Genomic DNA, 70,249 nt, shown 5'->3' on the forward strand with positions numbered 1-70,249 from the left:
TTCATTTCTAAGGTTATCAATGGTCTCATGGCAAGTGCTTAGCTCATTAGACAATTTTTCACATTTTTCAACTTGTAGAGCATAAGCATTTTTAACCTTAACATGCTTTTTATTTTCCTTGATTAGGAAGTCCTCTTGGGAGTCCAAGAGATCATCCTTCTCATGGATGGCACTAATCAATTCATTTAATTTTTCTTTTTGTTGCATGTTTAGGTCGGCAAAAAGGGTACGCAAATTATTTTCCTCATCACTATCATTATCATCACTAGAGGATTCATATTTAGTGGAAGATTTAGATTTAACCTTCTTCCTTTTGCCGTCCTTTGCCATCAGGCACTTGTGGCTGACGTTGGGGAAGAGGAGTCCCTTGGTGACGACGATGTTGGCGGCGTCCTCGTCGTCGGAGGAGGAGTCGGTGGAGCTCTCGTCGGAGTCCCATTCGCGGCACACGTGGGCATTGCCGCCCTTCTTCTTGTGGTACCTCTTCTTTTCTCTCCTCTTGCCCTTCTTGTCGTCATCCCTGTTGAAAGGGAATTAGGCTTACACCTAGTTCCTAAATAATTTTGGTGGTTGAATTGCCCAACACAAATCTTTGGACTAACTAGTTTGCCAAAGTGTATAGATTATACAGGTGTAAAAGGTTCACACTCAGCCAATAAAAAGACCAAGTTTTGGATTCAATAAAGGAGCAAAGGGGCAACCGAAGGCACCCCTGGTCTGGCGCACCGGACTGTCCGGTGTGCCACCGGACAGTGAACAGTACCTGTCCGGTGCACCAGGGGACTCAGACTCCAACTCTTCACTCTCGGGAATTCTCGGAAGCCGGCGCGCTATAATTCACCGGACTGTCCGGTGTGCACCGGACATGTCCGGTGCTCCAAGGAAGCGCGGTCTCCGGAACTCGCCAGCCTCGGGTTTGCGCGGCAGCCGCTCCGCTAAAATTCACCGGACTGTCCGGTGTGCACCGGACTGTCCAGTGTATCAGCGGAGCAACGGCTCTTTTCGGCGCCAACGGCTCCCTGCGGTGCATTTAATGCGCGCGCAGCGCGCGCAGACGTCAGACATGCCCATACCGGTGCACCGGACATCAAACAGTACATGTCCGGTGTGCACCGGACACCCAGGAGGGCCCACAAGTCAGAAGCTCCAACGGTCAGAATCCAACGGCAGTGATGACGTGGCAGGGGCACCGGACTGTCCGGTGCGCCATCGAGCAGACGCCTCCAGCCAACGGTCAAGTTTGGTGGTTGGGGCTATAAATACCCCAACCACCCCACCATTCATTGCATCCAAGTTTTCCACTTCTCAACTACTACAAGAGCTCTAGCATTCAATTCTAGACACACTAAAGAGATCAAATCCTCTCAAATTCCACACAAAGCCCTAGTGACTAGTGAGAGTGATTTGCCGTGTTCATTTGAAGCTCTTGCGCTTGGATTGCTTCTTTTCTTTCTCACTTGTTCTTGAGATCACAACTCCATTGTAATCAAGGCAAGAGGCACCAATTGTGTGGTGGCCCTTGCGGGGAAGTTTTGTTCCCGGCTTTGATTTGAGAAGAGAAGCTCACTCGGTCCGAGGGACCGTTTGAGAAAGGGAAGGGTTGAAAGAGACCCGGCCTTTGTGGCCTCCTCAACGGGGAGTAGGTTTGAGAGAACCGAACCTCGGTAAAACAAATCCGCGTGTCTCACTTTATTATTTACTTGCGATTTGTTTTGCGCCCTCTCTTGCGGACTCGTTTCTTATTACTAACGCTAATCCCGGCTTGTAGTTGTGTTTATATTTAAATTTCAGTTTCGCCCTATTCACCCCCCCCTCTAGGCGACTATCAATTGGTATCAGAGCCCGGTGCTTCATTAGAGCCTAACCGCTCGAAGTGATGTCGGGAGATCACGCCAAGAAGGAGATGGAGACCGGCGAAAAGCCCACTACAAGCCATGGGAGCACTTCATCGGAAGAGTCCCGCACCAAGAGGAAGGAGAAGAAGAAGGACTCCTCCAAACGGAAGGAGAAAAAGGCTTCCTCTTCTCACCACCAAGAGAAGAAGGAAAAATCTTCTTCGCACAAGCCGCATCGGAAAGGCGACAAGCACAAGAGGATGAGGAAGGTGGTCTACTACGAGACCGACACTTCATCAACTTCTACCTCCGACTCCGATGCGCCCTCCGTCACTTCTAAGCGCCAAGAGCGCAAGAAGTATAGTAAGATTCCCCTACGCTACCCTCGCATTTCCAAACATACACCTTTACTTTCCGTCCCATTAGGCAAACCACCAACTTTTGATGGTGAAGATTACGCTAGGTGGAGCGATTTAATGCGATTTCATCTAACCTCGCTCCACAAAAGCATATGGGATGTTGTTGAGTTTGGTGCGCAGGTACCATCCGTAGGGGATGAGGATTATGATGAGGATGAGGTGGCCCAAATCGAGCACTTCAACTCTCAAGCTACAACAATACTCCTCGCCTCTCTAAGTAGAGAGGAGTATAACAAAGTACAAGGGTTGAAGAGCGCCAAGGAGATTTGGGATTTACTCAAGACCGCGCATGAAGGTGATGAGCTCACCAAGATCACCAAGCGGGAAACGATTGAGGGGAAGCTCGGTCGGTTCCGGCTTCGCAAAGGGGAGGAGCCACAACACATGTACAATCGGCTCAAGACCTTGGTGAACCAAGCGCGCAACCTCGGGAGCGTAAAGTGGGATGACCACGAGGTGGTTAAGGTTATTCTAAGATCACTTATTTTCCTTAACCCTACTCAAGTTCAATTAATCCGTGGTAATCCTAGATATACCAAAATGACCCCCGAGGAAGTTATCGGAAATTTTGTGAGCTTTGAATGCATGATCGAAGGCTCGAGGAAGATCAACGAGCTTGATGATGCCACCACATCCGAAGCTCAACCCGTTGCATTCAAAGCAACGGAGGAAAAGAAGGAGGAGTCTACACCAAGTCGACAACCAATCGACGCCTCCAAGCTTGACAATGAGGAGATGGCGCTCGTCATCAAGAGCTTCCGCCAAATCCTCAAGCAAAGGAGGGGGAAGGATTACAAGTCCTGCTCCAAGAAGGTTTGCTACAAGTGTGGTAAGCCCGGTCATTTTATTGCTAAATGTCCTATATCTAGTGACAGTGACCGAGGCGACGACAAGAAGGGGAGAAGAAAGGAGAAGAAGAGGTACTACAAGAAGAAGGGCGGCGATGCCCATGTTTGTCGGGAATGGGATTCCGACGAGAGCTCAAGCGACTCCTCCGACGACGAGGACGCCGCCAACATCGCCGTCACCAAGGGACTCCTCTTCCCCAACGTCGGCCACAAGTGCCTCATGGCAAAGGACGGCAAAAAGAAGGTTAAATCTAAATCCTCCACTAAATATGAATCCTCTAGTGATGACAATGCTAGTGATGAGGAAGATAATTTGCGTTCCCTTTTTGCCAACCTTAACATAGCTCAAAAGGAAAAATTGAATGAATTGGTTAGTGCTATTCATGAAAAGGATGACCTTTTGGATTCCCAAGAGGATTGTCTAATTAAAGAAAACAAAAAACATGTTAAGGTTAAAAAGGCTTATGCTCTAGAAATTGAGAAATGTGAAAAATTATCTAGTGAGCTAAGCACTTGCCGTGAGATAATTGACAACCTTAGAAATGAAAATGCTAGTTTAAATGCTAAGGTTGATTCTCATGTTTGTAATGTTTCAATTCCCAATCCTAGAAATAATAATGATAATTTGCTTGCTAGGATTGAAGAATTAAACATTTCTCTTGCTAGCCTTAGATTAGAGAATGAAAATTTGATTGCTAAGGCTAAAGATTTTGATGTTTGCAATGCTACCATTTCCGACCTTAGAACTAAGAATGAAATGTTACATGCTAAGGTTGTAGAACTTAAATCTTGCAAACCCTCTACATCTAATGTTGAGCATGTTTCTATTTGCACTAGATGTAGAGATATTGATGTTGATGCTATTCATGATCACATGATTTTAATTAAGCAACAAAATGATCATATAGCTAAACTAGATGCTAAAATTGCCGAGCACAACCTAGAGAATGAGAAATTTAAATTTGCTCGTAGCATGCTTTATAATGGGAGACGCCCTGGCATTAAGGATGGCATTGGCTACCAAAGGGGAGACAATGTCAAACTTAGTGCCCCTCCTAAAAGATTGTCAAATTTTGTTAAGGGCAAGGCTCCCATGCCTCAGGATAACGAGGGTTACATTTTATACCCTGTCGGTTATCCCGAGGACAAAATTAGGAAAATTCATTCTAGGAAGTCTCACTCTGGCCCTAATCATGCTTTTATATATAAGGGTGAGACATCTAGTTCTAGGCAATCAACTCGTGCTAAATTGCCTAAGAAGAAAATTCCTAATGCATCAAATGAACATAGCATTTCATTTAAAACTTTTGATGCATCTTATGTTTTGACTAGCAAATCCGGCAAGGTAGTTGCCAAATTTGTTGGGGGCAAACACAAGGGATCAAAGACTTGTGTTTGGGTACCCAAAGTTCTTGTTTCTAATGCCAAAGGACCCAAAACAGTTTGGGTACCTAAAGTCAAGAACTAAATTTGTTTTGTAGGTTTATGCATCCGGGGGCTCAAGTTGGATACTCGACAGCGGGTGCACAAACCACATGACCGGGGAGAAAAGGATGTTCTCCTCATATGAGAAAAACAAAGATCCCCAACGAGCTATCACATTCGGGGATGGAAATCAAGGTTTGGTCAAAGGATTGGGTAAAATTGCTATATCTCCTGACCATTCTATTTCTAATGTTTTTCTTGTAGATTCTTTAGATTACAACTTGCTTTCTGTTTCACAATTATGTCAAATGAGCTACAACTGTCTATTCACTGATGTAGGTGTCACTGTCTTTAGAAGAAGTGATGATTCAATAGCGTTTAAGGGAGTGTTAGAGGGTCAGCTATACTTAGTAGATTTTGATAGAGCTGAACTCGACACTTGCTTAATTGCTAAGACTAACATGGGTTGGCTCTGGCACCGCCGACTAGACCATGTTGGGATGAAGAATCTTCATAAGCTTCTAAAGGGAGAGCACATTTTAGGATTAACGAATGTTCATTTTGAGAAAGACAGGATTTGTAGCGCATGCCAGGCGGGGAAGCAAGTTGGAGTCCATCATCCACACAAGAACATCATGACGACCGACAGGCCGCTTGAGCTACTCCATATGGATCTATTCGGCCCGATTGCTTACATAAGCATCGGCGGGAGTAAGTATTGTCTTGTAATAGTGGATGATTATTCTCGCTTCACTTGGGTATTCTTTTTACAGGAAAAATCTCAAACCCAAGAGACCTTAAAGGGATTCTTGAGACGAGCTCAAAATGAGTTCGGCTTAAGGATCAAGAAAATAAGAAGCGACAACGGGACGGAGTTCAAGAACTCTCAAATTGAAGGCTTCCTTGAGGAGGAGGGCATCAAGCATGAGTTCTCTTCTCCCTACACTCCACAACAAAATGGTGTAGTGGAGAGGAAGAATCGAACTCTATTGGACATGGCAAGGACCATGCTTGATGAATACAAGACATCGGACCGGTTTTGGGCCGAAGCGGTCAACACCGCCTGCTACGCCATCAACCGGTTATATCTTCACCGAATCCTCAAGAAGACATCATATGAACTCCTAACCGGTAAAAAGCCCAACATTTCATACTTTAGAGTTTTTGGTAGCAAATGCTTTATTCTTGTTAAAAGAGGTAGAAAATCTAAATTTGCTCCTAAAACTGTAGAAGGCTTTTTACTTGGTTATGACTCAAACGCAAAGGCATATAGGGTCTTTAACAAGTCCACTGGACTAGTTGAAGTCTCATGTGACGTTGTGTTTGATGAAACTAACGGCTCTCAAGTAGAGCAAGTTGATCTTGATGAGATAGGTAATGAAGAGGCTCCATGCATCACGCTAAGGAACATGTCCATTGGGGATGTGTGTCCTAAGGAATCCGAAGAGCCTCCAAATGCACAAGATCAACCATCCTCCTCCATGCAAGCATCTCCACCAACTCAAAATGAGGATGAGGCTCAAGTTGATGAAGGGCAAAATCAAGAAGATGAGCCACCTCAAGATAATGGCAATGATCAAGGGGGAGATGAAATTAATCAAGAAAAGGAGGATGAGGAAGAACCAAGACCGCCACACCCAAGAGTCCACCAAGCAATCCAACGAGATCACCCCGTCGACACTATCCTCGGCGACATTCATAAGGGAGTAACTACTAGATCTCGTGTTGCTCATTTTTGTGAACATTACTCTTTTGTTTCCTCTATTGAGCCACACAGGGTAGAGGAAGCACTCCAAGACTCGGATTGGGTGATGGCGATGCAAGAGGAGCTCAACAATTTCACAAGGAACGAGGTATGGCATTTAGTTCCACGTCCTAACCAAAATGTTGTAGGAACCAAATGGGTCTTCCGCAACAAGCAAGACGAGCATGGTGTGGTGACAAGGAACAAAGCTCGACTTGTGGCCAAAGGATACTCCCAAGTCGAAGGTTTGGATTTCGGTGAAACCTATGCACCCGTAGCTAGGCTTGAGTCAATTCGCATATTATTAGCCTATGCTACTTACCATGGCTTTAAGCTTTATCAAATGGACGTGAAAAGTGCCTTCCTCAATGGACCGATCAAGGAAGAGGTCTATGTTGAGCAACCTCCCGGCTTTGAAGACAGTGAGTATCCTAACCATGTTTATAGGCTCTCTAAGGCGCTTTATGGGCTCAAGCAAGCCCCAAGAGCATGGTATGAATGCCTAAGAGATTTCCTTATTGCTAATGGCTTCAAAGTTGGCAAGGCCGATCCTACACTCTTTACTAAAACTCTTGAAAATGACTTGTTTGTATGCCAAATTTATGTTGATGATATTATATTTGGGTCTACTAACGAGTCTACATGTGAAGAGTTTAGTAGGATCATGACACAGAAATTCGAGATGTCGATGATGGGGGAGTTGAAGTATTTTCTAGGATTCCAAGTCAAGCAACTCCAAGAAGGCACCTTCATTAGCCAAACGAAGTACACTCAAGACATTCTAACCAAGTTTGGAATGAAGGATGCCAAGCCCATCAAGACTCCCATGGGAACAAATGGGCATCTCGACCTCGACACGGGAGGTAAGTCCGTGGATCAAAAGGTATACCGGTCGATGATTGGTTCATTGCTTTATTTATGTGCATCTCGACCGGACATTATGCTTTCCGTTTGCATGTGTGCAAGATTCCAATCCGACCCTAAGGAATCACACCTTACGGCCGTAAAACGAATCTTGAGATATTTGGCTTATACACCTAAGTTTGGGCTTTGGTACCCTCGGGGATCCACATTTGATTTGATTGGTTATTCGGATGCCGATTGGGCGGGGTGTAAAATCAATAGGAAGAGCACATCGGGGACTTGTCAGTTCTTGGGAAGATCCTTGGTGTCTTGGGCTTCAAAGAAGCAAAATTCGGTCGCTCTTTCCACCGCCGAAGCCGAGTACATTGCCGCAGGTCATTGTTGCGCGCAATTGCTTTGGATGTGGCAAACCCTGCGGGACTACGGTTACAAATTAACCAAAGTCCCTTTGCTATGTGATAATGAGAGTGCAATCAAAATGGCCGACAATCCCGTCGAGCATAGCCGCACTAAGCACATAGCCATTCGGTATCATTTTCTTAGGGATCACCAACAAAAGGGGGATATCGAGATTTCTTACATTAACACTAAAGATCAATTAGCCGATATCTTTACCAAACCTCTTGATGAACAAACTTTTACCAAACTTAGGCATGAGCTCAATATTCTTGATTCTAGAAATTTCTTTTGCTAGCTTGCACACACAGCTCATTCATATACCTTTGATCATATCTCTTCATATGCTATGACTAATGTGTTTTTCAAGTCTATTTCAAACCAAGTCATAGGTGTATTGAAAGGGAATTGGAGTCTCCGGCGAAGACAAGGCTTCCACTATACTCTACTACTCATCCTTCGCCATCACTCCAAGCATCTCTCTATTCTTTGGGGAGAAATGAGATTTCAAAGCAAAAGGACTTCGTCTTTGGTATAGTCTTAACTCATTTACTTATGACCAAAGGGGAAGATAGTACCCGAGGGCTCTAATGATTCCGTTTTTGGCGATTCATGCCAAAAAGGGGGAGAAATGAGCCCAAAGCAAAAAGACCGCACCACCACCACCAAATTCAAAAACTTAGTGCTTTCCAAAAAGTATTTATCATTTGGTATCCTATTGTGTTCAAAAGGGGGGAGAAAATAGTATTTCAAAAATGGTATATCAAAACCCTCTTGAACACTAAGAGGTGGATCTCTTTTACGGGGAGTTTTGTTAAGTCAAAAGAAAAGCATTTGAAACAGGGGGAGAAAATTTCAAATCTTGAAAATGCTTTACAAACTCTTATTCATTTACCTTTGACTATTTGCAAAAGATCTTTAAAATGGATTTACAAAAAGAATTTGCAAAAACAAAACTCGTGGTGCAAACGTGGTCCAAAATACTAAATAAGAAAGAAACATTCCATGCATATCTTGTAAGTAGTTATATTGGCTCAATTCCAAGCAACCTTTACACTTACATTATGCAAACTAGTTCAATTATGCACTTCTATATTAGCTTTGGTTTGTGTTGGCATCAATCACCAAAAAGGGGGAGATTGAAAGGGAATTAGGCTTACACCTAGTTCCTAAATAATTTTGGTGGTTGAATTGCCCAACACAAATCTTTGGACTAACTAGTTTGCCAAAGTGTATAGATTATACAGGTGTAAAAGGTTCACACTCAGCCAATAAAAAGACCAAGTTTTGGATTCAATAAAGGAGCAAAGGGGCAACCGAAGGCACCCCTGGTCTGGCGCACCGGACTGTCCGGTGTGCCACCGGACAGTGAACAGTACCTGTCCGGTGCACCAGGGGACTCAGACTCCAACTCTTCACTCTCGGGAATTCTCGGAAGCCGGCGCGCTATAATTCACCGGACTGTCCGGTGTGCACCGGACATGTCCGGTGCTCCAAGGAAGCGCGGTCTCCGGAACTCGCCAGCCTCGGGTTTGCGCGGCAGCCGCTCCGCTAAAATTCACCGGACTGTCCGGTGTGCACCGGACTGTCCGGTGTATCAGCGGAGCAACGGCTCTTTTCGGCGCCAACGGCTCCCTGCGGTGCATTTAATGCGCGCGCAGCGCGCGCAGACGTCAGACATGCCCATACCGGTGCACCGGACATCAAACAGTACATGTCCGGTGTGCACCGGACACCCAGGAGGGCCCACAAGTCAGAAGCTCCAACGGTCAGAATCCAACGGCAGTGATGACGTGGCAGGGGCACCGGACTGTCCGGTGTGCACCGGACTGTCCGGTGCGCCATCGAGCAGACGCCTCCAGCCAACGGTCAAGTTTGGTGGTTAGGGCTATAAATACCCCAACCACCCCACCATTCATTGCATCCAAGTTTTCCACTTCTCAACTACTACAAGAGCTCTAGCATTCAATTCTAGACACACTAAAGAGATCAAATCCTCTCAAATTCCACACAAAGCCCTAGTGACTAGTGAGAGTGATTTGTCGTGTTCATTTGAAGCTCTTGCGCTTGGATTGCTTCTTTTCTTTCTCACTTGTTCTTGAGATCACAACTCCATTGTAATCAAGGCAAGAGGCACCAATTGTGTGGTGGCCCTTGCGGGGAAGTTTTGTTCCCGGCTTTGATTTGAGAAGAGAAGCTCACTCGGTCCGAGGGACCGTTTGAGAGAGGGAAGGGTTGAAAGAGACCCGGCCTTTGTGGCCTCCTCAACGGGGAGTAGGTTTGAGAGAACCGAACCTTGGTAAAACAAATCCGCGTGTCTCACTTTATTATTTACTTGCGATTTGTTTTGCGCCCTCTCTTGCGGACTCGTTTCTTATTACTAACGCTAATCCCGGCTTGTAGTTGTGTTTATATTTAAATTTCAGTTTCGCCCTATTCACCCCCCCTCTAGGCGACTATCACCTGTCACTGTCACTTGATAATGGACATTTAGCAATAAAGTGACCGGGCTTACCACACTTGTAGCAAACCTTCTTGGAGTGGGGTTTGTAGTCCTTCCCCCTCCGTTGCTTGAGGATTTGGCGAAAGCTTTTGATGATTAAAGCCATCTCCTCATTGTCGAGCTTGGAGGCGTCAATTGGTTGTCTACTCGGTGTAGATTCCTCCTTCTTTTCCTCCGTCGCCTTAAATGCCACCGGGTGCGCCTCGGACGTGGAGGGTTCGTCAAGCTCGTTGATCTTCTTTGAGCCTTTAATCATACATTCAAAGCTCACAAAATTCCCGATAACTTCCTCAGGAGTCATTAGAGTGTATCTAGGATTACCACGAATTAATTGAACTTGAGTAGGGTTAAGGAAAATAAGTGATCTCAAAATAACCTTAACCACCTCGTGGTCATCCCGTTTCTTGCTCCCGAGGTTGCGCACTTGATTCACCAAGGTTTTGAGCCGGTTGTACATATCTTGTGGCTCCTCCCCTTGGCGAAGACGGAAGCGACCGAGCTCCCCCTCGATCGTTTCCCGTTTGGTGATCTTGGTGAGTTCATCACCCTCGTGCGCGGTCTTGAGTAGGTCCCAAATCTCCTTTGCATTCTTCAACCCTTGCACCTTGTTGTATTCCTCCTTGCTTAGAGAGGCGAGGAGTATGGTTGTAGCTTGTGAGTTGAAGTGCTCGATTTGGGCCACTTCGTCCGTATCATAGTCTTCATCCCCTACGGATGGTACCTGTGCTCCAAACTCAACAACATTCCATATACTTTTGTGGAGTGAGGTTAGATGAAATTTCATTAAATCACTCCACCTAGCATAATCTTCGCCATCAAAAGTTGGTGGTTTGCCTAATGGAACGGAAAGTAATGGAGTATGTCTAGATGTACGAGGATAGTGTAAGGGGATCTTACTAAACCTCTTACGCTCTTGGCGTTTAGAAGTTACGGAGGGCGCATCGGAGCCGGAGGTCGATGTTGATGAAGTGTCGGTCTCGTAGTAGACCACTTTCCTCATCCTCTTGTGCTTGTCCCCACTCCGATGTGGCTTGTGAGAGGAAGATCTCTCCTTCTTCTCTTTGTGGTGAGAAGAAGATTTCTTCTCCTTCCCTTTGTTGGAGGAGCTCTTCTTCTTCTCCTTCCTCTTGGTGCGGGACTCTTCCGATGAAGTGCTCCCGTGGCTTGTAATGGGTTTTTCGCCGGTCTCCATCTCCTTCTTGGCGTGATCTCCCGACATCACTTCGAGCGGTTAGGCTCTAATGAAGCACCGGGCTCTGATACCAATTGAAAGTCGCCTAGAGGGGGGTGAATAGGGCGAAACTGAAATTCTCAAAAGTAATCACAACTACAAGCCGGGTTAGCGTTAGAAATATAAAAGAGTCCGCGAGAGAGGGTGCAAAAACAAATCGTAAGCAAATGAAGAGTGTGACACGCGGATTTGTTTTACCGAGGTTTGGTTTTCGCAAATCTACTCCCCGTTGAGGAGGCCACAAAGGCCGGGTCTCTTTCAACCCTTCCCTCTCTCAAACGGTCCCACGGACCGAGTGAGCTTTCTCTTCTCAATCACTTGGAACACAAAGTTCTCACAAGGACCACCACAAGTTTGGTGTCTCTTGCCTTAATTACAAGTGAGTTTGATTGTAATGAAAGAATCAAGAAAGAAGAAAGCAATCCAAGCGCAAGAGCTTGAAAGAACACAAGCAAATCTCTCTCTCTAATCACTAGGGCGTTGTGTGGAGTTTGGAGAGGATTTGATCTCTTTGGTGTGTCTAGAATTGAATGCTAGAGCTCTTGTAAGGAGTTGAGAAGTGGAAAACTTGGATGCAATGAATGGTGGGGTGGTTGGGGTATTTATAGCCCCAACCACCAAACTTGACCGTTGGTGAAGGCTGTCTGTCGATGGCGCACCGGACAGTCCGGTGCACACCGGACATGTCCGGTGCCCCAGCCACGTCACCAGTGCCGTTGGAATCTGACCGTTGGAGTTCTGACTTCTGGGCCCGCCTTGATGTCCGGTGGCGCACCGGACATGTACTGTTGAATGTCCGGTGCGCCAGCATGGGCGTGCCTGACCTCTGCGCGCGCAGTGCGCGCATTTAATGCGACGCAGGTAGCCGTTGCCGCGAGGTAGCCGTTGCCCCGCGGTTACACCGGACAGTCCGGTGTACACCGGACATGTCCGGTGAATTATAGCGGAGCAGACGAATTGAATTCCCGAGGCTGGCGAGTTCCTGAGGCCGTCCTTCCTTGGAGCACCGGACACTGTCCGGTGCACACCGGACAGTCCGGTGAATTATAATGGAGTTGCCTCTGGAAATTCCCGAAGGCGACGAGTTTGAGTTGGAGTCCTCTGGTACACCGGACACTGTCCGGTGGCACACCGGACAGTCCGGTGCGCCAGACCAGAGGTGCCTTCGGTTGTCCCTTTGCTCTTTTGTCGAACCCAATACTTGGTCTTTTTATTGGCTAAGTGTGAACCTTTGGCACCTGTATTACTTGTACACTAGAGCAAACTAGTTAGTCCAATTATTTGTGTTGGGAAATTCAACCACCAAAATTATTTAGGAACTAGGTGTAAGCCTAATTCCCTTTCACAGACCGTCTGTCGTAAAGAACTGGACGGTTCGCGATCGGGCCGAATGGTCCAGGGCTGTACCCGGATGGATCGGCCATATATGGCGTGACTTGGGTAGTCTGCGCATGGACTCGTGTAGAGTCGGATGGTCCAGCGTAATACGTCGGCCGGTTCATGCCATATCCGGACGGTCCGACGTAAGATGGCGGACGGTCCGCAACATATCCGGACGGTCCAGCGTGATGCACCGGACGATCCGTGATGGGGCCGAAGTGTTCAGGGTTGTACCCTGATGGTCCGGCCATGTACGGTGCGACCTGAGTGTTTTGTGTGTGGGCCTGCATCTGGTCGGACGGTCCGGCGAAATACGCCGGACGGTCCGCGGTATAACCGGACTGTCTGAGATGATGCTCGGACGGTCCGGTCGCGTCCAGTACCTGTCGCGTGCCTAGTGGTTGCGGCTGTGATGGTGACACAAAAGCGTGCATCGGCATACCATATGATGGCTGGGTCAAAGGTGACCCGTTTATAGCCGATGTGTTTGACGTGGGTGGCACGTAAATGCATTTTAATAGATTCATCTACATATTGCTTTAACTGATCTCCTCGTTGATCCATGGAAGTCGTAAGAGATAGATCTGGAGTACTTACAGCGGGACCCTGCAGTGGAGGTAGGAGAGATTCCATATCGATCTCCTCTTGACGGACGATCTTCTGGTGGCGATCCACCGTGAAGTGTGACAAGTACTTGTCCACCGCCTCCTTGCGCCGTTCGGAGAGTTTATGCAGCAGTTCCGCCTCTTCCTTGTCGCGTTGTTCGTTCCATTGCCGCATCACCTCCTTCTCATCGCGCATTACGAGGTCTTCAAAGGGCCTTTGGTCATCAGCCGGGAGCGCCTCCATGGCCGGCTTGATGATGTTGGTAGTGGAGATCTTGGTGTGATCCTTAGAACCGGCCATTTATGGGCCGATTTTTAGCAGATCTAGACACCTATTCCCCAGCGGAGTCACCAAAAAGTATGTTGACGCCTTTTCGGAGCGCCAAATACTCAAGAAGAACCGGCGGCGGTGCTCTCTGGTCAGGGGCGGACGGTCCGCGCGCAGGGGCCGGACGGTCCGCGGCCTGGTGCGAGGCGCGGTGGTGCTCTCTGCACAGGCACGGACGGTCCACGGCCAGGGGCCGGACGGTCCGCGACCTGGTACAGGGGCTGGCGATCCCTGCCTGACGACCGGACGGTTTCCAACTGTTTCCCGAGTTAATCCCGCGGTTTTGGGTAACAAATCCCGCGAGAAACTAGGAACCCTAACTGACTCTACGCGCGTGCGGACCGTCCGCGCCACCACCGCGGACCGTCCGGACCGCGGACCGTCCGGCCTCGGGGCCGGACCGTCCGCACTGCTCTTTTTAGAGCTCAACTGGTTTCAAATAGAAGGTCTAGACAGTGGCGGACCCAGCAAGATCCGAACATTGACGATCAAGTTCATTACATAGTACTTACACCACAATTGTATTATTCTTACGTGATTTTAGGGTGTACCGTGACCTATATGAACCACCCGTTGGGTCTGCCCCTAGTTAGAGTATTGTTTAAAGTTTAGCCAACTTCATAAAAAATTAGACCACACATGTGAGCTAAAATGGTCTAAAGTTTTACTCTTTAACTTTAACTTTGGACAACTAAATTTTAGACCATAGTGGAATAAGTTGGTTCTATTCCTTTTGAAGGTTGAATTGACCTCATCTCGTATTTGATTATAGATATAGAGTTATACTAAATGTTCAGTTTATTTGAAGGTAAATAGGTGTGGGTTGATGACCTTGACATGTGGCCCCATGCATCATCCTCATTCTCTTTCTTTTTCCCTAACTTTATTCTCTCTTGAAGCAACACCACAACATCATTGACTTCATCCTTGCCGTCACCATCAGTGATGAGCGATGCCCTTGAGCTCTACCCGTAATGCTATACCGCCCGCCTCACCCTCGATGATGTGTCACCTGAAGCACACCTGCTCTATCTCAAGGAGTTCCACCGCGCACTCAAATTTTGACATGCCTTGCCCTCGAGCTAATCACCTCTCGGAGATATGTGCCCTTATATAGGCTTTTAGCGGGTTTTAGTGGATTAAGTGACGTATAATTAAAGATCTAATAAGTTTGCTAAGTGTTGAACATGAGGCTGAGTATATTTCATACGCTTAAAGAGGAGTGTATAAAAGGTTCAATACGAAGGCAAACTTGATGTTATTTCATATAGTGCTGAAAAGAAGGTAATTTGAAGATTATGGAGAGAGTCTACTTCAAGCCAAGGACAACACTGCAAATAGAATCGATGAAATTGGCTCTATGTTGTGAGATACCGTAACATCATATGAAAGAAAGTATGTTTGGCAAATAGCAACTAAGACACGAGTTGATACTTTTGGACCGGTCTCAATAATGGTTTGCTTTGCATGAATAAGAAGAAATTGATAGTTGACTTGTGTATTGATCAAGTTAGAAGCACGAGGAACGAAACTATACCAACGTTATTAATGGTATTATGAAGTAATGACAATCCAAGGTTCAAAGGTGTAAAGGAACATGGTATGCACCATATATAGGAGTGGTTATGAAATGGTATGTGCGTCAGCTCTTAGCCCAGTTCAATATTGGCTTAGCCATGGCAGAACCATTCCAAATTAAATATACGACTAAAATAAACACTAGCTCCAATTCATGGTGCCAAGCTGAACGAAGTTTTGCTAGCTATAGCTACCACGCACGACAGAAACCGGAGAATAAACTTTGGTCTAAAATAAATACTACCACCCACGACAGAAACTGCTGCGGCTCTACGGCGTCGTCGTCACGTACGGTCGCTCTAGTGCTGCTGCTACTGCCTGTACCTGACCTGACCTGACGAGGAAGTGCAGACAAAAGAGGCTGCCTGTAAAGTCGGTTCGTCTTTTTCCCTAGAGCCGGCATGTTTGATTTGAAGACCTGTTGAGCCGCAGCCGCTGATGCGCAGCAGGAGCACGACGGGTGAGATGCATCTGTCTGCCTCCAGTACATGTACAGCATTCCCCTCCCCTGCTGTGGAATGGGAAAATGGGGGAGGGAATATGCTGCTCTGGTCTGGTCTGCTCCGGCTCCCGGTTTCGTCACCTACCCACCGGGGAGGACAAGGCGGTGACCCCACCACAAGCGACGGCCTGATCGTGACGGGTCATTCGGTTGTTCCGTTCCTTTCAGTTCGGTTCCGGTTCCTCACCAAAGAGACCGTAGTTTAGCAAAAAAATATCAAAACAACACAATTTCAAAGTTTAGCAAAACTACGTAGATGATCGGACGAAGGATTAGAGTTGAAGATTGATTGATATGGAGAGCTTGTGTGGTTATATACTTAGGATTTGGGAAGGTTATATTGAGATATGCCTAAAATTCTATTGGTCTATTATACTTCTATTATACTAGGTGAGTACCCGTACGTTGCAACAGGAACATATAATATCACGATAACTTATATACAAAATACGTGTTTTACTGTTACGAGAAAAGATTTCATAATTCATTTGTGATCCTGGCCATACATAAATTTTGTTATTTTAATCTATCTGTTTCACCACTACATTGCAACAATCAGTATCATGCAAACTTCAATATATGCCACGATTTGCATGGTCTCATCGTTGGAGAGCACGTCCCACACCTGCTCGAAGAAGTTCCCTCGTATATTGCCAGTCATTAGACACGTACCACCATACGCGCTTGCTTAAACAAAAAGACAAGTGTGTGTGTTTGCGAAGAGAATTAAAGGCAGTCCGGCACAAAAAGCTACCACGACGGTAGCGAGGATGACGAACTGGTCATTGTTGTCGGTCCTCCTCTGTGTCACCTCCGGCGCCGAGATGACACCACAGTCCTTGATATAGTAGTCGTCGAACGCGCGCGACATGGCGAGTCCCGATGACTCTTGGCTGGGCTGCCAGACGAAGTGCACCTCGGGCTCATCAGCGAGGTAGTACACCTGACCATTGCACCACCGAATGCGTTACTCCTCTGCATACATCATGTTCGAAGATACTCACACAATGTTAGCAAGCGCCTCCTGCAAGTGGTGTTTGTTCAAGGTTTCCAAGTAAGAAACATGCATTCATCCTTGGCGTTGGTTTATGAAAATGACTCACAAGTTAGATCCATGGAAAAAATATTACGGAGAATAAATGCCACGCATGCAAAAAATATAATTTAAGAATCTCAGTGATACTTATCTACTACTGCGCATTGTGAAAGGGTAGCAACTGAGCTTGAAGAGAGATGTAGTAGATGTTTTTCTTGTCATAGATGTAGACATAAACACATATTTGATGTAGCGGTAGCTACTGCTCGCATTTGTCTAAGGGATCACGGTTTTAAATCCCCTTGGAGCCATGTGTGTTTTTTAATTTTAGCTAGACGTGAACTGTGCAGGGGAATGTGAATGAGAATAGGCTGTGCGGGAAAGGGGAATGAGAAAGGTAGGCTATCTTGCAGCTTTAATAAATAGTAGAGATTTTTATTTTTTTGGTTAATTTAATTTTCTGAGGTTTTGAACCAAAATTATCTCGATTATTTCGATTTTCTGAGACATGGAACCGAAATTTATAAGTAGTAATTTGGTTTCGGTTTGGATTAATTCGGTTCGATTCTTCGGTTTTGGTTTATTCAGTCCTGCTAACGGTTTGCGACTCGCGAGCTACAAGACAAACGCACACAAGAGACAACGTGCAGTGCCTGATGTATACATACACACCGTAAAGAACATAAAGTAAATCAATCGCGCGCGTGGGAAAAAGAAAAGAAAACGCTCTCCATCCAACACAAAGGAAATCAATCACGCACGTGAGAAAAGAAAAACGCACTCCCACATCGCCCCTCTAGTAAAAATGAAAAGAAAAATCAATCACACACATGTGAGAAAAAGAAAACGTTCGTCTATGAATTAATCATCGTTAGCCAGATAGTTTCGTTCCATGCATCACTGTTGCTTACCGTCGGCCTCAGCTGCTAGCTAGGGGCCTAGGTCCTACGTCGTCCTCGCCATTGCACGGTTCTCCCCCACTGGCGTCACCCGGTCACCCCACACGTGCCTGCTGCAGAAGGTTTGTCGAGATCCATTTTTCTCTCTATATTTGCCTCCGATTTAGTCACTTTAGATTTGTTTTAAGTTAACCACTATCAACTTTAACAGGTTATACCGGATATTTCATAAAATTTTACAATATAAAAGTAAAGATATTAGATTTATTATGACTTAAACTACTATAATATATAATTATTTTAGTTTAAAATAATTTAATATATTGTTGGTCAAAGTTAAAATAGTTTAACTTATAATAAATCTAAAATAACTAAATTATGTGAATGGAGCGAGTACAACCTTACTTTGGATAGACTAAGAGGTAGCATGAAAAGATCCTTACTGCAGCTATATTATTAACCTTGCAATACCCATCACTGATGGCCAACTGCTGTGCCAATCATATCTTCTGTGGCATTCCCTAAAAGTGAACCTTCTCCTTCTTACTATCCTGTCATAAGTTTCAGAAAAGCGACGAATAAACATAGTGGCATGCACACACAAAACGGAGTTAACTGAAGCATAATGTCTCCGGCCTGTTATATAGTTACATTAAATTTATAGTACACTTTATCACAAAGGGGTGGTGGCGCAGTTGGCTAGCGCGTAGGTCTCATAGCTAAGTTGAGTTTATCCTGAGGTCGAGAGTTCGAGCCTCTCTCACCCCATAATTTTTTTGTCCTCCAGCTTAACTTTGTTGGGCTGACGGGCCGTGGGGTCGGGTGTGTTCAACGAACAATGGACTGCGGCGGCCCATGAATAAAAGACTGCTCTTACACGCGACTACGCGAGGGTCGCGTTGTAGTCGCTGGGATCATATGCTGGATTTTAGACAGGGACCGATCAAATCGTACTCGTATGCTTCCATTCCATGCACCAACACTCCATAGTTTCTGCGACACGTTGCCTGCTTGCCGCATGAGTGCCGGATGTCACCCGCGATTTGCCATGTGGTCGTCATGGCAGGAGAAATGCGATACGGGCAGGGATCCGAGAACGGCAACAACACAGTGGTTTCACTCGGATTTGAGCCACTATGGTTTCCCTCTGTTCCCCGTTACATGCTTTATGAATCGCTACTGCAATGACTCTACATACACCCTTTAAGTACATCAGAACAATGGCAGAGGGATGTAGATGTACAATGCCACGTATCTGCCTTGTGTTTGCGTTCCACAAGCGGGTGTGCCGTCTGCCGATGCCCAGCGAAAACCTATCCACGTCCGCCATTGGTGGAAGCTACTACACCTGCGAGACGAACCACAGCACAGCGTTCTAAGATTTGCCGCCGGAAACCAGTCAGCCAACATGCGTGTATAGTATAGTAGCCTCCATGATCTACGTCTATTTGCGTGCAAGTGCGTGTTTTGAATGATGGCTAGTGCATCATCTGTTGAGCAATCCAAGGATCGAGCGAGTGAAAAAAATCATAAATTAGTCCTCCAACTGATAGAGCTCACTGTCTTGGTTAGAGATGAAAGGTTCCCACCTTGTCGTCCGCATTTGCAGCTCCAGCGACAGGCTCCTTGAAGAACTCAATGATGCTCCGGCACACTTCCTTGGGCTTCTCGATATTGACCGCGTGCCCAGCATTTTTTATGACAACTAATCGAGAATTCCCCTCTAGATGCCTGTCGATTTGTCAAGTGGTCAGCAATTTCGTAACAATTTTCGTGGGGATCTTGGTGAAGTAAAACTTCATGTCGAGTATGAGAGTTTCAGAGTTTAGCATAAGCGAACCCGTTCAATCTGTGAGCCAGCTCCATTGGGAACACCCGATCTTGCTCTCCCCAGATTATAAGCGTCGGCTGGATTAAATCGAAATGAGAAAAGTAGTATCAATAGAAGAGAACTGCAAATCATTTGTTTTCTTTTTTGGTGTCGCGGTCATTGAGTGGATAATAAGAAGTTCGAGACTATACTGTCACAAGCAGGTAGCAGTCAGCGATCTCAAATGTAATAACGATAATATAAACATGCTTGACTTGAGCGCTAGTCACTAGGATTTATGTACCTGGGTCAATTTTGGAAGAGTACAGAGTTGCCTCCCGTTAATCAAAGCGTATAGCAGCTCAGCCTTCTCCTGGATATGATCAGAGCCCATCACCTGATGCAGTAAAACAAGGAGACACTCGTCGGACGGTCATCAGCAAATGAAACTAAAAGATTTTATTTTTTATTTTTATTTTTTTTTGCTGTAGAACTCTTGTAGCTAGTATGCATGATTTTTCATAGTGATGAGGTAAAGTAATCTACCATAATGAAGGATTGCAAAGACAAGTTTTTCTAATTTTCGCTTTTCATCCATTTGCATCTTTGAAACATTATCAATCTTAGGCTTTTATCACAGAACGATTGAAAAATTGGTTCACATCGACGACTACCTAAGATAGAGATGTATCCATTCAGTGCCCCTTCGGTTAGCACTTAGCACGGAACCGATGCCATGTACGGTTCCTAGCCGGATTGCTTATCTAATTTATACTCCCTCCGTTTCGTTTTAGTTGTCGCTGGATAGTGCAAAATTGAACTATCCAGCGACAACTAAAAAGAAACGGAGGGAGTATAAGCTTTAATCAACAGGAACGATGGACAAACGAACATGGCCTTAAGCCCTGCTCGTCAGTGCCAGAATTCACCCGAAATCGTTCTAACTGATCAAACCTTAAATAAATTTGGTAAGCAATCCGGTTAGCAATCGTTCCGGGTCACCAATCTCAGGAACTGAATAGGCCCTTAGGGCTTGTTCGTTTTGACATCAATCCATGTGGATTGGATGGGTTGAGTCGGTTTAAATCTATATCAAGTCAAAATCCATCTCAATCCCTCCCAATCCACTTCAATCTATATGAAATGGGAACAAGGCCTTACTTGGAATTAACCCCACTAGTTCGTTGCTACATTGTTTGATGTATATAAAAAAATCCTTTTAAGCACCACATCCATGTTACTAGTGTACATCTTATAAATGTGTAAGCTTATGAAATGCACTCAGATCGTAAAAAAAACTGCTCTTATGCCAGCAGCTAGATAACCACCGAGCCACTACCAGAAGGATGTTTTAGTTATCCTTCCAGTCATGTGATCAGAAGGGAAGTAAGCCCTTGTCAAAAGAAAAGGCAAAGTGGGAAGTAGCTTTGTAGAGTCTTTTAGGAGGGAAGAAAGTAGCTTTGGAATAAAGAATGATGAGGCACATCATGTAACGAACTTACGTGTTCAGGAAAAAAAAATGTTCGCTTGCAAAAGAATTTAAAGTTCAGATAACGAGCCAAGCTTCATGCATATACTTAAAAATGTTCGAAATCCCTAACGAATCATCAGATAAAAGCAATTTAAACTTTATTTGGAGAAGGATTTGTGAACAAGGCTCGCTCTGCTTCAAGGAAATCGGCACTTCAACTTCAAGTAAATTTCTGGCATGATACTTAGGAAAATCTCAAAGAACATAACAACTATATAAGTATAAATCCAGTGGTTATTTCAGTTTACATGGGAACGCCATGTGATTGGGTGTCACCACTCACAGGCCACCACCGGCCTTGCACGTGCAAATGGCTGCTGGTAATTCTGTCCATACTCTGCCTTCCACAGAAGGGAATAACATGCAAATAAGAGAACAAGGACAAAGGCCAAAAGGTGATATGCTCCCATGGTATTGACACGTGTAAGCTTTGTGAGGCTTTGTCGGCTCTACCAAATATACGTGTTAACCTTAACCATATTAAGTGAAATACTGGTCAGAACTCTATAGTGTCCAGCGTCCACAAAAATTCTAATCCAGGAAATTGAGAAGATGATCACAAATAAAATATCTAGTGAATTATCAATTACTCTGCTACGAGTCTGCTGACTACTGGTACGGCCTTGTTCGGTTTGGCCTACAACCGACTGGGACACGCCCCGATCCATCTGAAATGATTTGGTCCGGATTGAAATTAGGACCGACTCTTTAAATGACTATTCGGATAGGCCTGATCCGAAATAAAACCAAGACATTCCACACTTTTCACTCCCTCCTGAGCCCGGATTGGAGCTACATCAGCGAACAACTGGAATCGAACCAAACCGGCTGGGAACAGGATCTAGTGAACATGGATGGATTCCATATCTAGGAACCATTCCAGCTGAAAATCGTTCCAAGTATAGCGAGCGAGGTCCCTTCCCTATCATATGGTGCAGCACTACTTGGCCCCACTTTTCACGTGCATGGTGCACCAGAGAGAAGTGAAATACTACAATCCAACGCAGTTACGTGTATTAGAGCAGATTAGTGTGAAATCTAGTTTAGATTCTACGAAAATTCACCCAAGCACATAGATGAGGGGGGTTGAGGAGAACACGTGGGAGCCCTAACGTGATTTTATAATCCCACCAGATGTCCTATAACCGTGTAATGTAAGTATGTAACGGATTGAATGTAAATTTCAAATAAAATTTGACAGAATCCAAACACTGAAGACTGAAACCGAGTAGTGGCAGTAGTAACCAAAACCAACCTTGATGTAGTCCCATAGGAAGCAGGAGGGCATGATGAGGGGCGGGCGCGCGAAGGTGAGGCGGACTAGGCGGCGCACCTCCTCCGGGCGGTGCGGCACGAGCAGCGCGGCGGCCTCCCCGATCCCGGCCACGGGGAAGAGGCCCTCCGCCAGGTCTCTCTCCTCGAGGCAGACCCCGGCGCAGACCAGGGCGACCCGGTGGACCGCCTCAGGGAACATGGCGGCCATCCGGTAGGCGACGAAGCCGCCGTAGCTGACGCCGACGAGGCCGAACCTGGGGACCCCGATGGCGTCCATGGCGGCCTTGATGGCGGAGGCCTGGAAGGCGTCGGAGCGGTCGGGGAGGCGCGTGCAGGAGGCGCCGAAGAAGAGGAGGTCGGGCACGATGGGGTCGAAGCCGGCGGCGATCAGCGGGCGGAGGTAGGGCGCCCACTGCCACGTGGCGGAGGCGCCGAAGCCGTGCAGGAGGAGCAGCGGGTTCCGCGGCGGCGGGCCCGCGGGCACCCACATGTGGACGGTGGTGGCCGGGTCGGCGTCGGGGCCCGGGCCAGGGAGCGGCACGGCGAGCGGGCGCAGCCCCGCCCTGCGGAAGCGGTGGCTGAAGCAGCGGTCCCGCGCCGCCGCGAAGCTGAGCGCGCTGCACCGCCCCCTGCTGCAGGCGGCCGGCGGCGGAGGTGGAGGCATTGATGCTGCGGCGGCGATCGCGCGGGGAGGGGGGAAGGGCCCGAGGGCGGCCCGGGCGCGGGAGGCTGGAGCGCGGGGGTGGCCTGGTTAATCCTGGGGTTCTGCTAATCTTGGCGGTTGCGTGGTTATTGGCCGGAGTCGGGGCCTGGGGTGGTTTCAGTCCAGATGATGCTCCTCATCATTCACCATCACCGCGTAATAAAAACGAAACGCTAGGACTCTAGGAGGAAGTGTCACTCTGTTCTGTCACGGCGTGGTGAAGTGGCGGTAGCGGTAATAATACTTTACTTGCACCAGCCAGCCTTCCTTGTGCCCGAGCGGCCGAGCCTGCCCGACGCAGTGGAACATCACTGCAAGCCTTCAAATATTTGCAAGTTGGGCGGGCCCATGCACGGAGAGGGAGAGACAGAGAGAAACTGGCTGGGACCAGCACCAGCCCCGTTCCTGGTTCCTGCAGACTGGACAAGCAAGCGCCTTGTCGACGGAGGAAACGCATCGAAACCGATCTGAGTGCGAGCCAAGGAAGAGACCCATACCTGGTGGCTCCCACCCAGGCCCCAGCGCTCAACACACCAGGTCACGACTCACGAGTCACGAAAACGACGCGAGCCGGCCCGACTCTCTTGGTCTGGCACCTGCCGCGCACAGGCCGCCCTGCCGGACCAGCGTTCCGAGAACGCCGTCCACCGCAACGGGAAAAGGAAGTCGAAAGCGACAAATAATCCGACCTTGCAATCGCCGGATCTTTCATAACTTCCCGTTGGAGGGCTCCTCAAATACCACATCGGCCCAGCAGGGCTGGTGTGACTTCGAGGGTGAGCCAAGTATCATCCGCGACCATCTGGGTTGGGTTGTCTTCAGGGCGCTGGTACGACAAGGGTCTTGGTGCATGCATGATGGACAGACAGATGGAGGCTGAGGCATGCACAGATGGATTGGAAAGTCGCGGGGCATTTTGGGGAAGAAGAAATACCTGCAGCGTCCCATCGCCGGCCCCACCATGAAGGAGACTTGAGGATCTCTGTCAAACGACGCCTAGCTTCAAGCCTAGTAATAAACCACCCAACACCACTCACACCAAATGACCAAAACAACTTCACTCGGGCTGCTGAACCGATCTCCTGGAGACCCAAGCAAGCAGAACATACAGGGTACGAGCAAACTGTAAGATTCATAGTCCTTCAGAAGCAATAGTCCTTCAGAAGCAATGACGGCGATCAAAGAGCAGCAGCAGCGCGAATGGAAGATCGCTAGTTACGCTACATATATCAATTTGTGTCGAGGGTCGCTCCCCATTAGAACAGCTGGCTAATCTCATGATCACAGTGAAGAACTGATGATATATGACAAGGCGCTGTCACAGTATTTTGCTTCTTCCAATCCAACAACAAAAAAAAGAGGAACTTGGCTACAACCTAATCAATGATATTTCAACCTTCGGGTTCGTCGGTCATGCTGTGAAGACCCACTCCGCTAGCTAGATACGTACGTCCACCACTTGTGAAGACCGAACCCGTAGATGGTCGTCAGCATGGCCACCCTGAGAGGATAGGGCTTGAATCTGTAGGAGCCAAAACAACAGGGCATGGAGGTCAATATTTCGGAAACCAAATGGTGCGACCATCTTTAAATCAACAGGGACGCAGACATATTTGCTGTCCACACACTAGTTTTCAACAACTTAAAAGTAGTGAACAAAAACGGCTAAATTTCACGTCAGGCTGAAACACAATCCGAACACCTCGCACTAAAAAGCTTCATCAGATGTTCAAAGATACAAGCAAGTAGAACAGCTGTTATGGAAATTCTCTTCAAGGGCTGAGGATCAATTTGCATCTCTCAAGGCTGATTACGGTTACATCTTATGCTAAAACCTGTTGTGCTTGGAATTTTATTGCCTCAATCAATCAGCACCACCAAAGTAACAGTCACCTTTCATTTCTAACTATGGAGTTCTTTGATGCCCACAGATGGCCTTTCATTTCATATTTCGTGTTAAATTCGGAGTGTGAGCTGGGGGTGTCTTGTAATAAAAACTTTTGTTCCGAACCTTTTTTTAGTAAAACTGAAACACAAGATAGTTCGGTCGCCTCTGGACAAATCAAGGTGTCGTTTGGTTCACATATTTGTAACGTAATGGGTAACTGATTACGTTAAATCATGTTTGTTTTAGTCCAACCGTAATCAGATATCACACTAAAATTTGATACCAGCCTATTTAAATTTATTACCGGTAGTAATCGAACATAAACCGTTACCATTACCATTTGCGTTACATTTCTTGAACCAAACAGCACCCAAGTTTTTTTCCAGGTCAAAAGAAGTGATTTGTTCCACCTTTCTACATGCAGTAGCGACAATCTGGTAGCCAAGCTGTAGAAAAGTATACATCCGAAGACACGAAAATAGTCCCGAAGGCGATATTTCAGCTGCTCATAGTCCAACTACAACCTAATCCACTACTTAAAAGTTAAAACACCAACAGCTAGCCCAACTGTCATCAGGCCATGCAAATAATCAATGATTAAAACTTACATCCACATAAGTTTTGACAAGTTTCCTAGACTGGTAGACACAACCATAAACCAACCTCCAGCTGCCGTAGCAAAAAAAAAAAAGAAGAAAAACAATATGCCGCTGAACCTATTCGATCGATAGAGGCATTAAAAGCAGGAGGACCACCGGCCAGCGACCCTATTATTCTGCAACTTAAAACTACCTATAGGCCAGCAAGTCCCTATCGCAAATGGCACTGCTGCTGGGAGACAGTCCTTTTTCTTGTTCTAAATATCATTCATGCAATTTGCTATGTTTCCGTGATCATATTGTATCATCAGGGCCCATCAATTGCTATGGTTGTAGATGAAGAATTAATGCGATGATATTCTGGACCGTACAGAGATCGACATGCATTCGATCCGTTGTGTCGAACCCACACAGGAACAGGAACATGAACGAATCTGAGTGCCTCGCCGATCTGCTAGATTTTTTTGTTTCAAACATCGTGCATGTTTTCATCAGAAAAAAAAAATCAGAATATGAAGGAGGGACATGTTGGTGCCTAAGCCTAACTATTGTCTGGCAAGTGGCAGGTGTGCACATTAGAACCCTCTTCCGGACAAACCAAAACCACGAGTTTTGTCAAAGAAGTCGAATCCTGGAACTGGAAAGGGGAAGTAGCTAGAAGTTTCGCTGCCAGGTGTGGTTTTGTACCTCGAGTCAACGAGCAAGAACTTATTGCATCCAATCCAAATTCTGAAACCAAAGATTCAACATGTGTGGTTTTGTACCTCGAGTCGACTCCAAATAAAGCAAGATCTTATATAGGGAATAACCGAAAAGGAGAAGGACCAAAATTCTACTACTTTTCAGAAACCTAAGAGCGAGCGATCTTTGGCAGTGCCCGAGCCTCCCAAGTCCCAATAACATAGATTCCACAGACGTACGGACCGTGGCGAAACATCACAATATCACATAACAGAGGAAAGGAGGGACTAGGAGGAAGAAGGTTGCGGAGTCTTACTTCCAGACGTCGTGCTCCCGGTCGGCGGCCGCGGCCGCGGCCGTGCGTCGGGAGGCGGGCATGGGGGTGAGCCACTGGGAGTAGTCCCGGTCGAAGAACTCCCAGTCCGGGAGCAGCACGCCAGCGATGGCGAGGATGCCGAACCCGTATGTGGCCGCCGCCTTGCGCAGCGACGCCGTGGCCAAGCCCGTGAGCGCCACGGCCGCCGCCAGCGCCACGAGGCTCCGCCGCAGCAGCTCGTCCCTCCCCATGCCGCACGAACGCTCGGCCGCCAGCCTCCTCCTTGAAGCTGCGCCTCCGGTTACTTCCCTCCAACTCCCCCTCGGCTGGGGTGTGGGGACACGAAACGAGAAGCGCGTGCGCCCTGCGCTGCCGCTGCTGCGGCCGCCGCCTGCCTCGGTTTCCCCTCCCCCTGGGCCCTGGCCCCGGGTGGCCGGGATGGCTAGGCAGGCGCGCCGCGCGCTTCGACTGCTGTCGTGGCTTTGCTGCCGCTGCTTGGTCCGAGTACTTTTTATGGGCGTGGGCGGACTGGCGGAGGCGGGGTATGGTATGCCAGGCAGACATGTGGAAGTGGGACCCACTTCGGGCCAGGCAGACCGCTGTCTGGAGGCCTGGAGCTAATGAAGATACTAGCCCACGTGTCAAGCAACTTTTAGCCGAGAAACTACGCCCACACGTCCGTCGCTGACCACACCATCATGCCATTGGCTTTCATCAGGACGGAGCGGGTCGGGTGCGTCAACAAACTGCGGAGTACACTGTACACGTGACAAGCAACTCCAAAATGCGGGCATCGCGTTTTCAACATTCCCAGCATTTTTGTAGATAGATTTACCGGAAACCCTCGCTTTCACTTGGACGAATTCTCTGCCTTGCCTTCGTAAAAATGCAAGCATATTGTACTTGCCAAATGCCAATTGCCATGCCACTTTTTAGACACTACTTCTAAGTCAAATTTTGTAATAAACATTACAGTTTTGAATCGGAGTTGGATATTATATTACAGTCAGCCCATACTTGCTATAACGAGGCCGGAGGCCCCCGTGATGGATACATATATGAATCTAAAAATAATGAGACGTATATTGTAGTAAATTCATAGATATTGGGAGGACGTTCTCTACGCCGAGCCAATGCCACGTGGCCCTGGCTCTGGCCCTGGTGTGGTCTGGTCTGGTCCAGCCGGCTTCGCTCGCCGCGCCCGCACATAGTACAACATTCTCCTCCGTCTCTACGCCCCGCACACGCCAAGGGCCAGGCCAGCGGAGGCCGCGATCGCGACCATGGACAGGGGTGCCCTGGTTGCTACAGCGCGTCCACGCACGGACGCACCCAACCAGCTAGCGCAGCAGCACTAGGCCGTACAGAGCACACGGAGACCTACTGTGCGTGCTGAACAGGAATTTACCATGATGGTTGTGTGCATGATGTCTGATGATACGGCTGAACTTCACTTCAAATCAATCTGTTTAGCGGCTGCGCTTGCTTTTCTGACCTGGGAGCAGCAGACAGTATCAGTTTTTTTTTTAAAAAAAATCCTTTCGACAAACGATAATATTGGATCACAGATATGCATGTTATGTTATACTATGAAACAGCAGGTACCTTGAAGCAATGTTCGATTCAAAAGCAGTTCGAAGGGCCTTTGATGACGACAACATTCCTCTCTGCAAATATCGATGCCTCTCCATGGAGTGAGAAGATGCACCAGAGAAACTAAAACTATTGCTTCTCTTGGAACCAAAAGACTGTTTCTTGACAGAATCCAGAGTCAGCTCCAAAGTAACTCGAACCACTTTCTGTCAATGGGGTTTCTTCACCACCTGTGCAAACATTTTTCCTAGGTATAAAAAGAGGGTAAACCTTGCTGAAAAAGAAGAAAAATAGTCAGATCAGTCTATGTCTATATGTACATCCATCTTCATACGATAGAGAGCTCCTGCTTTTCTTATATACAGTACCTCTGGGACTGTCATATACTTCAGTAGGAACTCTGCTGCCATATATTTGAGCATGAACCATACTACAGTTAAAATAAGTTAGCGATGAATCAACCAGGCGCCAATTGAAAGTTCATGCTGCTACTCATGTGCATCACAAATCCAAACAAGTATAACTTGAAGAATTTAAAGCATGTGAATGTGCCACATATAGATCCCCATTAACGAAGTGCTTAATGAGTCAAACAGATACCCTTGATCAATCAAAATAGTTAAATTCACAAGACAGACTATTATAAATCTAGGACTAACCAATCAAAGCTGATAATGTGGCAATGCATTTATACATCTTATTATGCATGATTCAAACAGTAGATTTTTATCTTACCTTAAAGCCTGATCCATGAAGAACAATCGTGGATAGGATACGGACTGCAATATTGATGGAATGTAGCGTGTACCTGCAACAACAAGCTTATGTTTCACCAATGCAGAACCAAATTGACAAAGTATTATTGCAATCTGTGCTAGAAAACAATTACACGACACAAGAACTTCATATTTAAACTTCTCACGTGGCTGTAGATGCTAATGGTCTCAATATAACATTTCTCTATGGCCTAGACAGCAATTATTAATGTTTAGAAGCAAGCCACTCTACGAAATAGTTTTACAAATAATTTGACACAACACTGTGCATTAGATTGATATTCAGAAGACAAATAAGTCAGGCAATAGAGAAATGTTAAAAATAATTTAATTAAGACTAGAACTCCAATAATAACTGAATGCGGGAATGTAACCATTAGAGCAATAATTTGTAATAGTTAGAACAAAGTATAACCTCAAAGATGCCGACAGTTCTTCTGCTGGAATAGAATGTGGATCGAGACCACGAAAAAGACTAGTCGTCTTTCGTTTCTCCCACTTCAATAACCTACATATTAAGAAGTGTATGATATAAATCCTTATGTAAGCATGAATGAACACTTGATGATCCATACGATATTATTACAGAATATCAAAAAATAATTAAATACAAACCCTCATTTTAGGCACTCCCACTGTTTGTATTTACTATTTAGTAGGTGTATTAGGATTTGAGAAAGTCTTTAGTTGCTATAAAATCAATGTCATACTAACAGCGTGAAATACAAATCTATTCATACAAATTTATACATTAAGCGCCCACAAAAAAAAATTGCGAACACGCAGGAAACCTGCATATTATTTCATTAAATAATAAGAAAAAAAAAGGTTCACAGTAACAACTCACAACAAAAATAGAAGACAACCAATCCCAAGAAAAAAAGAACTCTCAGGAAGAAAGAGCATATGAAGATGATTAGCCCCTTCTGTACACCACAAAAAACCTTTATTAAACTCGGACTGCAGCAGTTTATGGGGCTTTGGAGAGGCACCATTAAACGCACAATCAGCAAAGATCTAAGACCTTCATTACGCGTCCCTATGATTTGACTAATGACTGGTCAAGATTTATGAAGTTTGACACCTTTTAAGATCTTGTTACATCGAGGAGAGAAAATTGCAGTGTCAGATATGACCTAAGCCAGATGTTGTTAGTGAATGCACTAATCCTCAAAAGTAGAGGGAAAAAACTCAACCTGCGGGGGGTAAGAGACAGCCCCAGGCATTGCACTAAGAAGGGTCGAGAAAATTCAAGGATAGACTGTCCTGTCTCAAAAAGCATCTTGAAACACAGAGGTAAATTAAAATGGAAAATGAACTCAGAGGTAAATAAAACATACGAGGTGATGTTGCAAACAGATTTGAACTTATCTCCTCACGCTAGACTCTCCTGTCTCAAAAAGCATCTTGAAACACATCCCCACAGATACACTGGTATAGTATACAGTCTTAACAGACTTTGCAAGCGGTATGACAAAATCTGAAGGGCTTGCCCTGCAAAAGCAATTGTTAAAACATTTGACAGGACAAGCGCCTGAAAAAGAAATGGTAATAGAGGTTCTAACTTGGGCTGTAGAAAATTGTAAGCCGACTAATTGTTTAAACGGCATGAACAGCTGCAGCGAGAAGACCGATATGCATGCTATCACTTGATAAGACTTAAGATGGCTTGACAGTTTGTAGCCGATATACCCAGCAAATTCCCAGCAGAAGCTGAGTATTGCCATTCCTAAGTCCTGACAAGGCAATGAGAGATAAAATCAACCAAACAGAAACTATCTGATGGGAAGGAGACAGAACAAGAGAGGGTCCGTGATTGTTTTGAATACTGGACTGGAAGTATGAACATACCAGATAAAAGGGGCAAAGTCACCAGCAACAAGTCTCTGCACTTAGAAAGCCAATCCAGCCTGTAGTTAGAAGATACCACTTGGCTGACCTGCATTAAGCAAGGTATTTGGAAGGTTATGCAACAGCCCTTCCTGCCAAATGCACCGCAGCACATGTAACTATGTAACAATATTATTACACTAAGTACAAAAAAGACAGCATGAAAGGCTGAAACAAAGTTTTCAGGGAAGAGGGACGTGCAGTTCAAAACAAATTTGTCAGGCTTTAAACTCAATAAATAACCATGTCAAACAAATATAGAGACGCATAGAAGTAAAACAAGAAATAATTACCACTTACATGTGAGGGAGGTTGGAAACATTTCTCATGATATGACCAGGCCCCTTCGCAGAAGACAATTAGACAATTATATTGCTGGAAAGTGATTGAGACTTGCATGTTGAGCACATAGTCTAGCAAAATAAATATTGATAATTTATCAATTGATAATTTGATATATCCTATGTAGAGCATCTGACCTTCACGTCATGGCATATGTACATGTTAAGGATTGGTTGATTGCATAGTTGTTAAAGCGGTAAGGCGAGGTAAGGCGACTGACCCCTTTTTTACCTTTTAAGCAATAAGGAGTAAGGCAAGGCGACGCCTTAAATATAGTTAAAATTAGGGAAAAAATTTCGATATTTGAGAAAGTATTTAGGATAAAAACATTAATAAAGAAGAGAAAAAATAAAGAAAAGAAAAAACTAGCTCCTAGTCTATAAATCAGCCCAAAAGCCCACTAACTCATTAAATCTAGGTTAAGCCCACCTCCTCTCCCTCTGTCTCCTCACAGCCGTGTGACTACCTCGGTCCCTCCTCACAGCCGCGTGACTCCCTCCTCCCAGCGGCCGCTCCCTCTCCCCGTTGGCTCTTTCTCTCCTGTGCCAGCGCCGCCGCTGTGCTGGAGCCACTGGAGGAACTGCACGCCGCGCCATGGAGGAGGAGCACCACCACGCCATGAGGAGCCACTGCTCCGCTGCTAGAGCAGCCGTCACACCGTTGCTACAGCCGCCACAGACCTCTCCCACTCGCCTTAGGTGCTGGAGTAAGGCGAGCAGGACGACTTACGCTGCCGGGGCGCCTTACCGCCCGCCTAGGCGACGCCTTAACAACTATGGTTGATTGATCTAGTGGCATTATTGGAACATCAACACTTTCTGTAGAATTATACAAATCAAGTTGGAGAATGATATCTCGTAAAGCAATTTTGCATTTTTTTTAATTTGTTTCATGGCAGTGGCATGCTATAGTTCCTCCTCTGGTTTCATTTTCTCTCGGCTGCTTGGAAAGGTGAACTTAATTAGTTTCCTTTTTTACTATTTTATTCTCGAACACGCAGGAGAGCTATGTGCCATTATATTAAGAAGAAAATAGGGCAACAACCCATGCAAAAAACCTTAGCATGCAAAACACAAACCACTAGGTAAAAGAAGACTTGAAAGGATATAATATACCTAAAGATTTAGCCTTGAATAAAAATGCAAGGAAACAGCTATCCATATGCTTAAACCTTGACTTGTGGTTTCGGTTGGGTTTCAAACTCTAGTCTACCCCAACTTGCTTAGGACTATAAGGCTTTTGTTGTTGTTGTAATAGTAGTAGTCAAACACATTTCTAACAGTATCTACTACCTAATGTGATATGAGCAATGACTATTATAAACATAGTTTCACTAAGGTTTCACATATATGAGAGAATAACTTACGATATCATCCCAAGATAGAAATGGGTCCCATGATTTGCTCCTCATACAAACATAAGTCACTGCCATCTTTCAAAAGAAGTAGACATGCAAAGAATGTGATAGCAGCTAGCACTGGCTGTGCATCTTCATCTGACATGTTTCTCTATTCGGGTTGTGTATAGCAGGACATGATTGTTTTACATCCCCAGAAACATTGGTGGGCAGAAGTCCATGGATATGCATCTTATCATAAATCTTTGAAATCTCTATCATGTTACCACATCTAACATAACCTTGAATCAGTGTCCAATATGTGACATAATTTGGATCCACATTATTCTCAATCATTTGATCAAGAAGCTTGATTGCTTCTTCCATATAGCCTTGAGTACAGAGACCATTAATCAGTATAGAATAGGTGAACACAGTAGGATGAATACCTTCCTCTATCATCCTTTGCTTTAGTTTAAAGGCCTCGGTTATGTAACCATCCTTGCAATGCTTATCAATTAATGTATTATATGTGATAGCATTAGGGGATATACCCTTTGTCCACAACTTCTTAAAAAGACTGACAGCCCTGGATAACTCCCCAGACTTGCAGAGACCATATATAAGAGAATTGTAGGTTACTATATTTGGAGTGAGACCAACACTCAACATTGTATCCCTCAAATCAAAAGCTACATCAACAAATCCTGAAGCAGAACAACCATGGATGAGGCTAGAATAAGTGAAATTATCAGCAACAAACCCCTTGTCTTTTAGATCTGCCAACAAGTTTTTAGCATCTTCAATCCTTCCCAATTTGCATAGACCAAAAATAACAATGTTCCACATGATTTTTGCAGAATGATGATTTCCACCAGCAACGGTATCAATGAAATTTGCTACTTTCCCTATCTCAAGTCTGGGCGCACTGATATCTGGAATCATGTCAGTACCCACAAGATTTTGCAACACTAAATTTGCCTCATCAAACTTTCCCTTCCTGTAGAAACAACTCACTAAAGAACTGCAAATAAAAAGATTTGGTACCAGACCTTTCTCAATCATTTCAAGATATAAGTTATAGGCTGTATGCAAATCTCCCTCTTTACACCATCCAGCAATCAGAGCTCCATATGCGACCGTGTTAGGAGAAAGTCCCCTATTACTCATTTCAAAGAGTATATCATTCACCTTTCCATGTTGCTTAGCTATGAAGTGTCCAGTTATCAAAGAATTGAAAAATTCAATTGTAGGAGCAAAACCTAAATTTTCCAGTTCATTCAGAATGCGGCTAGCTCTATCCATGTCACCTATCTTACAATAACCACTAAATAATGTTCTGTAAGTTATAATATCAGGAGGACATCTCCATTGCTTCATTTTGTCAACAAGCTCTTCTGCTTCAGGCATCCTCTCAATCTTACACAACCCATTGATAACTGTGTTAAATGTGGTTGTATTTTTTGCTAAACCCCTTGCTAAGGTTTCTTTCCAAAGATTTAAGGCCTTCTCAGTTTTACCTGACTTGAAGAAACCATCAAGCAAGGTGCTACAACTGATTTCATTAGGTGCAATACCTTTCTTCAACATCAGGAACCAAAGTCTGAGCGCATCATCGATTGAGCCAAGCGAGCAAAAACCTTTTAGGAGGGCATTATATGTTAATGTCGTCGCCGCGAATCCATTCCTTAACATTGTATTATATGTTTCGAAAGCCTTGTTCATCAAACCCTTTTTGCAATACCCATCAACTAGGCTATTGTAACTGTATGTGTCAGGCCTCACACCAACACCTGTCATTTCATGCAAAATGTTATGTGCTTCCACCATTCTCCCCAACTTGCAATATCCATTAATCATTATGTTATACACAAACAAATTAACCTGGAGCCTAGAATCCACCATCTCATTCAATAATCGAGCTGCATCCTCCATTCTTCCCATTTGGCAATAGCCATTGATCACTGCACCAAAAACAGCCTCATCAACCACAAGCTGCTTATTCTTCCTAATCTCCTGAACAACCCCCTCAGCCTCCTCCATGTTCTTCTCATTACAATATCCCTTCACAAGCAATGTATATGTAACTATATTCGGTGAAAAACCTCTCCCAGGCAGCGAGTCCAACATCCTTCTTGCATCGTTGGTCTGCCCCACCTCACAATAGCCATTCATCACCGCATGGTACGCCACTAGGTTCACCTCCACACCCATCTTTGTCATCTCCTCCACGAACTCCAATGCATGCACCACCCCCTTAACCTTGCAGTAAGCCTTTGCCATAATCGCCACCGTGAACTTGTCTGGCAGAGCCCCTGCACGCTGCATCTGCTCAAACACTGCCACTGTGGCGCCCAGGTCCCCAGTCTGTGCTAACCTGTTGAGTATACTGTTGCAGGACCGCATGCTAAGGCGGCACCCGAGCGTTCGCATTTCGTCGAACACCTGGAGGGCGCCGTCGAGTTGGCCGGCGTTGGCAAGTGCACGGAGGAGCAGGTCGAATGAGGCTGCGGAGAAGGAGAACTCCTTATATACCTCGACGAGGTGCGGAAAGAGAGGCGGAGCCGGGGGCCGTGCGGAGAGGAGGGATGCCAGGATCGCGCGGGCGTCGGCGGAGCGCCGGGCGCGGACGAGGATGTGGAGCAGCTGGGCGTGCGCGAGGAGGGAAGGGGGGAAAGGGGCGAGGCGGAAGAGGTGCACCGCGGCGTCGGCGTCGAGGCGGACCCGGCGCAGCGCCGCGTGGAGGAGTGCAGGGGTGAGGGGGGCCGAGGAGGAGAGGAGGCGAGCGACGGCAGAGAAACGGTGGAGGAGGAGGAGGCGGGTGAGGCGACCCAGGAGTGTAGCATCTGTAGCGGCGCCGACCGAAGTTGGCACGGAGGAGTGGATGCCGCGGCGGAGGAAGGGGAGCGATAGGAGGCGGCAGCGTATCTGGGGAAACAAGTGGGGATGGTCAGTGGCGGAGCTCGGCCAAGATTTTAGGGAGGTGGAGCAGAAGTGCAGAACGTACCAGCTGTTGCTTCGCGCCATTAGCCATTGCCAGCGCCAGTCCTCCGCTCGCCGTTGGTGCCCGCGCGGGAGGGAGGAGCCCGCTAGTGCCTTGCGTCCTGGAGACCTCCACCCCGCCCTGCGCCGCCGTCCTCGACCGTGCCCCGCGTCAGGTCCGTGCGGAGGAGGGACGGGGCCGGCCTGGGCTGACCTTGAACTGAACGCGAGTACGCGACCCGCTCGGTGCGACGGTGCCGCATGCCGCCTCCCTCGACTAATGTGTCTGTGCGACTGTGCCGTCTGTGCGTGACCTCGACTGCGCCCCGCTGCGCGTGCGCGCCGCCTCCCTGAATGGGCTGAATCCCTTAGGACACTGAGCCTGGCCCGTCGCAGACACCAGTCTCCCACTCAACGCGTGACGTTTGGTTGCCCTGTTCAATAGTGAGGCACTGAGGCCCATAGGAGGTGCTGTTTCGGTACAGTTGGCCCGTCTTGTAGAGCTCCACTCCTGATTAGTCACCAGTTCTGTATTTTTTATTATTCATCTCTGCTTATTGATGGAAATTCAGGCTCCGTCATCGTGATCATTGAACTCTGCTCATTAATTCTCCGGTAATTCTTCGATAATCATAGACCCAAACTTATTTTTAATAATAAAACTGTCTCAAACAGACCTTATATTTCTAAAAATAAGAATAAGATTACCCAACCCAAGCCGAGAATCGGACGTTACAAGGATACAAGCTGCACCTCTTTGACTCACTCAATCCATAGAACACTTGTTTAATCCCTGCACTAGAATATGTTTAATTAAAATAAAATAAAGTGCCAAGGCAATATTTATTTTACCTGAATCAATTGTATATCGCTTACTTTTATTATGTTAAACCTTAATTTGCTTTAAAATATAATAATTCCACAAATTATACTGATCAATTATCATAATCTGTAGAAGTCCATGTATTAGCTGGTATATATCATTATATTATGGTGTTCAACGGTGAGTAGAGACCATTTAGTAACAACAATTTACATCTAGTCTGGTAAAGAACATGTCACTGCCTAACTGATCTATAGTAAGCTCCATGTCAAGAAATAGTCGACATCGGGGCATCGCCATCATCCCGGCATAGCTCCTCCAATTCAGTCATGAAATCACCCCCATCGGTGCCAGCTGAATCAGCCAGCATCCTGTCCTGCATCGCCTGTCCAAACATCAACCAGCACAAACAGTGTTAGAATGGTCACTACTCAAGCTTCCTCAAACCAGGGTTTGAAAAAAGGGTGACTAATATGTTAGGGAGGACCTGGGACTCTCGTAGGCTGTTAACACAGGCTTGCAGCCTGCGGTACTGGTCTCTTGCTTCAGGATACTGATTCATGGAACGCACACGAGCCAGTGCTCTATCCAACCTGCCTGTAGCCTGTTTCCTGCCATCCTTCAAGAAGTCATATTCATCCTCAGCCTCAGCCTTTGCAGGTTGGATCTGCCATGATGGACCTTCAAGTTGTTTCTCAGGTTGGAAACCTCGCAGACCCCTTCCCTTTCTCCTCCACCTCAGTATGACTTTCTCCACGATGCCAACAGACCAGACTACCTTCCGATAGTTTTTCCTTACCTGATGTCCACGTACATGGGCCTAACAAACAAAAGAGTATTCTTAGATACTGGAAAGAAACAAGGGATGGGAATTTTACCGCTACAGCTGTACTTGACAGCCTAATTTAATGTGATGGCTCTAAATCATCATCAAATAAATGTAACGTCTGAAACTGAAACGTTAAGAACTTTTCAGGGAAGTGATAGGCCCAATATCCAAAAGAAGTGCGCCTCAAATAACTACGACCACCACCACCACATACTTTGATTTTCGCCTGTTGTTTCATCAAATACAAAATTATAATTGCGAGTGGCTGGAAAACCTTGCTTCACCATGGAAGTGGAGCTTGGAAAGATTTCCGTAACAAAGAAAAAACGACAGGAGTAGGTCATTAGTTTGATGTAAATGACTACAAACAGTGATTTCTCAAATTAACTATGTTAAAAAAATGGTAGACAGAGTACCAATGTAACCAAACTATTATAGGTTATATGAGATTTCAGACCCAAAAAAGTAGACATGCAAATAGAAATTACCTGTATCTTCACAATTTTCTGCCGGATAAGCATAAACTCTTTTCTTCCTTTCCATCCTCTGAACTTGTTTTGAATACGAACAGCAGCAGAATGTGAATCACCGTGTCCAGATTTCGGGTTTCTAAGGGAAACAAGTGAAAGTGTGCGTTCATCAGACAATCCACAATCATCATCTCCATATTCAATAACCTTCTTTCTGTGGAATGATTCCACCCTAAAAGCTTGAAATATTCTGGCTGCTGCTTGAGTTGATTTACGAACTGCACCAAGTGAATCTTTTAAGGACTCTTCCTGAGAATTAACACAAGCAAGCTGGGAAGAACTTGATGCTGCAAAACCTTCAGCTGCTGTTAATCCACATATTTCTTCCACATTGCCACTTGGCGACTCTTTTAATGTAAGAGCTGAGAGGTGACTTGTCAAAGCAGACTCTGCAAGAAAACCAGCAATGCCTTTGTGACCATTTTCTGATGCTAAATCAGCAGGAGTTCTTCCAGATGGATACTGCTGCGTTGGATCTGTTAAAGCACCAGATGCAGCTCCGCTTGCTATCAGGGCACCAACTGTCCGCTCCCTAAAATTACAGAAATACCATAAATTTCAGCATGGAAGGGCAGATGCAAAAAGGAAGGGAAATTATTTTAGAGATACCTTCCACAACATGCAGCCCAGTGAAGCGCAGTCCATCCACGAATATCCCTGAAGTTTATATTTACTCCTGCCGCAACTATTGGTTTGATAGCCCAATCATAACCAAGTGCGGCTACTAAATGAATGGCACCTTGTCCTTCCTTGCCTAGGACATTTGGACCTTTTCCATCATCATGTATCTTATGGATAAGCCAGTAATATAGCTTTTCTTTCACCTGTTTCTCAAGATTCTGATCCTGTACAGTGCACAATTCCTTCTCATCAGATGGTAATGCCAGATTAGACAAATTATTGTCAAGCATTAATGAACTGATAGTGTTGATCAGCTCAGACTTATTTCCATTACTCAAGACATACTTTTCATAGTCTTCTGGTTCCAGGGAAAGTAACTTATCAAGGCGGATACGTAAATGCATTTCATTTATGCCTGTAGTATGCTTATCTGAGATATCCATATAATGGGTCTCAGAATCACGGAACTCAAATTCTCGCACTTCACTACAAGCTACTCTATTTGAACATGTCACATAAAATGGGACTCGTCCAGAATGGTGTACTGGTGTATAGCAACGCAGGGAGCCATCCACTAAAACTTCAGCAGAGACTTCAGAGTCTCCAAACATACAAGACCAGCTGCAATTTTCCACATCTTCTTTTTTTGCCAAGAATGTACCAGTAATTAAGACCTGCATTGTGTAAAGGAAAAAATAAATGCTTATTAATAGTACAGTAAGATTTGGACGCCTCATGCCCTCAGAGTTATATATATTGGGGCCCACAAACATAGTAAAAGATGAAACAAACCTTGGTTTTTGTGCCATTGTATGCCCAGCTTGGAGATACATCAATAATACTGAAGAGCTGGTCTTGGGAAAGTGAGGGGCTGACTACAAATACATCCAATGGCTCATTAATAGGTATACTAGATCCATCAGCAACATTCACGGTTTCAGTAGTACTCCAGAAAGCATCAGAGCTGGACTTGATATCCAAATCAACAACCTCTGGAAGCTCATTGCTCATCCACCTTGAAAAGCTGTCGAATTTTTTCAAACCATCTGGCTCCATCTTAAAGAGGTCTGATGATGACTGCTTTAAAAGTGGATACCTGACACTTTGATCTGTATAACCATCATTCTCTGTCTGAAAATAAAGGGTTACATCATACCAGCTCATGGAAATAGGTAAACTCCAATGCCCTACGGCATCATTCTTAAGATACTACAGTAAATTGCAACGCACGGATATATTGAACTATTCAAGACAATTTTAGAAAACTAGGAACCTAGAATATAAGTGCACTGCTGAAGTTAGTCCTTTCCTCTTACTAATTTGACATAATAAGCCAACAGTGGTCAGTGAGGAATGAAAAATTGAAGCATCTAGTGTTTGTAATGAAAACAAAGGATGACAAACCAAGGTAACTAGTAGATAGTTCTCTTGGGTCATGTTCTATGTGGCCTCCAGACTGGAGGTGCTTATAGCTTTCAATAGTGCACTGCGATGATATTGCAGAGCTAAGGAACTCACCTCTGCAGGTGGACTGGGCAACTAATTGTTACAGAAACAAGTGTTTGCAGAGAAGATACCCAGCAGAAGCAGAAACTATAATGCTTTTAGAGACATTGAGGAAAACGAGAAAATAGCAAATCACCTTCGAGGATGTTATGCCTGCTGCACCAAGTGCATCAACTTCCTTTTGAGTGAGATTGTTGGTGTAGAGAGCCTCAGACATAAATGTCTGCAAACCATCTTCCAGACTGTTACCCAATGTTGCAACAGAAGAATAGAGTGTCGACTCCATGAAGCCGCCTGGATATTCTGGAAATGGTTCACCCAACAGTACTGAATCAATTGAAGTTTTGGGACCACCTCCTAACTCAGAGCCAGTATCATTGAACACACTAGCTATGTCATTGCGAGTGGCAAAATGACTGGTAAAATTAGCTCCCGTAGGTTGCATTTCACCAAGATAACCTGCAGCTGTAGAAAGTCAAACATGAGCTAAATGCCTATATTTATATATAATATTTGAAGGTGGAGTGAAAAGCTTGCCTAGATTATTTACAGAAACACTTGGAGATGAAGCGCCAAAGAAGTTACCCATCACGGTACCATCCACAGGCTGCTGCATCTCAGTGAAAGGGTGGTATCTGGAGCTTGCTCGAGAATTATCTGTTGCAGCAAATTATGCATTAGACACTAAACATATATTGTTTATCGTGCAGTGTTTAATGTATACTTAGTACAGATGATGCAGAACGAAGATAGAGAAACAGCAAGACCTGTTTCAGCATCTTCATATTCCGAAATCTGTCCACTAATTGGGCTTTCAGCATCCATAGATCGGGAGGCTACCTGGCTCTGACTAGCGAAAGAGTTTGAGCATGCAGGACTATCGGCATTAGATAATCCTGCAGTCTCTTCAGCTTCTTTAGCATGATTGAAACTTTGTTTGGCACCCTGCAAAAAGAAGGCAGTCAGATATAGAAATAAAATATCCTTAAAAAGGCTTGGATCAGAGTAAAAGCTAAATTCAGATCATTCTTGCACTCTTAACAGAATGTCTTTCACTGCCAGAAATAATTTATTTTGTAGTTAGCAAGTGATCTGGAGAACAGGGTACCACAACAGTGAGCAGTGAGCTTTCAGTTTGCAAATATTCATGCACTGGTCTAGACTATTAGTCACAACTGGAACAGACACTTTTCCCCGTCAATTGTTATCGCCTTTTTCCATCGGGAGATCATGTGGCTATCATAAATGTACAGGTAGATGTAGATGCCAGCAATGTTGGCATTGATGGTGAATGAATATGAGCTTTTCAACTGGCACTTAACAAAACTTTCAAAGAAAATAGAGATACAAATTCATCGTGTGAAATCAAAACATACCTTGATTTCAAGGTAGTGAACAAGAACAATATTCATGAAACCCCTGAAAAACAGGATAATAAGCATTATCATTTCAATTTTATCATGGGATCATCTCAACTATCAGCTGCTGTATTAATAGACTTCAAAAGTTATTTATGTATGTTATAGTCAGTTAAGCTACAACACTGTATCTAGCGCTTACTCTTCAAGCAGCCAATATGTTCGTCTTTGGAAGTTCTCATTCTCTTCACCATGGGCATAATAGCAATGAAGTACATCAACACTGCCAACCTAAAAAGAAAAGGTTTCAGCTTGAGCAATGGAGTGGCAGAACCACAATCAATAACAATGGATAGCCAGATACAAGAAAAAAAGGTAGCAGTCATTTGGCGGCACCATGCAATTCACATCATCCTTTTTTATTAGTGTTATAAAATAGTTTTCATAATGACTATGAAAATTGTAAATCCTATACTGACAATTTAAGTAAAATCGTAAATTTCCGACCAGAGGGGTGAACGGCAGATCCGGTGCCGGAGGCTCCCACATGAGTGGGGTCTAGGGAAAGGACAAACGGAGGCAAGCCTTCCCCGATGCGGAGAAGCTGCTTCGAACCCCATGACTTGGTGACTCAATGAGATAGCTCTCACCACTGCACCAGGCATGTCCTTCCAACCGAGGAAGTAAAGATTTTTTTACTGACATCATAAAATAAATATCAGTAACACCATGAACTTTCTCCACCTCTGGTCACACAAGAATGTCATCAAGGAAAACAAAACTTAGAACTTCTGAACTTTTGACCGCTTGTATCTACATTGGGTGCATGAAAAAATTTACTTGAGTTTCATTAATTTTATATAATAAAATCATGCAGTATCTGGAAACAATCTACATCGAGAAACTAATTATACTAGTTCGGAGCATTCCATAAACCACAGCAGTAGCGACCATATGTTTAATTTCTTCAAATTTTAATAAGAAAAGGAGCTCTGTATGCACTAACTTTGAGCTTCTCATGTGCTTCTTTAACTGTCTTTCCGTCCTTTTTCTTTCTCCAGTTGTGTCCATCCTTCCGGAAGTATCTCAATATTTTCCGGTCAAACAGAAACAGCGAACCACCTGAGAAATTTTCAAGCAAGGAAAGCAATATTAGTACATCCGTAAACACCCAAAAAACTGAGCTCTCATTGCAAAGTGCAATCACATGATAACATAAACAAACTCACCAACTACAACCTGGTCCTATCAGAAGGTAATGGTGTCTAATGTCATTAACAAATGATTGGTGATAGAAGAATTAATGGTCCCTAATCTTCTAAAAGTTCAATGAGCGAGTCAATCAGCATGGTTAATGAATGAGATGTTAGAAAATTATATGAAACATACGTTTTAATATAAAAGATATCCACGATGCCATTTGCATGATTAAGTATATGGCACCTGAGCTCAAATATATGGCATCAACAAAACAAAAAAAGGAAAATGGTAAAACCGGGGTCCTAATGTTCCGTAGAAAACAGAAGAATATATCTTCCTACAGCATAAAAATCCTCAGAACTCATCCACTGCACTAACATCCCATATGCCAATGCCACCCTCATGAGAAAGGACTAACTGGCTAAAACTGCATGCTGACATGGTGAGGGGGTGTGGATAATTCGAGTAAGAAGAAACATTACTTTGAGGTCTGTTTGGTGGCTCTGGCGCAATGGAAAACTTCTTGTAGTTTGACAATATTTGGCAGATTTCAGTGGGCCGCAGCCACCTACTCTGAGCTTCCAGTAGTATCTGAGGAATATCTGCAGATTAACAGCGACATTAATCAGTCGTTAGCCAACAACACCATCAATCACTTGTGGTACGGTTTCCACACTAACTAGTGCAGTAAGTTTCCTTCACCCATTTCCCCTTCGTTTCGAGAAATTCAACTCCGTGATACCTCATAGACAACTGCGACCTACCGAAAGTGCAAGACAAGCTCTCAAGTCAAAAACAAAATTATCCACAATAGTTCTCACCCTGAGGAGCTGTTCTAAGCAAAACACGAAGCCCTAAAATCAGCCGAACACGCAACCCAGAAAACCCTAAAAGGGTATAAACACGACGCGGCAGCTCAGGGCTCGAAGCTAGGGAAACGGTAAAAATCCCCTAAGCTTCGAGGAGAAAACCTGGACGGAGGCATAGAGATCAACTCAGCGGTGGCGGAAACCGAGAGGCGGACCCGCACGTACCTGGGGGCTGGTTGGACATGGCGTACTTGCGAATCTCGGCCATGCGACGATCCGACCGCGGGCGCTGGCGCCGCCACCGCCGGCTCCAATCGCAGGGTTCAGGAGGCTAAAAATTGCAGGCCTCTCAAGGGGATTTGGGGATTTTTTTTTTTTGTCTGCGCGGCGAGGCACTTCACGGGATTTGAGACACGGCGCCGTCGGATTGGAATATTTGCTGCGACGGCGGTGAGTGTGACGAGTGGGAAAAAGGGTGCAGTCGTAGAAGAAAGGGGGCTAGTGGGAAATTACCGTTATCGCCCCTGGTACTGGTATTGGGAAACCGAAAAGCAGAAATCACCCGACGAGAGAAAAAAAACAAGACGAAAATTGGGGTGGCGCCTACGGCCTATCCGACTCTGTCTCTCCTTCCTTGCGACCTTGCCAGACTTTCTATGTATTTTTGCTGATTTCTTTTAGTCCCGTCAATTCTTTCTAGGCATCTTTCTATGCGCGGCGCTTGGGCAATAGGTGATCACAGCGTGTAGATGGGATTGCGTGCTGTGTGGCAAACTGGAAATATTGTTCGTTTGCTAGTTGCAGACGCAGCTTTCATCCATCCAACGGTTGCACATGCAGGGGTATATATTCATGCAGCGGTATATATTCATGCAGGGGCAAGGAAGTCTGACCACATATCAAAAACAAATTGAGAAAGAGTGACTTAGTTTAACATCATGACTTGTATTGTATCCATATGTTAGCAGCCGACTGGTCAAACTGACCAAATTATAGAAGAAGAAAAAATCATGTATATATTTATATGTATCCAGAGATGCCTTATGAGGTATCACGAGACGACACGCGTCATATTCTTTTGCTTAATGACTCTTGCCAGGTGAGCCTAGTGTATACTAGAACATCTTGTGTTTGAAAGATGTAGAGCTCTCACCATAAATAAATTATTAAATCATGTATATATAACAATGTCATTGCAGAAGAAAATAGACACTATAGACAAGAAACTAATGTGTAAGAGCAACTTTAGTAGTCTCTGTATCTTTTCAAATTGATAATAATAGTGATTTTATTTTGGGGAGGAAAGACTCTTCAACAGCTTCTCTAATTGAATATCTACATATATTCGTCCGCTTCCTGAACTTATCTCTAACCAAATATATATGGTAAGGATAGCTCCTCTCCTTATAGTACACAAGATTAGAAAAAGTGGTTTGAGGTTAAAAATATATAAAACAATTATCATTTAAACAACTCTCTAAATAATATATTAGATGTTTAAGGTGTGTTTGATTAAACTATAACATTTGAAAAGGCTATTGTGGTATGTGGAAAAGCAATTGCGGTTAAAGCCTATGTGAAAGGCAAAAGAAATTTGGTTAATAGTTTTGGCTTTGAGAAAAAAAATATTGTTGTCTTCTTTTAGGACTGATTTGGTGGACAGGGATTATGAGGGGATCTATTTGAAGAAATTTCCTTGCTATTTAAAATCTATACTACTATTAAGGTTGTAAGGGGTAGGTTGTCTCTCCTGGTTCTGCCTTCAGTCAATCTGCACCGTCCATCTATATGCGTCAAATCATCACCGTCCGTCTCGTCGCCTCCGCTTCAAGCCTCCTCCATCCCTCGATCGCAACTGCTCGCTACCCTCCTCTCCCGGCCTCACCCGCGCTCCTCCAGCCGCGGCCGCTGCCGCTGCTGCGCTGCCACGCGCCCTCCCAGTACAAATCCCAGCTCCGCTTCCTCTCCTCCCTCTCCTCCTCATCCGTGCCCACCAGCTCAGATGCTCCCAGCGACGGCGGGGGCGGCCGCGACGGGGAAGAGGATGGCGCGAAGAGCGGCGACCACGTCGATTACTTGGGGATGAGCAACGAGGAGCTCATGGAGCAGTGCGATATGGGCACGTTCAAGGCGTCCGGCCCCGGCGGCCAGCACCGCAACAAGCGCGAGTCCGCCGTCCGGCTGAAACACCTTCCTACCGGCATCATCGCACAGGTCAGTAGCCTTGCTGAATTAGCTTAAATTCTCAGTTACCTCAATCGCTTCGTACAATGATTTATTTGTTCCTAGAATTTGAATGAGGAGAAGGTTGGATATGCAATCACGAATCAGTTGAACTTTACACAAACTGAATGCTTAATCTTTTTTCCCGTAAAATTCCACACAGGTTGTGGAGGATCGGTCACAACATAAGAACCGAGCGTCTGCTTTATCTCGGCTTCGAACCCTAATTGCTCTTAAAGGTAAAAGAATCTAATGTTCTCCAAGTTATGCGTTGTTTCAGAAAAGGAACTATAGATCTGTTCAACTAATTTAAGAACCATCTAAAGGGGTGCTTGTTTGGGATTATAATCTGCCCAGATTATATAATCCAACAAACTTTGAACTGTTTTTTGAAATGTTAGTTAATCTGGGCAGATTATAATCCCAAACAAGCACCCCCTAAGTGACCATGAGTCACATACAAATCATAGCGCAACTTCATAAGAGCTCATATGCCTCCAATTTAACCGCGGTGTTTGGTTTCTAGAGACTAATTTTTAGTTCATCTATTTTATTCTATTTAATCCCTAAATTGCCAAATACGGGTGGGACTAAAAATTAGTCCTTAGAAACCAAACATCCCCTAAGTTCTTATGTTGCCTGATGGATTTAAATTCCATGATCATTAATGGCGCGGTGCTTCAGTTAGGAGGCCGATAAACCTGGAAGACTACACTCCACCTGTTGAGCTTCTTCAGATATTACCCCTGAAGTCCAGCGTTAGAGGAAAAGATGTTGGCCCCCAAATCGGTCCAAATAACTCAAAATTTTCTCCAGCATGTTCCTGTTGTTATAATTCAATGGCTAATGCATTATGTGATAGTCGCCTAGAGGGGGTGGATAGGCGAAACCTGAAAATTAAACTTTATCCCCCAACTAGATCCCTTGATTAGTGGTTAGAACAAGATATACAATTATCGGAGTATAAAAACTAAGTCCTTGATTGTAAAGAGTATTGCTTTCAAATAATGCGGAATTGATAAATCAATACTACTAATAAGTCTATGAGAATAAATCACGAGGGCTTAGATAAGAAGAGTAATAACATAAGTTCTTTCTTGCAAGATGTTGCTTTACTAGATGAGAATTTAACTTAAAGCAACACCAAATAGTATTAGCAAAGAATAGTGCAAGAAAAACTTAGAAAGGGAAAGAACAAACAAATCACAAGCAATAAGCACACGAGACACGGGTGATTTGTTTTACCGAGGTTCGGCCCTCGAAGGCCTAGTCCCCATTGAGGAGTCCACTAAGGACGGGTCTTTTTCAACCCTTTCCCTCTCTCCACCAATCAATCAAGACCGGCGAGCTCTTCTTCTTCTCAAGGATCACTTAAGACCCCGCAAGGACCACCACACTCTTTGGTGTCTCTTGCTAGCTTTTACAAACATCCAAAACTTTGGAGGAAGTTCAATGGGAGTCAAAACTCCACGCGCAAATGAACACAAAGATGTAGCACACACTATCTCTCAATGAATCTCACAAGGCACTAGTACTAAACTCAAATGAGTAGCTCTCTCTTGTTTGCTTTCTCTTTTGTGGCACTTATGTTGGTTGTAGTGGTCTAGATCTTGTGTATAGGATGGATCAATGAATAGAGGTGGTTGGGAGGGCTTGAGTATGTCAACTAGATGACTTGGAATGTTGTGTATAGGATGGATCAATGAATAGAGGTGGTTGGGAGGGCTTGAGTATGTCAACTAGATGACTTGGAATGTTGTTTGGGCTCCCACACCTTGAAGTGGCCGGTTGGGGTGGTATTTATAGCCACCAACCAAATTGTAGCCGTTGGAGAAGGGTGTTGGCGATGGGCGCACCGGACAGTGTCCGGTGCGCCGCCACGTCATCCTGTCGTTAGGGCTTGGAGCTGGTCGACCGTTGGAGGCTCTGTACTCATGTGGCACCGGACAGTCCGGTGCTCCTCTGACCAACTGCTCTGACTGCAACCGCGTTCATTGTGCTGCACTATTCCCTGTCAGAGTCGACCGTTGCACGCAGATAGCCGTTGCTCCGCTGGTGCACCGGACAGTCCGGTGGCACACCGGACAGTCCGGAGAATTATAGCGGAGCTGCACCTGGGAAACCCGAAGCTGAAGAGTTTAAGCTGATTCACCCTGGTGCACCGGACACTGTCCGGTGCGCCAGACCAGGGCACACTTCGGTTTCTATTTTGCTCCTTTCTTTTGAAGCCTAACTTGTTCTTTTGATTGGTTTGTGTTGAACCTTTGGCACCTGTAGAATGTATGATCTAGAGCAAACTAGTTAGTCCAATTATTTGTGTTGGGCAATTCAACCACCAAAATCATTTAGGAAAAGGTTTGACCCTATTTCCCTTTCAATCTCCCCCTTTTTGGTGATTGATGCCAACACAAACCAAAGCAAATATATAAGTGCATAATTGAACTAGTTTGTATAAGGTGAGTGCAAAGGCTGCTTGGAATTAAACCAATCTACATTTCACAAGATATGCATGGATGCTTTCTTAATTTTAATATTATGGACCATGCTTGCACTACTTGTTTTGTTTTTGCAAACTCTTTTAGAAATTCTTTTCAAAGTCTTTTGCAAAATAGTCAAAGGTAAATGAGTAGGATTTTGAGAAGCATTTTCAAGATTTGAAATTTTCTCCTCCCGTTTCAAATGCTTTTCCTTTGACTAAACAAAACTCCCCCCTCAATAAAATCCTCCTCTTAGTGTTCAAGAGGGTTTTAGATATAAATTTTGAAGAGGGTATACTAATTTGAAATTAGATCAACAATAAGATACCAATTTGGAAATCACCATTTGAAAAATCTTTTCTCAACACAATTTTGAAATTGGTGGTGGTGCGGTCCTTTTGCTTTGGGTGCGGTCCTTTTGCTTTGGGCTAATACTTTCTCCTCCTTTGGCATGAATCGCCAAAAACAGATACTTGAGTGAAATATAAGCCCTTGGTACTTTCTCTCCTTATGGTAAATAACATATGAGTGAAGATTATACCAAATCGGAGAGCTATGTGGAATACCGGCAAAGAGTGGATGATACCGATGATGTAGAGTGGAAGCGATGTCCTTGCCGAATACTCCATTCCCCTTTCAATCTAAGACTTAGGTAGTGTTTGGTTGAGGAGCCAAGTAGAACGGAGCCGTTCCATCCCTGATTCTAGGAACAGAGCCGCTCTGTTCTGTGTTTGGTAATCTGGAACGGAGCGGCTCTGTTTTTTGTTTGGTTGCGGAGTGAACGGAATGGAGCGTGACTGCGAGAGCGGGATGGGAACGGAGCGGCTCCGTCCGGTTGATTTTTTGGAGCGGAATGGTTCCGGATCTGAGGAGAATATTCCCTAATTGGAGCCATTCCGTTCTAGTTACTTTGTAACCAAACAACAACAAAACTGGGACAGAACGGCTCTGTTCTACTTGGCTCTTCAACCAAACACTGCCTTAATGCATGATATGCTCATGGAAACGTATTAGTCTTAGCCTTGGCATAAATAGAGATAGGAAATATGCAAATGTACCAAAGGAAAGAGATATGATTAAAAGAATATGTCAATTAAGCTTAAACAATTCTATATAACATAGATTGCTCCCCCTAAGTATGTGCTTTGAGAGGAATACAAATTTTTGGTCTTAAATGCCAAGTGCACATAATTAGGTTGATGAGATCATGTCTATATCATAGAGAATGTGAAGTGCATTGTGTCATAGTATAAGTGTGATGCTCATGACAGTTTATGCACTTATGAAAGCATGTTAGTAACATTTTAAGCATTTACCCTTAAGGATTTCAAATAGGCTTAAGGACCATCCACCTTTGGAACAAAGGCAACTTATCCTCGTTACAAGGTTAAGCTTTAAGTTCTTTGACAATAAAATTACTTCACCCAGCTTTAACAAGGATGCAAGAATGAATATTTGAGAAGTTAAACCAGGTATGAAGCAGGGATAATGCATGGACATGCTTTCTCTTCCTTTTATTCAAGATATGCAAAGAATGTATAGAGAAGGAAGATTTAGGTACAAGTTGAAAGGAAGTGGTTTTACTCTTTTTGTACCTTTACATAGAGACACTCTCTTCATTGTGCATTGTCCTTAGTCTTAGATGCTTAAGACCTATACTCAAGACAACATATGGAAATATTTTGCACAAGAAAGAGTTCTACAACTAGTGATCCTTTTCTAAGTCATTGTTAGCATATATCAAGTAGATCACAAATTGCATAGATGTATCATGAATTCTCCTGTTAACTTAGTGCATATCAAGAGATATTGATTGATAGAATATAAGTGTTCATTCAATGATCAAACAAATAACAGATGTGATCAAAAGAACAGCATATGCATTAGATAAGATTTGAAGTAGGAGAATCCAGTAAATATGCTACTTTAGTAATGAAAGCAACAATCCTTGATAAGAGCGACATTATTTTAACAAGTTGGATTGATATGTAGTAGCATACATCATGAGAAACTTATTCTCATGCAAGAGACTATATGAGATTACTAGGATAAAGCGATAGTTTCGATATGATCAAGATATAGAAATAGGCTCCCCCTAGAGATATGCATCAAAGAATTGAAATGAAAAGAATAGATGCATTCAACTTTAGAGACGAATAGGGAGAAGCATCGTTCATCTTGATCAAGGCTTATAAAATTTGCAATAAACAATTTATGCCTAGTATTCTCAATGAAAAATATTTAGAGTGCTTACAACTACACCATTGATTGTTTTGAAGATCTCATTATCCAAGTAGGTGTTGTTGCTCTTGATGTTTTTCTCTTTCATGTGAGTGTCCTCCCTTTGTATTTGTTTCTTTTTCCTTCAAAACTTATTGAAAATACTCAATAAAGATGTTAATAGCACAAGGTAGTATATGATAAACGATGATTAAAAAAAGGACAATTCATCATCCATAAGTCATATAGACATGAAGTAAACTTCTAATCATTAGTGCACATCTTTAAAAAGGAATATGCAATTTTAAAACATTTTGATCAATCGTAGGAAATTTACTTCTTCATATTGAATTTATTAATCATCACTTAGAAGCAAGTCAATATGAGAACATATATGGCAAAGGTGTGAAATAGATTCTAATGGACAAGTGCATTTATGAGAATGAGATTGAATGCACATCTAGCCGACTTTGGTCAAATAAAGAATCTATTCTTCACATAGGTAGTATATGAAAAATTAGAGTAAACAACTATTGATGGGAATTATATTTGATTAAGAAGATGAGTTTCCATACCTTTGCTTTTACCTTTCTTCCTTTGGGTGAAGAGTAACCTTTGAGGCTTGTGGCTTTAAACTTGCACTTACTCTCTTGTAGATTTTCATAAGTAAGCTCAAGAGATATGTCATTAGTAACACAAGCACTAGTTTCCCTTTTTTAATCATTTTTGACAAGGAATGAAAAGTGGATTACTAAAGCATGGAAACTTTATAATATGAACTAGATTATTCCATGATATATGCTTAGTTTTAACTTATGAAACAAGCATAGTTAGTTCTTTAAGATAATGGGAACAAATCTAATTCAATCATGGAGAGCGATGAATGTAGAAGAATCATATCCAATATAAGCAAGAAGCACAACAACATAAGTCATTGGATTGATTTTCCTTTTAAGTTATATTGCGCACTTCCAAAGAGAACCTTATTCTCTGCTAGTGAGACTACATGGGTTACTTAGATAAAAGCATTAGTCTCACTATTCTAGTTATAGAGTGAATTTTCCTTTTATAAGTGTCCTAGGGATTTTTCCTTAAATGACACCTTATTCTTTTAGGAACATGGAATATCTCTCTATATCTAGAACATGGCAATAATAGGATGATTAGTGTAAAGCATGCCATGAGATACTTACAACAATTTAAAGCATGTAGATTGCCCGGGTATAGAAATGATGAATATACAATCTACCATATGAGAGGAGTTTCTTCAAAGAATGGTGACATAATTTAAAAACATTTGAAGTGCTTTCTTTTTCTATATGACTACACAAGACACATAAGAAATTATAATTTAAGATACTTTCACTTAAAAGCATAATTGTTACCATCCTTTGGCTTTCCTCCATGTTGTAGGCCTTGACTTTTCGGCATAGGATTAATTCTTTATTTCCTATAACACTGATATCTTCCCTGAGATGATATGAGTTTTAGACATAACAATTCAAAATAACTTTGGGTCAATCTTGGATATAGATCATTGAAGATTGATAGCTTGAGTTAATAGAAATTGAGTTGACTCTCTCAAGCACCCCAAAGCTTCATACCATCTCTTTTTCCTGCAAAGCTTGTCAAGCATATTTTGGTACCCATCTCTTGATGGGTCCATAAAGGTTAGTCAACAAAGATCTAGGAACCCAAAAGTTCTTTGTGTTAGCGCTTGGTAAACTCATTACCTTTCTAGCACAAGTTGCAATTTTGGGTTGCCTAGTTACATGTGAAATAATTATGTCGGGGACCATAATTAGGGGTACCCTCAAGACGCCTAATTCTCAGCTGGTAACCCCCATCAGCATAAAGCTGCAGAGGCCTGATGGGTGCGATTAAGTCAGGGATCAGTCCATACGAGCGACTCGATCACGCCTCGCCCGAGCCTAGCCTCGGACAAGGGCAGTCGACCCCGAGGGATTTCCGTCTCGCCCGAGGCCCCCCTCCAACGGCGCCCCCCTCCAACGGCGGACACGTCTCCGGCTCGCCCGAGGCCTTGCCTTCGCTAAGAAGCAACCCTGACTAAATCGCCGCGCCGACCGACTGAGTCGCAGGAGCATTTAACGCAAAGGTGGCCTGACACCTTTATCCTGACGCGCGCCCCCCGGCAGAGCCGAAGTGACCGCCGTCACTTCGCCGCTCCACTGACCGGTCTGACGGAAGGACAGCGCCGCCTGCGCCACTCCGACTGCAGTGCCACTTGACAGAGTGAGACTGACAGGCAGTCAGGCCCTGCCAAAGGCGCCATAGGAAACTCCGCTCCGCCTGACCCAGGGCTCGGACTCGGGCTAAGCCCCGGAAGACGGCGAACTCCGCTCCGCCCGACCCAGGGCTCGGACTCGGGCTAAGCCCCGGAAGACGGCGAACTCCGCTCCGCCCGACCCAGGGCTCGGACTCGGGCTAAGCCCCGGAAGACGGCGAACTCCGCTCCGCCCGACCCAGGGCTCGGACTCGGGCTAAGCCCCGGAAGACGGCGAACTCCGCTCCGCCCGACCCAGGGCTCGGACTCGGGCTAGGCCCCGGAAGACGGCGAACTCCGCTCCGCCCGACCCAGGGCTCGGACTCGGGCTCAACCCCAGAAGACGACGAACTCCGCTTCGCCCGACCCCAGGGCTCGGACTCCGCCCTGGCTTCTACCGAACGACCTCCGCCTCGCCCGACCCAGGGGCTCGGGCTCGGCCTCGGCCATGGAAGACAGACTCGACCTCGGCTTCGGAGGAGCCTCCACGTCGCCCGACCTAGGGCGCAGGCCAGCCACGTCAACAGGAAGCGCCATCATCACCCTACCCCGAGCCGACTCGGGCCACAGAGAACAAGACCGGTGTCCCATCTGGCTAGCTCCGCCAGATAGGCAATGATGGCGCCCCGCAAGCCCTATGACGACGGCGACTCTCAGCTCTCTTACGAAAGCAGGAGGACGTCAGCAAGGACTCGACCGCTCCGACAGTTGTCCCTCCGCCAGGCTCCGCCGCTCCTCCGACGGCCACGACATCACACCAACTGGGTGCCAAGATCTCTCCGGCTGCCACATCGGCATGTACTTAGGGCGCTAGCTCTCCCCCGCTAGACACGTAGCACTCTGCTACACCCCCATTGTACACCTGGATCCTCTCCGTACGCCTATAAAAGTAAGGACCAGGGCCTTCTTAGAGAAGGTTGGCCGCGTGGGGACGAGGACGAGACATGCGCTCTCTTGGGGCCGCTCGCTTCCCTCACCCGCGTGGACGCTTGTAACCCCCTACTGCAAGCGCACCTGACCTGGGCGCGGGACGAACACGAAGGCCGCGGGATTTCCACCTCTCTCACGCCCGTCTCCGGCCACCTCGCTTCCCCCCTTCGCGCTCGCCCACGCGCTCGACCCATCTGGGCTGGGGCACGCGGCACATTCACTCGTCGGCTTAGGGACCCCCCGGTCTCGAAACGCCGACAGTTGGCGCGCCAGGTAGGGGCCTGCTGCGTGTTGACGAACAGCTTCCCGTCAAGCTCCAGATGGGCAGTCTCCAGCAACCTCTCCGGCCCGGTACGGTGCTCCGTTTCGGGAATCTTGAGTTCATGTCCTTCGAAGGCAGCTATGACATGATACTCCTTCCACCGTCGCGCGACAACGACAATGGCGGCCGACAACCCGCCCGCCGGCGGCGGAATCGACGACATCTTCCCCGCGTGGTGGAAGAACAACATTCGAGCTCGCCCCGACCTCTCCCCCGCCAACGGAGGAGGAGGCGGGGCAACCAAGGCCAAGCGGGAGGCCGCGCTTCGTCGGCTGTCGAGCGAATCGACATCCCCAGTGCCCCAACGGGGGGCGCGTCGGGCGTCGACCTCGCGTTTGAGACGAAGGCGGGCACCGTCCCCCCGCGACGCGCCAATCCCGAGCAAGTGGACGACGCCAGCGCGCTCGCGGAGAGCTTGCAGGACGTCGCCCTCCCCGACGTGACTATGTCGCTCCTCGTCGACCAAAAGGTACCGACTGATTCCCATCCTACGTCATTTCGACTCAGCCTCAACCCGCCTAGCGACCTTGCTTTGGCGGGCGCTCTCGTTGAGGCGAGTGCAACCCCTCTGGGGTTTCGCACGCGGTCGCCTTGGGACCGGTTGACGGACGTCTCGACCTACAGGCCCTCTGGGTCCGAGGAAGATGACGATCCCAGCATCTGTTGGGATTTCTCTGGATTTGGCAACCCCAGTGCCATGCGGGACTTCATGACCGCATGTGACTACTGCCTCTCCGACTGTTCCGACGGTAGCTGCAGCCTCGACGACGAGGACTGCGGCCCAAGCCGCGAATGTTTCCACGTTGAGCTAGGGGATCCCTCCGAAGGCAACCATCTCGGCATGCCGGAGGACGGTGATCTCCCTAGGCCGGTGCCTCGCGCAGACATCCCGCAGGAGCTAGTTGTGGTCCCTGTTCCGGCGGGGGGTCACGACCCACAGCTCGAGCAAGACCGCGGGGCGCAGGCCAGGTTCGACGAGGGAGCAGGAGCGCTTGAGCCGATCCGCCGGGACGTCGGGCAGGTATGGGCGGGCCAACCCCCGGCCGGAGAAGTACGTCACCTGCCCCAGGGTTTTCAGCACCGCGTCGCCAACGACGTCAGGGTCAGGCCGCCACCTGCATCCAGTGGGGTCGGTCAGAACCTGGCAGCCGCAGCGATGCTCCTCCGCGCGATGCCGGAGCCATCAACCACCGAGGGTCGGCGAATCCAGGGAGAGCTCAAGAATCTCCTGGAAGGCGCTGCGGTCCGACGGGCCGAGAGCTCTGCCTCCCGAAGGCAGGGATACCCCTCGGAACCTCATACCGCGACTTCCCGATTCATGCGGGAAGCCTCGGTCTACACCGGGCGCACGCGCAACACCGCGCCTGCGGCCCCGGGCCACCTCGGCAACGAGCACCATCGTCGCGACCTTCGGGCCCACCTCGACGAAAGGGTGCGCCGAGGCTACCACCCCAGGCGTGGGGGACGCTACGACAGCGGGGAGGATCGGAGTCCCTCGCCCGAACCACCCGGTCCGCAGGCCTTCAGTCGGGCCATCCGACGGGCGCCGTTCCCGACCCGGTTCCGACCCCCGACTACTATCACAAAGTACTCGGGGGAAACGAGACCGGAACTGTGGCTCGCAGACTACCGCCTGGCCTGCCAACTGGGTGGAACGGACGACGGCAACCTCATCATCCGCAACCTCCCCCTGTTCCTCTCCGACACCGCTCGCGCCTGGTTGGAGCACCTGCCTCCGGGGCAGATCTCCAGCTGGGATGACTTGGTCCAAGCCTTCGCCGGCAATTTCCAGGGCACGTACGTGCGCCCCGGGAATTCCTGGGACCTCCGAAGCTGCCGGCAACAGCCGGGAGAGTCTCTCCGGGACTACATCCTGCGATTCTCGAAGCAACGCACCGAGCTGCCCAACATCACCGACTCGGATGTCATCGGCGCGTTCCTTGCCGGCACCACCTGCCGCGACCTGGTGAGTAAGTTGGGTCGCAAGACCCCCACCAGGGCGAGCGAGCTGATGGACATCGCCACCAAGTTCGCCTCTGGCCAGGAGGCGGTCGAGGCTATCTTCCGAAAGGATAAGCAGCCCCAGGGCCGCCCATCGGAAGATGCTCCCGAGGCGTCAACTCCGTGCGGCGCCAAGAAGAAAGGCAGGAAGAAGTCGCAAGCGAAACGCGACGCCGCCGACGCGGACCTTGTCGCCGCCGCCGAGTATAAGAACCCTCGGAAGCCCCCCGGAGGTGCTAACCTCTTCGACAAGATGCTCAAGGAGCCATGCCCCTATCATCAGGGGCCCGTCAAGCACACCCTCGAGGAGTGCGTCATGCTTCAGCGCCACTTCCACAGGGCCGGGCCACCCACAGAGGGTGGCAGGGCCCGCGACGGCGACAAGAAGGAAGATCACCAAGCAGGAGAGTTCCCCGAGGTCCGCGACTGCTTCATGATCTACGGTGGGCATGTGGCGAATGCCTCGGCTCGGCATCGCAAGCAAGAGCGCCGGGAGGTCTGCTCGGTGAAGGTGGCGGCGCTAGTCTACCTAGACTGGTCCGACAAGCCCATCACCTTCGACCAAGCTGACCACCCCGACCACGTGCCGAGCCCGGGGAAATACCCGCTCGTCGTCGACCCCATCATCGGCGACGTCAGGCTCACCAAGGTCCTAATGAACGGGGGCAGCTGCCTCAACATCATCTACGCCGAGACCCTCAAGCTCCTGCGCGTCGATCTGTCCTCCGTCCGAGCAGGCGCTGCGCCCTTCCACGGGATCATTCCCGGGAAGCGCGTCCAACCCCTCGGACGACTCGACCTTCCCGTCTGCTTCGAAACGCCCTCCAACTTCTGAAGGGAGACTTTGATGTTCGAGGTGGTCGGGTTCCGAGGAACCTACCACGCGGTACTGGGGAGGCCATGCTACGCGAAGTTCATGGCCGTCCCCAACTACACCTACCTGAAGCTCAAGATGTCGGGCCCCAACGGGGTCATCACCGTCGGCCCCACGTACAAACACGCGTTCGAATGCGACGTGGAGTGCGTGGAGTACGCCAAGGCCCTCGCCGAGTCCGAGGCCCTCATCGCCGACCTGGAAAGCCTCTCCAAAGAGGTGCCAGACGTGAGGCGTCATGCCGGCAACTTCGAGCCAGCGGAGACGGTTAAGGCCGTCCCTCTCGACCCCAGTGGCGACACCTCCAAGCAGATCCGGATCGGTTCCGGGCTCGACCCCAAATAGGAAGCAGTGCTCGTCGACTTTCTCCGCGCAAACGCCGACGTCTTTGCGTGGAGTCCCTCAGACATGCCCGACATACCGAGGGATGTCGCCGAGCACTCGCTGGATATTCGGGTCGGAGCCCGACCCGTCAGGCAGCCTCTGCTCCGATTCGACGAGGAGAAGCGCAGAGTGATAGGCGAGGAGATCCACAAGCTAATGGCGGAAGGGTTCATCAAAGAGGTATTCCATCCCGAATGGCTTGCCAACCCTGTGCTTGTGAGAAAGAAAGGGGGGAAATGGCGGATGTGTGTAGACTACACTAGTCTCAACAAAGCATGTCCGAAGGTTCCCTACCCTCTGCCTCGCATCGATCAAATCGTGGATTCCACTGCTGAGTGCGAAACCCTGTCCTTCCTCGATGCCTACTCAGGGTATCACCAAATCCGGATGAAAGAGTCCGACCAGCTCGCGACTTCTTTCATCACGCCCTTCGGCATGTACTGCTATGTCACCATGCCGTTCGGTTTGAGGAATGCGGGCGCGACGTACCAGCGGTGCATGAACCATGTGTTCGGTGAACACATCGGTCGCACAGTCGAGGCCTACGTCGATGACATCATAGTCAAGACAAGGAAGGTTTCCGACCTCCTCTCCGACCTTGAAGTGACATTCCGATGTCTCAAAGCGAAAGGCGTCAAGCTCAATCCCGAGAAGTGTGTCTTCGGGGTGCCCCGGGGCATGCTCTTGGGGTTCATCGTCTCCGAGCGAGGCATCGAAGCCAACCCGGAGAAGATCGCAGCTATCACCAGCATGGGGCCCATCAAGGACTTAAAAGGCGTACAGAGGGTCATGGGATGTCTCGCGGCCCTGAGCCGTTTCATCTCACGCCTCGGCGAAAGAGGTCTGCCTCTGTACCGCCTCTTAAGGAAGACCGAGTGCTTCGCTTGGACCCCTGAGGCTGAGGAAGCTCTCGGGAACCTGAAGGCGCTCCTCGCAAAGGCGCCTATCTTGGTGCCTCCAGCTGACGGAGAAGCCCTCTTGGTCTACGTCGCCGCGACCACTCAGGTGGTTAGCGCCGCGATTGTGGTCGAGAGGCAAGAAGAGGGGCACGCATTGCCCGTTCAGAGGCCAGTTTACTTCGTCAGCGAGGTACTGTCCGAGACCAAGATCCGCTACCCACAAGTTCAGAAGTTGCTGTATGCAGTGATCCTGACGAGGCGAAAGTTGCGACATTACTTCAAGTCTCATCCGGTAACTGTGGTGTCATCCTTCCCCCTGGGGGAGATCATCCAGTGCCGAGAGGCCTCGGGCAGGATCGCAAAGTGGGCGGTGAAATCATGGGCGAGACAATCTCGTTCGCCCCTCGGAAGGCCATCAAGTTCCAGGTATTGGCGGACTTCGTAGCCGAATGGGTCGACACCCAGCTGTCGACGGCTCCGATCCAACCGGAGCTCTGGACCATGTTTTCGACGGGTCGCTGATGAAGACGGGAGCCGGCGCGGGCCTGCTCTTCATCTCGCCCCTCGGGAAACACCTACGCTACGTGCTACGCCTCCATTTCCCGGCGTCCAACAATGTGGCTGAGTACGAGGCTCTGGTCAACGGGTTGCGGATCGCCATCGAGCTAGGGGTCAGACGCCTCGACGCCCGCGGTGACTCGCAGCTCGTCATCGACCAAGTCATGAAGAACTCCCACTGCCGCGACCCGAAGATGGAGGCCTACTGCGATGAGGTTCGGCGCCTAGAAGACAAGTTCTACGGGCTCGAGCTTAACCACATCGCTCGGCGCTACAACGAGACTGCGGACGAGCTGGCAAAAATAGCCTCGGGGCGAACGACGGTTCCCCCGGACGTCTTCTCCCAGGATCTACATCAACCCTCCGTCAAGATCGACGACACGCCCGAGCCCGAGGCACCCTCGGTCCAGCCTGAGGTACCCTCGGCTCAGCCCGAGGCACCCTCAGTTCGGCCTGAGGCGCCCTCGGTTCAGCCCGAGGTACCCTCGGCCCCCGAGGGCGAGACACTGCACGTCGAGGAGGAGCAGAGCGGGGCCACGCCTGATTGAAATTGGCAGACCACGTACCTGCAATATCTTCGCCAAGGAGAGCTACCCCTCGACCAAGCCGAGGCTCGGCGGGTAGCGCGACGCGCCAAGTCGTTCGTCTTGCTGGGCGATGAGAAGGAGCTCTACCACCGCAGCCCCTCGGGCATCCTCCAGCGATGCATCTCCATCGCCGAAGGTCAGGAACTCCTGCAAGAGATACACTCGGGGGCTTGCGGCCATCATGCAGCGCCTCGAGCCCTTGTCGGGAATGCTTTCCGGCAAGGCTTCTACTGGCCAACGGCGGTGGCTGACGCCACTAGAATTGTCCGCACCTGCGAAGGGTGCCAATTCTACGCGAAGCAGACCCACCTGCCCGCTCAGGCTCTGCAGACGATACCCATCACCTGGCCCTTTGCTGTATGGGGTCTGGACCTCGTCGGTCCCTTGCAGAAGGCGCCCGGGGGCTACACGCACCTGCTGGTCGCCATCGACAAATTCTCCAAGTGGATCGAGGTCCGACCTCTGAACAACATCAGGTCCGAGCAGGCGGTGGCGTTCTTCACCAACATCATCCATCGCTTCGGGCTCCCAAACTCCATCATTACCGACAACGGCACCCAGTTCACCGGCAGAAAATTCTTGGATTTTTGCGAGGATCACCACATCCGGGTGGACTGGGCCGCCGTGGCTCATCCCATGTCGAATGGGCAAGTAGAACGTGCCAACAGCATGATTCTACAAGGGCTCAAGCCTCGGATTTACAACGACCTCAACAAGTTCGGCAAGCGATGGATGAAGGAACTCCCCTCGGTGGTCTGGAGCCTGAGGACAACACCGAGCCGAGCCACGGGTTTCACGCCGTTCTTCCTGGTCTACGGGGCCGAGGCCGTCTTGCCCACTGACCTGGAATACGGCTCCCCGAGGACGAGGGCCTACAGTGATCAAAGCAACCAAGTTAGTCGAGAAGACTCGCTAGACCAGCTGGAAGAGGCTCGGGACAAGGCCTTACTACACTCGGCGCGGCACCAGCAGTCCCTGCGACGCTACCACGCCCGAGGGGTCCGGCCCCGAGACCTCCAGGTGGGCGATCTGGTGCTTCGGCTGCGGCAAGACGCCCGAGGGAGGCACAAGCTCACGCCCCCTGGGAGGGGCCATTCGTCATCGCCAAAGTTCTGAAGCCCGGAACGTACAAGCTGGCCAACAGTCAAGGCGAGGTCTACGGCAACGCTTGGAACATCCAACAGCTACGTCGCTTCTACCCTTAAGATGTTTTCAAGTTGTTCATATACCTCGCACCCACGCAAAGTTTAGTCATCAAGGAAGGGTCGGTCTCGCCTCGGCAAAGCCCGACCCTCCCTCGGGGGCTAAAAGGGGGGGACCCCCTCTGCGTCGAAATTTTCCTCGAAAAAAGATCTCTTTTAGCAGAATATCTTTCGTGCTTTTTGACTACTTCGAAAAGCAGATCCTGAAAATGACGGAGTACACGTAAGCAGCCAAGGCTGACCGAGCCGAGGGACTCCTACGCCTCCGGGATACGGATACCTCACTCATCACCTTCTGCGATAAGTAACTCGCGTTCGGATAAAGTGATTCCGCGGAACGAACAAGTCTTTACGTTCGGAAGCTCTTCTGCCGAAGCGATCCTTCGAGCCTTCTCGACTGAGTCGGTGACAGGGCCTCATGGACGGGTGAAAGTACGCGTAAGCGGCAAGGCCGACCGAGCCGAGGGACTCCCACGCCTCCGGGATACGGATACCTCACTCATCACCTTCCGCGAGAAGCAACTCTCGCTCGCACAAACATCCCTGTTACCGACAAAAAAGTCCAGATACTCGAAATAAGAGGAAAAGAGACATAACTTTACAACGCAGCGAGGGTGTGTGTTCTGGCCTCAGCGGCCGCAGAAGGCACACGCTACAAGACAATCTGATCCTGCAGGCTCGGGTCTTCACGCTGGAAGGGGGCTGTAGCACCCTCGGCATCGACGACACCTTCAGCGAGGTCCGACCCAGCCTCGGACGGTGACGCGGTCCAGGGACTTCTCCGGGAATCCGGCCCGAGCAGGCGGCTCGGCCGGTTACCCCTGGGGCCTCGGCCAACCATCTTCCAAGGGCGCCAGCCCGATCCGAGGCCTCGGCTGATCAACTCCGGCATCGGCCCCGCTGACGGACAACCCGGTTAGGCTCCGGCCAACCAGGTTTTCATTTTCGAGCCAACTCCGCCTCTGTTCGTGCTGATATCGCTACCCCTGGCCTCGGCTCGTCGAAGAGCGGCCAAGGGGTCTCTTTAACTAAGCTAGAGGAGCCTCAGACAACAAGGCCGATCGAGCCGAGGGATTCCTACGCCTCCGGGATACGGATACCTCACTCGTCACCTTGACACGGGGCGACTCATGCTTGGTGAAGCGGTTCAGATAATCAACAGGCGAGTCTTAGTGCTCGAAAATGAGGAAAAAACACGGCTCCGTGCCGAAATTACATACATGTTCAGGCCTCGACAGCCACAATGAACAAAAACACTGGCATTCAAAGTGCCATTACAAACGGAACTCCGGTTCCCCCTCCGCAGGTATGAACAACCCCACTCCATGGGGGAAGGCCTGCGGAGCAACGGAAGACCGACGAACGGCGCGCCGTCACCTGCTCCAGCAGCGGCGACGACGACGACTTCTGCTCCGGGGGGCCGAACAGCGGCAGCACTGTCCTCAGGGCGGATGCTGTTGCCAGGAGGCCCCCGCCCATGCCAAAACTCGTAAGGCAAGGACGGGCAGAAGGTCGTAGAGTTGGAGGTCGGTCCGTGGCCTGCCTTGGCTATCGCGCCGGTGGAAGAACCTCTTCCAGCTGCCGTGGCAGACGCCAGCGCCGCGAGCGGCTCCGAAGCCACTCGCGTCCGAAAGCCGGGCACGCTGCAGCCGCCAGCGCCACGGACGACAACCGCCCCTCCCCCCCATCACTGAGTGAAGGAGCGGGCCACCGCCCACGCAGGGGCCGACCCCAACTCGGCACACTCCCCTCCTCTGCCTTGGTGATGAAAATCCTTGAGGCTGAGGGAGGGGGAGAGGCCGCAGCCCGGCTCGCTTTCCCCCACCATCAAGCTGGAGGTCACCATCTTGGGTGACCGCCGGTGGAGGGGTGCAGCCGGGCTGCATGATGAAAATCCTTGAAGCCGAACGATGGCTGAAAGGTACCAACTCCCGCGGAGTTGCGTTCCTCCAACGATGAGGCGAAAAGACAGCGGGTTCCCCCCATCCGGGGGCTTGGAAGGTGAAAAGACGCGATGCATAAGGTAGGGAGAAGACATGGTCGCCTTCCGAAAGGGGTCGCCCTCCTTTTAAAGGCAACTCTCCCCACGTGCGCCCCCAAACGTCACGGGCTGAGTCTTCTCCAACACGCTCCAAGGCCCTCCCCTGCGGCGCGGGGGCTGGGTCCCGCATGTCATGCAAACCGGCTCAGAGCAGAAGAAGCCAAACCGCCGCGCGTGGTGCATACAACCGCCCAGCGGTTACAAGAGACCCCCCACTTCTGCCCAGACCAACGGGCGGAAGGGGCAGGCAGCCATGCAGGCGGCATGCAACCGCGCCAGGTGGACGCGCTTCCCCGACTCCCAACACGCCAGCATGGAGGCCCAGGCCCACGCGTCACGCAACCAGCGCGCCGGATGCTGCATGCAAGCAACTGCACCGCCACTTGCGCCACCACCGCGCCTCTTCGGTTGCGGAACCAATACCGCGACTCGAGGCGGCCCAGCGCACAACCCAGCAGCGCCAGCCTGGCGCGACGGTCAATGCAGCCGAAAGTGGGCCAGCAGTAATGACGGTGGCAGGCGGGCGGGAGCAGCGGTCACGTCGTCGGCCAGGCTCACGTCCCATCCAGGGGCAGCAAGAGAGCCTCCTCTCACGGCGTGAAGACGACACGCCCGTGATCCGTCCCTCGAACGGCTCACGCACGCGCAACGGCCGCCCCGCCAACCACTCGCCCCGTCGCATTAACTCCGCGACAGGACAGGCGGCGCCTCTGGCAGGAGAAGCGGGCGACGCTTCGCCTTCGCCGTAATAACCATGCCAAAAAAGGTACGCCACGTCGTTCGATTTCGTATCCTTTTCCTTTTTTTCCTCTTTCTCTATCTCTTGCAACAGGGACCGGGAAAGGGGGATACCCCGAAAAGGATCCTTCCCCGTGAAGGAACCGGGCTCCGAGCCCCCTCTACTGATTAGAGGTTCGAAGGCTGGCCCCCTGAGGGGTTCAATAGCCGCCTCGGATCGCGTGGGCCCTACACCCACTACTGGTCAGAGGTTCGAAGGCCGGCCCCCCGAAGGGCTCCACGGCCGCCTCAGGCTACTCGGGTTCCGCGCCCATTACTGATCAGGGGTTCGAAGGCTGGCCCCCGAAGGGTTCACAGTCGCCTCAGACGCCGAGCGAGGGATGACCAGGGGTACGTTCGATACATAACCAAGGCTCGGGCTGCGCTCCCGAGGTACCCTAGGACATTTCCGAGACCAGCGGGAGCGATCTTGTAACGGAATCCCATCGGAGGGAGGCATCGAGCCCTCGGACCCCGTCGCCAGGGGACCGGGTCCGGCAGATCACCCGCAGGTACTTTTGGGCGTGCCTCTGGGCCCCTAGCCGACCCCCAACGAATGGGGCACGGACGTCCACTCGGATTACCCGCTTGCAGCTCACCGGAGACACCATGTTCGGTGCCCATCAAGGGTAACATGGCGCTCTCCCCCCTCCTCCTTGCGGAAAGGCGACGTAGGGGCGTATGTAAAAAAGCCGAGTCTGTCCCTGATCGCCCTCTCGCCCTGTGCGGAGGCTCGGGGGCTGCTCTCGCAAAACCGGCTCCGGCCGAATCGTTGACAGCGTCAACATACCAGCCCGAGAACTTGGGCCCCGACCGTGCACCCGGGCTACGGCCAGTTCGCATGAGGGAACAACCAGACCAGCCGAAGCATTACGCAAGGCATTAATACCTCGGAGGAGTGAAACCACTCCTCCGAGGCCTCGGGGGCTACACCCGGCGGGTGCGCTCGCGCGCACCCACCGGAACAAAATGCAACCGAGAAAGGCTGGTCCCCTTGCAAAAAAGTGCGACGAAAGCCTCCAAGCGAGTGCTAACACTCCCTTCGAGGCTCGGGGGCTACTGTCGGGGACCATAATTAGGGGTACCCTCAAGACGCCTAATTCTCAGTTGGTAACCCCCATCAGCATAAAGCTGCAGAGGCCTGATGGGTGCGATTAAGTCAGGGATCAGTCCATACGAGCGACTCGATCACGCCTCGCCCGAGCCTAGCCTCGGACAAGGGCAGCCGACCCCGAGGGATTTCCGTCTCGCCCGAGGCCCCTCTCCAACGGCGGACACGTCTCCAGCTCGCCCGAGGCCTTGCCTTCGCTAAGAAGCAACCCTGACTAAATCGCCGCGCCGACCGACCGAGTCGCAGGAGCATTTAACGCAAAGGTGGCCTAACACCTTTATCCTGACGCGCGCCCCTCGGCAGAGCCGAAGTGACCGTCGTCACTTCGCCGCTCCACTGACCGGTCTGACAGAAGGACAGCGCCGCCTGCGCCACTCCGACTGCAGTGCCACTTGACAGAGTGAGACTGACAGGCAGTCAGGCCCTGCCAAAGGCGCCATAGGAAACTCCGCTCCGCCCGACCCAGGGCTCGGACTCGGGCTAAGCCCCGGAAGACGGCGAACTCCGCTCCGCCCGACCCAGGGCTCGGACTCGGGCTAAGCCCCGAAAGACGGCGAACTCCGCTCCGCCCGACCCAGGGCTCGGACTCGGGCTAAGCCCCGGAAGACGGCGAACTCTGCTCCGCCCGACCCAGGGCTCGGACTCGGGCTAAGCCCCGGAAGACGGCGAACTCCGCTCCGCCCGACCCAAGGCTCGGACTCGGGCTAGGCCCCGGAAGACGGCGAACTCCGCTCCGCCCGACCCAGGGCTCGGACTCGGGCTCAACCCCAGAAGACGACGGACTCCGCTTCGCCCGACCCCAGGGCTCGGACTCCGCCCTGGCCTCTACCGAACGACCTCCGCCTCGCCCGACCCAGGGGCTTGGGCTCGGCCTCGGCCATGGAAGACAGACTCGACCTCGGCTTCGGAGGAGCCTCCACGTCGCCCGACCTAGGGCGCAGGCCAGCCACGTCAACAGGAAGCGCCATCATCACCCTATCCCGAGCCGACTCGGGCCGCAGAGAACAAGACCGGTGTCCCATCTGGCTAGCTCCGCCAGATAAGCAATGATGGCGCCCCGCAAGCCCTGTGACGATGGCGACTCTCAGCTCTCTTACGGAAGCAGGAGGACGTCAGCAAGGACTCGACCGCTCCGACAGCTGTCCCTCCGCCAGGCTCCGCCGCTCCTCCGACGGCCACGACATCACACCAACTGGGTGCCAAGATCTCTCCGGCTGCCACATCGGCATGTACTTAGGGCGCTAGCTCTCCCCCGCTAGACACGTAGCACTCTGCTACACCCCCATTGTACACCTGGATCCTCTCCTTACGCCTATAAAAGGAAGGACCAGGGCCTTCTTAGAGAAGGTTGGCCACGCGGGGACGAGGACGAGACAGGCGCTCTCTTGGGGCCGCTCGCTTCCCTCACCCGCGTGGACACTTGTAACCCCCTACTGCAAGCGCACCCGACCTGGGCGCGGGACGAACACGAAGGCCGCGGGATTTCCACCTCTCTCACGCCCGTCTCCGGCCACCTCGCTTCCCCCCTTCGCGCTCGCCCACGCGATCGACCCATCTGGGCTGGGGCACGCGGCACATTCACTCGTCGGCTTAGGGACCCCCGGTCTCAAAACGCCGACAAATTGACAAGCTAGAAGTGGGGTTGTTACCAATGGGACAATTCTTGCATTGATGTCCCTTCTTTCGGCATATGTAGCAAAGGCGATCTTCAAGTCTTGAAGATTTCTTCTTTCCTTGTTTCTTGCTTGCTTGTATGGAGGCATGGATGAGACTTTTGGAAGAGGTATTGATTTTCTTCTTTTGTTCCCTCCTCTTGGCAATCCTCAAGTCCTTGACATTTTCTTCAAGGGATTTAGTGCATGCCACGGTTGTCTCCGTCTCAAGCTTCTTCACCATGTGATCACGGTTATCTTGAGAAGGTTGAGCAATGCACTTCCCTTTAAGTTGTGTCAAGCTCATCTTTAGCCTCTCATTTTCATCTTTGAGTTTTTGATATGTATCATCTTTTAATCCTGCAAATTCTAGCTCAAGGGAAGATTTGCTTGTCGACGGACAACAAGCATTAGCACATGATAATATAGTTTCAATTTGAATACATGTGCATGGTTGAGATTGTTGGGATTTTAAGTTTTCTATTACAACCTCATGAGTAATGTTTAATATGATATGATTATCCATAAGATTTTCATGAGAACATAGGAGCATATCATATTTTTCTTGGAAAGCTAGATTTTCATCTTTTAGCTTTTCTACTTGGTCCTTGAGCAAGGCATTCCTATTTACTAATTGAGCGATACAATGTAAAGCGTTATCTTGCTCAATTGAAATAGTTTCATACCTTTGGACCAAATCAACATGAGAGCACTTTAGCTGCTCATGTTCTTTAGTCAACTCGTCAAAGTATTGCATTTTCATGGAGAGAACATTTTCTAGCATTTGACGAGCTCTGCTTTGCTCTCTCGCTCTTTCTTGAAGTTTAAGCATGACCGCCTTATCTTCTTGGCTTAGACGAGCGTAGAGTTGCATGAAGCTTCTTTCTTCCTCCTCATCCTCGTTTGTGCTTCCGCTATCATTTTCATTAGCCACACAACATATGTGGGAATCGAAATGTGAAGACAAACCTTTTGGAGAGGTGGATTCATCGTTTGGTCTCCATCGTTCATTTTCTTCTTCTTCCTTCAAGGGGTTAGTATCACAAGAACTAAAGGAAGTAGAAGCATCATATGAACTATCATATTTGAACTCATCAAATGTACTTTTGATCCTAGTCCAAATATCATGCGCATCAGGAATATGTTCATTATAATTTGTAATGAAGGCATGATAATCTTCTTCGCTAAGAGAATTACCTAAGATGTCAAGAGCTAGATGGTTTAAGCGTATACATCTTTGATCTTCCTCGGAAGCATCATAATCAGAGGGTATGATACTCTTATCTATAATTTGTTCTAATCGTGGATCTAGAGATCTAAAAGCATTTATCACACTAGTAGACCAAGAAGCATAGTTAGAACAATCATCAAATAAAATCTCAAGAGTTACCTCCTTCCGAGTTGTGTTCTTGTTCTTTTGGGATCTTCTTTGAGCCATCACTTCGAGTTGTTAGACTCAATATGAAGTGCCTAGCTCTGATACCAATTCATAGTCGCCTAGAGGGGGGTGGATAGGCAAAACCTGAAAATTAAACTTTATCCCCCAACTAGATCCCTTGATTAGTGGTTAGAACAAGATATACAATTATCGGAGTATAAAAACTAAGTCCTTGCTTGTAAAGAGTATTGCTTTCAAATAATGTGGAATTGATAAATCAATACTACTAATAACTCTATGAGAATAAATCACGAGGGCTTAGATAAGAAGAGTAATAACATAAGTTCTTTCTTGCAAGATGTTGTTTTACTAAATGAGAATTTAACTTAAAGCAACACCAAATAGTATTAGCAAAGAATAGTGCAAGAAAAACTTAGAAAGGGAAAGAACAAACAAATCACAAGCAATAAGCACACGAGACACAGGTGATTTGTTTTACCGAGGTTTGGCCCTCGAAGGCCTAGTCCCCGTTGAGGAGTCCACCAAGGACGGGTCTTTTTCAACCCTTTCCCTCTCTCCACCAATCAATCAAGACCGGCGAGCTCTTCTTCTTCTCAAGGATCACTTAAGACCCCGCAAGGACCACCACACTCTTTGGTGTCTCTTGCTAGCTTTTACAAGCCTCCAAAACTTTGGAGGAAGTTCAATGGGAGTCAAAACTCCACATGCAAATGAACATAAAGATGTAGCACACACTATCTCTCAATGAATCTCACAAGGCACTAGTACTAAACTCAAATGAGTAGCTCTCTCTTGCTTGCTTTCTCTTTTGTGGCACTTGTGTTGGTTGTAGTGGTCTAGATCTTGTGTATAGGATGGATCAATGAATAGAGGTGGTTGGGAGGGCTTGAGTATGCCAGCTAGATGAATTGGAATATTGCTTGGGCTCCCACACCTTGAAGTGGCCGGTTGGGGTGGTATTTATAGCCACCAACCAAATTGTAGCTGTTGGAGAAGGTTGCTGGCGATGGGCGCACCGGACAGTCCGGTGCGCCACCGGACAGTGTCCGGTGCGCTGCCACGTCATCCTGTCGTTTGGGCTTGGAGCTGGTCGACCGTTGGAGGCTCTGTCCTCATGTGGCACCGGACAGTCCGGTGCCCCTCTGACCAACTGCTCTGACTGCAGCCGCGTTCACTGTGCTGCACTGTTCCCTGTCAGAGTCGACCGTTGCGCGCAGATAGCCGTTGCTCCGCTGGTGCACCGGACAGTCCAGTGGCACACCAGACAGTCTGGTGAATTATAGCGGAGCTGCGCTTGGGAAACCCGAAGCTAAAGAGTTTGAGCTGATTCACCCTGGTGCACCGGACACTGTCTGGTGGCACACCGAACACTGTCCGGTGGCACACTGGACAGTCCGGTGCGCCAGACCAGGGCACACTTCGGTTTCCATTTTGCTCATTTCTTTTGAAGCCTAACTTGTTCTTTTGATTGGTTTGTGTTGAACCTTTGGCACCTGTAGAATGTATGATCTAGAGCAAACTAGTTAGTCCAATTATTTGTGTTGGGCAATTCAACCACCAAAATCATTTAGGAAAAGGTTTGACCCTATTTCCCTTTCATTATGCATGTGTTTTGCTGTCATTGGTCCTTGCGACTTGCATATTTAAACACCTCCCTTTGTACTTCGTTTTCCACTGGGCAGGGAATGCAAGCATTATTAGACCTGTTGTTTGCTGTTGAAGGTTCTGTATCAGATGCAACAAAGATTTTAGGGTAACACGTTACATCTATATTCCACTGTTGCGCACAGATGCTAGATGGCAGCATGTATATTTGCTATAGTTTTACATTCAAGCCACCTCATAATTATCTCGGTGAACTATGACAATAATGCAGCCTAAGCACTGGTGCTTTGTCAAGATTGATTCTGTCAGATGATTCTCTCCGAACGGCCGCGAATGAACTGCGAGCTTCGAAGGTAACCCTGCAAATATGTGAGCTGGCCACAAATGCCTATTCATTGATTAGAGGATACCACATTCCAAACTTTAGGCTCTAAATTAATCCCAAGAAAAACAATCATATCACATAGTAACCTAGGGTACTAATACGAGGTCCTTATCTAAACAGACCACTAGTGATAGCCAGGTCCATCACATTGTGTTATACCCTACAGTACTTTATCAAATAAATTTTAAGCACATCAGATGGCCAGTAATTCCACATTAGGTGACATGCCTTGATTCCCACTTGAGCAATCTTTACATGAAGTATAATGTACAGGCACCATCCACTCATATCCAGGACAAGTCACTCCATTTGTATAAATATTAAGAGTATTTGGTTTAGAGTATGTTTGCTAAAACAGTATAATTATGTTATGTCATTATTAAGTTCTAAGTGCTGACCAAGTTTTAAATATTATTCATTTCATTTATTTCCTGCTTACAATACCCTAACGCTCGGTTTGGATGCTTGGAATTGGATTCCATTCTAATAATTGTAATTTAGATATAGATCAATTAAGCTAATACAATTTTATATAGAATATATTTATATAATATTGTTAGTCATATTAAAAAGATATTTATGTGCTATATTTTTATTATAGAGGAGCGAGCTGAATAGCGTGCTATAAGTTCCTACCGGTAAGACTGTGTTTCCAATCCGTGTATATACACTTGATTTGCTTATCATAGCTGATGAAGTGTAGTTTTTGGTCTTCAATGTATTGTACTTAGCAGGGCTGTCCAAACAGGACCTTGTCCAAACCTTGTTGCTATTTTATTTGGAGAGAAGGCATCCATGCACTCCAATGATACCATGAAATTCAGTTCATTCAATAAGAACTTGGATGGTTCATAGGTTACTATTTAAAATGTTTCCTTTGTTGGTTGCATTCATCTCTTTATTGTGTGATGTTGCATAGTTAAGTACTTAAGTTCTGTTTATCTATATTTTGGTCCATACCGTCACACGGTATGAGGTCAAGAAAATCCATAAGCTGAAGCATTGGTGATTTCAGTGCTTCCTTTAACTTTCAGTCATTGTTGTCTTAGCTTACTATAGCATCATGATGATTATCCTTCCGACCATTATGAGCTTCAACTTTGAAAACATATTACTTCCTCCTGAACTGCCTATGAGAACTAAAAATATTTCTACTAGTTCACCACTAATTCTTGTTAAATATTATAAAATATTTAATTGCTTGATTTAGTGTTTCTTTGATTGCAGGGCACCGATGCTGTACTACGTGCTCCTGACATTGCAGGACAGCGTGCACAAGGTCTTCTACGCCGTGGTCGAGGCCGCTGCAGTTCGCGCAGACAACAAC

General features: G+C 47.8%; 5 protein-coding genes, 1 non-coding gene and 1 pseudogene across 10 annotated transcripts; 2 read left to right on the top strand and 5 right to left on the bottom strand.

Moving 5' to 3' along the window:
- Positions 1-18,273: 18,273 nt before the first annotated feature.
- On the top strand, positions 18,274-18,361 carry TRNAM-CAU (transfer RNA methionine (anticodon CAU)). Its single transcript is given in 2 exon segments — positions 18,274-18,311; positions 18,326-18,361. It is a non-coding gene; the product is annotated as a tRNA-Met (tRNA).
- A 330-nt stretch (positions 18,362-18,691) lies between these two features.
- Positions 18,692-23,193, bottom strand: LOC100381432 (uncharacterized). Its single transcript, NM_001174273.1, has 5 exons — positions 22,190-23,193; positions 19,708-19,800; positions 19,434-19,501; positions 19,183-19,324; positions 18,692-18,941 (listed from the first exon to the last, which is right to left on the bottom strand). The coding sequence occupies exons 1-5, from the start codon at positions 22,871-22,873 to the stop codon at positions 18,936-18,938; spliced, it is 993 nt and encodes a 330-aa protein (NP_001167744.1). The 5' UTR covers positions 22,874-23,193; the 3' UTR covers positions 18,692-18,935.
- A 1,000-nt stretch (positions 23,194-24,193) lies between these two features.
- Positions 24,194-26,880, bottom strand: LOC103633435 (uncharacterized). Its single transcript, NM_001149706.2, has 2 exons — positions 26,397-26,880; positions 24,194-24,434 (listed from the first exon to the last, which is right to left on the bottom strand). Exons 1-2 carry the CDS (start codon positions 26,645-26,647, stop codon positions 24,347-24,349), a joined length of 339 nt encoding a protein of 112 aa, NP_001143178.1. The 5' UTR covers positions 26,648-26,880; the 3' UTR covers positions 24,194-24,346.
- A 463-nt stretch (positions 26,881-27,343) lies between these two features.
- Positions 27,344-32,419, bottom strand: LOC100216953 (uncharacterized; annotated as a pseudogene). The gene is made up of 10 exons (NR_159521.1): positions 32,364-32,419; positions 30,956-31,030; positions 30,617-30,704; positions 30,331-30,501; positions 30,106-30,259; positions 29,181-29,273; positions 28,725-28,797; positions 28,358-28,389; positions 28,002-28,263; positions 27,344-27,891 (listed from the first exon to the last, which is right to left on the bottom strand). The product of NR_159521.1 is annotated as an uncharacterized protein (transcript).
- Positions 32,364-35,551, bottom strand: LOC113509068 (uncharacterized). Its single transcript, NM_001366948.1, has 2 exons — positions 35,341-35,551; positions 32,364-35,261 (listed from the first exon to the last, which is right to left on the bottom strand). The coding sequence occupies exons 1-2, from the start codon at positions 35,365-35,367 to the stop codon at positions 32,469-32,471; spliced, it is 2,820 nt and encodes a 939-aa protein (NP_001353877.1). The 5' UTR covers positions 35,368-35,551; the 3' UTR covers positions 32,364-32,468.
- Positions 35,552-36,241: 690 nt separating this feature from the next.
- Positions 36,242-43,735, bottom strand: LOC103633436 (calmodulin-binding transcription activator 2). 4 transcript variants are annotated; one of them, XM_035961147.1, is made up of 14 exons: positions 43,505-43,628; positions 43,217-43,430; positions 42,665-42,784; positions 41,989-42,104; positions 41,185-41,273; positions 41,001-41,043; positions 40,392-40,569; positions 40,162-40,281; positions 39,761-40,089; positions 38,911-39,249; positions 38,107-38,792; positions 37,456-38,029; positions 36,626-36,958; positions 36,242-36,523 (listed from the first exon to the last, which is right to left on the bottom strand). In XM_035961147.1, the coding sequence occupies exons 2-14, from the start codon at positions 43,257-43,259 to the stop codon at positions 36,407-36,409; spliced, it is 3,087 nt and encodes a 1,028-aa protein (XP_035817040.1). In that variant the 5' UTR covers positions 43,260-43,430; positions 43,505-43,628; the 3' UTR covers positions 36,242-36,406. The 4 variants fall into 4 exon arrangements, with proteins under 4 accessions (XP_035817040.1, XP_008653354.1, XP_008653356.1 ...); XM_008655132.3 differs by having other exon boundaries at positions 43,217-43,735; XM_008655134.4 differs by having other exon boundaries at positions 40,210-40,281; positions 43,217-43,520.
- Positions 43,736-44,779: 1,044 nt separating this feature from the next.
- On the top strand, positions 44,780-45,232 carry LOC109941219 (uncharacterized). Its single transcript, XM_020541754.1, has one exon. It carries the CDS (start codon positions 44,780-44,782, stop codon positions 45,230-45,232), a length of 453 nt encoding a protein of 150 aa, XP_020397343.1.
- Positions 45,233-70,249: the final 25,017 nt, after the last annotated feature.

Source organism: Zea mays, chromosome 7, assembly GCF_902167145.1.
Source record: "Zea mays cultivar B73 chromosome 7, Zm-B73-REFERENCE-NAM-5.0, whole genome shotgun sequence".
NCBI classification, from domain to species: domain Eukaryota; kingdom Viridiplantae; phylum Streptophyta; class Magnoliopsida; order Poales; family Poaceae; genus Zea; species Zea mays.

Excerpts from the sequence above, each read along its gene's own strand:
- LOC100381432 (NM_001174273.1), bottom strand. The coding sequence starts at position 22,873 with ATGCCTCCACCTCCGCCGCCGGCCGCCTGCAGCAGGGGGCGGTGCAGC. Across the intron at positions 19,801-22,189 it reads TCCTATGGGACTACATCAAG|GTGATGGGCTCTGATCATAT; the intron begins GTTGGTTTTGGT and ends TTACTGCATCAG. Across the intron at positions 19,502-19,707 it reads CTCTTCCAAAATTGACCCAG|CCGACGCTTATAATCTGGGG; the intron begins GTACATAAATCC and ends GATTTAATCCAG.
- LOC103633435 (NM_001149706.2), bottom strand. The coding sequence starts at position 26,647 with ATGGGGAGGGACGAGCTGCTGCGGCGGAGCCTCGTGGCGCTGGCGGCG. Across the intron at positions 24,435-26,396 it reads CGGGAGCACGACGTCTGGAA|ATTCAAGCCCTATCCTCTCA; the intron begins GTAAGACTCCGC and ends TGGCTCCTACAG.
- LOC113509068 (NM_001366948.1), bottom strand. The coding sequence starts at position 35,367 with ATGGCTAATGGCGCGAAGCAACAGCTG. Across the intron at positions 35,262-35,340 it reads ATGGCGCGAAGCAACAGCTG|ATACGCTGCCGCCTCCTATC; the intron begins GTACGTTCTGCA and ends TTGTTTCCCCAG.
- LOC103633436 (XM_008655132.3), bottom strand. The coding sequence starts at position 43,259 with ATGGCCGAGATTCGCAAGTACGCCATGTCCAACCAGCCCCCAG. Across the intron at positions 42,785-43,216 it reads CATGTCCAACCAGCCCCCAG|ATATTCCTCAGATACTACTG; the intron begins GTACGTGCGGGT and ends GTTAATCTGCAG. Across the intron at positions 38,793-38,910 it reads ACAATGGCACAAAAACCAAG|GTCTTAATTACTGGTACATT; the intron begins GTTTGTTTCATC and ends TACACAATGCAG.
- LOC109941219 (XM_020541754.1), top strand. The coding sequence starts at position 44,780 with ATGCGTCAAATCATCACCGTCCGTCTCGTCGCCTCCGCTTCAAGCCTC.